This window comes from Protopterus annectens, chromosome 7.part0 (assembly GCF_019279795.1).
Source record: "Protopterus annectens isolate FY-2018-M chromosome 7.part0, PAN1.0, whole genome shotgun sequence".
NCBI classification, from domain to species: domain Eukaryota; kingdom Metazoa; phylum Chordata; order Ceratodontiformes; family Protopteridae; genus Protopterus; species Protopterus annectens.
This window is the reverse complement of record NC_056739.1, coordinates 1,954,921,466-1,954,993,554: the sequence shown is the minus strand read 5'-3', so window position 1 is coordinate 1,954,993,554 and position 72,089 is coordinate 1,954,921,466.

Here is a 72,089-nt window from a genome sequence, read left to right as displayed (position 1 = left end):
TGAGAACCAGACCGAAATATGAGGCAAAAATCTGGACATTCTTCAAAAAATGGACAGTTGAGAGGTATGATTATAGTGAACTTTGACAGCAGATAGAACTCTCTGTAGACACAGCAAAACAGGCTTTAGAGGTGTGCCAGAATAGACTACTGATTTCTTTCCACTCACTTTCTTCTGTTTACATGCCTATCTCAACCTCCCATTGTGTTTTTAATTCCTGTCTACTTTGTCAATTGTTGTTGCTATCCACTTCTTCTTCTTCTTCTTCTTCTTCTTCTTCTTCTTCTTCTTTATCCATTTCTGATGTTAACTCTGTTATGCCTTCCTTATTTCCTGTTTTATCAATAATCTTATTCCATTTGCTCCTGACTCTTTGGAATTTCCCTTCTAATACATCTGCCATTTGGAATTCATCCTTAACTGCTTTACACATTTTTATTTCCTCTCCTATTTATTATCTGTGGCTAGTATTAACTCTTTCTTGCCTTGTACTCCATCTCTTCAAGGCATTCTTATGTTTCCTATCTTTCTGTAAACATCCTATTGGTATTACCCTATCTTTCTATATCCCTCCACCCCATTCTGTCCATTTCTTACCAAATCACATCTGTGCTTCCCTTGCCCATTCAAGTTTCACAGCTTCTCTGTGGAGTCTTGGTAACAGTTACTATATCTCTCTCCATGCCTCCTCTCTTTTCCATATCATTGTCTTCCAGTCTTCTGTCTGGTCCATGTCTATTAACCTCATAATATTGGTTCATAGGTTCATAGGTTAGTAGTAAGCTATCTGCCTTTGAAAGGCCATTTTAAGCTTAGCCAAATTTCCCAACCCAAAGTTAGGAATCAAACCCTGTACCTTGTGTATATGAGATAAACACTTAACTATTACTCAATCCCAACCCTCAAAATGGTGTAATGCAATGTTTATGGGCCTTTTTAAACCTAGCCAATTTCCCTCAACAGCGAAATTCATACTCTGTACTCTGTGTTTGTTAGGTAAATATCTTAAACATTATGCCATCCCACCCATAACTGGCTATCATATATGTCTGCAGACAAACCTTAAAGTCTGAGATAGCTAGTTGTCATTTCTCTTGGCTTTCCAAAGTCCTGTCTCATGTAACTCATAGTTTCTTTCCACCCCATAGGTATATCCTACTGAGGTGTTTTAACTTATTTAATAATATCTTATCCAGGAGTGACCAGAATTCCTGTCCTGCATATAGAAATTGGCTTAATACATTAATTTTGGTCTATATCTAACTTAATTCCTTGCCAGTTTCCCATTTGTCCTTTTATCTTAGTGTTTTGTATGTCAACTCCTTTCAGACTGTTAAATTATTTGATAGACAGATGTCTACATATTTAAGTTATATAAGTTATCACTACCATTGTCTTTGTTTATCTTATATCCTATTTTAATACCGAAAAAGCTTCAGTGCATTCCAGATTTTCCCTGTGTCTTGCACATAATGCATCAATGTTAGGAAAATGTCATCTACCTAGAATGTTCTTTCCCTTTCTATGTTCACCTATGTGTATCACCCCTTTTCTGATCTCCTTATTGCTTCTGTCTGTGGTTCTATGTGTTGGGCAAATAGCAAGGGGAAAGTGGGGAACTCTGATATTCCCACTTTCAATACCTGTCTTGTCTGACAATCTAGCTTGGATTTTCACCTTAACTGTTGCATCTGAATACCATTTTTGAATCCTTATCCTGTAATTTTGGAATCCCCATCTCTCCAGTAGCTCAAATGATTAATTCCAATCCACCCTGTCATTTCCTTTTCAGCATCTAGGGATATCAATGTCAATTCCTTTTTTCTTTTATTCCACATCATGCATGAGTAATGGTGTCTTTATCATACTCTGTTGTTCCTCTTTCCCCTATAAATCTTGTTTGGTCTAGATGGATCATTTTAATTAATAATCTTCCTACTCTATCTGCCTGTATTTCCATAAAATGTTTGCTGTCATGATCCAAGATGGAAATGGGCCTATAGGAAGAAGTTGCTAAGGTGTTTCCTTTTTTTTTAAGAATTACTGTCATGATTGCTTCCTTCCATGCATTAATGGCTCCTCTTTTGCCTTTATTCTATTAAATAGATCAACCCATTTAGTTATTCTGTATTTCTTTATCTCTCAAACCTCTACTTTTATCCCATCACTTCCAGGGGACTTTCCTCTGGCCATTCTGCTCAATGTCTTCTCTATTTTATCCCTTGTTGTTGGTTTTATTAGTCAAGCTTCCTTCTGTTCAATTAATTGGTTAATAGGTAATAATTGCCAACCTGGTTGCTCCTATCCATTCAAGGTACCATCTTACTTTTCTGTTTTATACACCCTTTGGTAATATTGTCCAAATTCTTTCACTATCACTTCCAATTTTTCCTCTACTACTACACCTGCCACTCCTTCATTAATTTTATAGATTTCCTTTTTAACTCTTGTTATCTAAGCCTCGTTGCAAGTACTTTCATTAACTTTGGATTCATGCTAAAGAATAGTCTTTCCACTGCTGCCTTCATCATCCATATTCTTTCACCGTTGCCATTTTGAATCATCTGCTTAGGCTTCCTTTCCTTGTTGTGCATTCTCCCTACTCTTTTCTCTTTTTGTGTGGCCTCTAGCTCTTTCTGCGGTCCTCTCTCATTAATAATGCTATCATCCTGTTTCCTTTCTAATTCCCCTTGTATTTCTTCTGCTAATTCTCTTTTGCTCTCATCCCAAGCCATGCGCATACCCAGTGGCGGATCCAGAACAGAATTGGACAGGAGACCTACTGATAGCTGAATATGAACTCTATTTATTACTCACTTCTGTACATCCTAAGTTAAAGGAAAATTAAGCACTTGTTTTCTCTTAGTAATGAGAACTACAAGCATTAAGTTGAAAACTTACTAAAACAGTAAACATATTGCACAAATTCAGTTACAAACAAAATGCTATGGAGAATTAACAACTTATAATGTAGCAAAATGAATGGCTCAGAACACAGACGGCAATAAGAGTTCACTGCACCAACGCGTTTTATTAATAAAACAATAAGCACGAAAATTATTCAGTCCAATACATTGGAAAGCTGTAAATCATCCAAAGACAAGTGCTTTCTTCTCTGACCATTCAGAGACTTTTTCAAAGTACAGCATTCCCCAGGTGTATGACATTTATACCCCAAATAACCATGCCCACCAAACCATAAATTGAATCCCATGTTCTTAAAGACATTATCATAATAAATATCACACAGTAAAAATTACACAATATACTAAAAATAAGAAAAGAAACATTCAATAACTATCAGATTTCATTCTAAAAACTATATACAATAACCTGCATAAAAATACTTGCACAAAATGATTTAATTATTTAAATACCAAATAATAAAGCTGCACGTTATATAAAACACATAAAGGACAGAGTGAAGTCTTTATATAACTCAACCCAGTTATGTTATCTGATCAAAGATTTTAATTTCAGAAAAGATGATAATTTTAACATGTTTATGCTCCAATGGAAAAAGAAATACTTGTTTAACTCTCCTTTTTATGGTTATTGCAGAATGTACATCTGATTTTTGGATGACATTTTTATTTTTTGGGATGGACCTAATGATTCTATTAGTGACTGTCTGGATTACATTATTAATTCAACTTCATTTTTAAGGTTTACGCATGTTATTGAGCATGAAATGTTATCTTATCTAGATGTTAAGCTGTTAAAGAATACTTCATTACATCTGAAATTTATAGAAAGGAAACATATTCTAACAGCTTTCTTCGTTTTGATAGTTCTCATCCTTATAAACAAAAAAAAAAAAACTGTTTAAAGGGCAATTTGTAAGACCTGCCCAGATGGTCACCTTATTTGAAGCCTTTTTGTTAGAATATGATTTGTTAAAAGGAATGGTTTTGAAAAGGGGCTATCCTGCATTGTTAGTGAATGCCATGATGATGGAGGTGATAAATAAACTAGAGAGAGGCCATTTTAAACCATTACTGGCCAGGGGTCAGGATGAAATCTCATATATGGAGATCACCCAAACTGAGAATTTTAACATCGAGACTAGCCAAGAGTTGAACCATGTTGAATCAGTAAGGATGGATAATTTTCAGTCTGCCTTCATCACTTCTTTTAGTAATGCAAGTAGGCAAATTAACAACATTTTGTTTAAGATTTGGACTATTATTTCCACAAGCAATGACATTAGACAATGTCTGGGGGATAAACCTATGATAGTTTATCAGAGAGGCAGGTGTCTTAAGAATATGTTTGAAAACCCTTGGAAAGGACCATTATCAGGCATTATGAAAAAATGTGGTACCTGTAACTATTGCAGTTACATTTTGGAGGGTTCTTCATTTATAATAAATGGGTTAACAGTTAGGTTAAATAAGAAATGCACATGCCAAATGGAAAGGGTAGTTTATTGTGCCTTCTGCTCAGTCTGCCCAGGTTTTTATATTGGAAACTGAGAGAAGGCTAAGATGTCGTATTCATGAACATTTGAGAGACATCAGGTTAAAAAAGGAAACAAATGCCCTAGCAAGACACTGCAATGACTTTGATGGTCATTCTTTTAAGTTTACTTTGATTGAAGTGTTGGAGATAGACATAAGGCTGCACACTGAATGAACTACAGAACGAACTGGCACTCCACCATGTTCAATCATAGTCTCACCTCAGGCTATGTGCCTACTGAATGGCGCACAGTGACAGTTATCCCACTCCACAAAGGGGGTGCCACCACAGACCCTGGAAACTACCACCCTATTAGCCTGATGAGCTTGGTCTGCAAGGCCATAGAACGTATCATTTTGTAGCTTATAAACAAAGAAATAGGTAACTTCCAAACCCTAGACCCCACTCAGTTTGGGTTTGTAAAAGGTAGATCATGTCTACTAAACCTGACTGACTTCTTCAAAGCAGTCACTAGAGCCATAGACGAGGGCAAGGTAGTGCACACAGCCTATCTTGAACTCACCAAGGCTTTCAATACCATCCCCCACTCTGGAATTATCGATAAACTCACTAAATTGGGCATAAATCCCCATGTCACAAGATGGGTGACCAACTGGCTCACTGACAGAACCTACACAGTAAAAGTAGCTGACTCCAAGTCCGACTTCAGACCAGTGATGAGTGTAGTACCACAGGGTTCGGTCCTGGGTCCTCTCCTGTTCGGCATCTACTTCTCTGAAGTGCAGGCCAACACAGAAGGTCTTTGGCTAACAAAGTTCGCAGATGACTGCAAACTGGGAACCATAACAGAATCACCTAATGATGTAGACATTCTACAAAAGGGCCTCACAGAGACAAATGCTTGGTGTCAAAGTCATGGCCTCATGCTCAATACCAAGAAGTGCATTGTCATCCCCTTTGGGAAAAACTCCGTACCATTGACTACCACATAGGCAGTAGCTCACTAAACACTGAAAGTGTGATAAGAGACCTCGGGACACACGTGGACAGTAGTCTCTCCTTTGATAACAACATCGCCACAGTAGTCAGGAAATCTTTCTACGTGGCACACCTCACCACAAAAGGGTTCTCCTCTAGAAAAAAGGACGTCATTGTTCCTCTCTACTCATCCCTAATCAGACCCATTATAGAGTACAATGCCCCGCTTGGCATGTATCTCACAAGACACCTACAACAATTGGAAAGACCACAGAAATGCCTCAGCAAGAGGATTACCAGCCTCAAACAGATGCCATACGCAGACCATCTCAAAAAACTCCAGCTGTACTCCATTGCATATCGCCTACTCAGAGGCAATCTCTGCCTAACATACAAACCTATGTCAAACCCAGAGCTGTTGAACATGCTACACTTAAAGAAATCCCAATCTCTCTGAACCACATGCTCCAGGGACTTAAACCTTGTCACCACAATAAACAAAACATGCTGGAGGGATAGATACCTGTCCCAGAGACTTCCCATAATCTGGAACTAACTACCCATTCATGTCAAGTAAAGCTCCTCATTGGCCCTCTTTAAGAAAAATCTTGACGACTGGATGGGAAATAGAAAATTCACCCCGGGGATCACTTCTGCAGCACTGCTTAACAGGGACACAGGAAAATAATTCTTTTGGGTGGTGAAACCCAGGGAACCTTTTTGGATAGGCTTATATAGGTCCCAGGGCTAATAGCCTAGTACCTACCTATGAACCTATGAACCTATAAGAGGGGGGCCATGGTCAGTCAGGTTGGAAAGACAAGAAACTTTGTGGCAATTAAGATTGAATGCCACCCAGTGGCTGGGCATTAATGATGCCCTATCTATATCATCTTTTCTGAAATTAAAATCTTTGATCAGATAACATAACTGGGTTGAGTTATATAAATAATTAGTGTGGCCCTTTCTGTGTTTTATATAACATGCAACTTTATTATTTGGTATTTAAATAATTAAATAATTTTGCGCAAGTATTTTTATGCAGGTTGTTGTATATAGTTTTTAGAATGAAATATGACAGTTATTTAATGTTTCTTTTCTTCTTTTTAGTATATTGTTATGTAATTTTAACTGTGCGATATTTATTATGATAATGTCTTTAAGAACATGGAATTCAATTTATGGGTTGGGGGCATGGTTATTTGGGGTATAAATGTCATGCATCTGGGGAATGCTGTACTTTGCAAAAGTCTCTGAATGGTCAGAGACAAAAACATTTGTCTTTGGATGATTTACAGCTTTCCAGTGTATTGGATTGAATAATTCTTGTGCTTATTGTTTTATTAATAAAAAAGTGTTGGTGCAGTGAACTCTTATTGCTGTCTGTTTTCTGAGCCATTCGTTTTACTTATTTGGTTTGTATTTTTTTTTTCATTTTGAAGTTATAATGTAGCACAAGGGAGGAAAGGGAAATATGGAATGCAGTAAAGGAAAGGATCAACATGACCTAGGTTTAATGTAACTTTACCCCTCATTTTCTCTTATGTTCAAATATGAAATTAAGTTGAGCACTGATTTGTACATAAGCAATAAACAGTAAGCTTATTGTATTAATTAATTTATGAACAAAAATATGGATAGATGCAAGTCAAGAATTAATTTTATTCTTAGTATAATAAAACAAAGGAGGAAACTAAAAGGAAACATGGAATGCAAGTGGGAAAGGCGAGGCTCAGTTAACCATAACATATCTCAATATTTCTGCACATATTCAGTCCACTACATACATCTGTGAGATGTAGAATCAAAGCCATTACTTTGAGTTGTTGACCCAAAGTCTTAGCAATCCAGAAGTTTCAGTTCATAAGTTGTGAACCCAAAGTCACACCACATGAAAGTTACTGTTTATATACTGTGGACTGAGCGTAATAGCATACCAAAGTCTTAATTTGTAAACTGTGGACTGGAAGTAACTACAGACATTGTGGGTTGTGAACTCAGTTATTTTTCACTTTAAGTCAGGTCAGAACTATGTAGTCTTGCTCCATACCTTCTCCTAGTCCATATCTCAGTTCATAATATCAGGCAGTTCAAGTCTTCTTGAATGGCTCCTACCAAATTCATGCACAACTTCCTCAGCTGCTGGAATTCTATCACATGTGCATACATCAATGCCAAGCCATTCACCATGTTCTCAATCATAGTTGAATGTATGTATGTCTTTAGGGTTGCCACCTTTTAAAATGCCCAAAGTGGGACATTTTTGTAGAAATGTGAGATTTTGCAGGACAAAACATACCCACGGCCAGTGCAAAGGACAGAACTCCACTTTTTTGCCAAAGTAAAAGCTTTTTGTTGTAGCATTTGAGTTGCTTGTCCTATCTGATATAATATTAATGTGTTTCAGATACAAAATAACTGTTTTATGCAATTATTATAGAAAACGTAAGAAATATATTTTGTCTTAAAATCTCAGGACATTTGCTATTTTTGGAGGGGTTTTTGCAGGACACAACTGCCCAAAGTGGGACTGTCCCTTGCAAAGAGGGACAGGTGATAACCCTATATGTCTTGATAAGTCAAAGTCTGCTGATTACTCTTTTACATTCACAGCTTGTGATATGAAATGTCCCACAGATCTTCAGAACTGTATTTATGGTTGGAAACAGGCATGGTTCCCAGTTTTAAGGAATCAATAATGTTGTTTGGAAGCACAATTTTTGGGGAGTGATTTTAAAATCAAATAATTAATCATGAACTGTAACATCCAGTTCACCATCCAGTCTTACAGCCACCTTAACATGTATTACCAACCTAGCAAGATACAGGAAACCCCATGCAGCAAGTAAAGAATAGTGGACTAGAAATATGTCGGTTTACAAAGTCCATTGAATATGTGGGAAAACAGACAAATGCAAGTTCTGTAAAACAGAACTGGAAACAGTTGTATATCTTGCTAGTGGGTGTGATACACTAATGGCAGACGGTCTGTATACTAAAAGGCATAATAATGTGGCAAGACTGTTGCACTGGGGATTGTGCAAACACTACAATACTGAAGAAACTGAAAAGCATTTGAAACATCAGCCACAAAGCACTATAGAGAAGGATGATGTTTATATCACATGACATCACCTATTACCAACAGTTCACAAAACAGATGCAACAAAACCAGATATAGTAATCCATGTTACTTGCTTCGTGTTAATGAAGCTCTGTCCTCAATAATCTAGTGAAATTCAGAATTACACTAGATATTTTATTTGAATAGAAAGCATAATTAATCAGAATCACATTTATTGGCCAAGTATGCATGATTACAAGGAATTTGACTCTGGTTTCAGTGACTCTCCACGTATGAATTACATAAATGACATACATACAACTATTAAGAACAAGACAAATGACATACATGCAACTATTAAGAACAAGACAAAAAAGTAAATATACATATACATACAAGGTGCAAAGTACAATTCAGTACAAGAAATACTGAAATAAACTCTGAAAGAAACAAGTATTAACAATATGTAAACAAAACTGAAGAATCCTCGGAGGCTTGGGAAAAAGAATACCCAAACCTAATAAGCTGAGTTAACCGTTTATGAACTTGAGGGCCTAAGGGAAAAAAAACTGTTCTTATATCTGCTTATTTTGGTATGTATTAATCTATAACACCTGGCTGATGGTAATAGTTCAAAACGATGGTGGCCTGGGTGTGAAGGGTCAGTGATGATCTTCCCTGCCCTTTTTATAGATTAGTACTAAGCTAACTACCCTTGTGAGCAATTTTAAGCCTAGCCAATTATCCCTTGTGAGTCTCAAACCCTGCACCTTGTGTTTATAAGGCAAACACTTTAACCATTAGGCCACCCCCACAAAGTCATAACTCTGGAATAGTGCAGGTCCTGTAAAGAGGGCAAGCTAGCACCAATGATATTTTCGGCAGATCTGACTACTCAATGTAACCTGTTTTTGTCATGATTAGACAGAGATCCAAACCATACTGTTATGGATGAGCTGAGAACAGACTCAATGACTGTTGAATAGAACTGAATCAACAGTTCCCGTGGGAGGTTGAACTTCCTCAGCTGTCACAGAAAGTACATTTTCTGTCGTGCCTTTTTTATGATGGGCCCTACATTGGCCTCCACTTCAAGTCCTGGGAGATTATAGATCCCAAAAACGTGATGGAGTCCACAACTGACACAGCAGTATTAAATATAAAACGGGGGAATAATATTGTAGTACCACTCCTAAAGTCTACTATCATCTCCACAATTTTAAGAGTGTTCAGTTCCAGATTATTCTGACTACACCAAAGGGCCAGCTGCTCAACCTCCCATCTGTATGCAGAATCATCACCATTCCTAATGAGCCTGATGATAGTTGTAGTGTCTGCATATTTAATAAGTTTGACAGAGGGGTCCTTAGAGGTGCAATCATTAGTGTAGAGGGAGAATAGCAGTGTGGAGAGCACACATCCCTGGAGGACACCTGTATTGATTGTGCGATAGCTAGATGTAAATTTCCCCAGTTTCACCTACTGTTTCCTATTGGTTAAAAAATTGAAAATCCATTGACAGGTGGAAGCAGGAACAGAAAGCTGGGAGAGTTTCAAGTGAAGAAGTTCTGGAATTATTATATTAAATGCAGAGCTGAAGTCCACAAACAGAATCATTGCATATGTCCCTGGGTTGTCAAGATGTATCAAGATATAGTGCAGGCCCATATTAACTGCATCATCCACTGACTGGTTCTCTCAATAAAAAAACTGTAGGGGGTCCAGTGAGAGCTGCAATATCCTTCAAGTGAGCTAACACCAGCCTCTCAAAAGTCTTCATGACCACTGATGTCAAAGCAACAGGCCTGTAGTTATTCAATCCTGTTATAGTAGATTGTTAGGCAAGGGAATGATTGTGGCTTGTTTGAAACATAAGGGAACTTCACAGAGCTCTAATGATTTATTAAAAATCCGAGTGAAAACAGGAGACAGTTAATCAGCACATGTTTTTAATCAGGAGGGTAAAACCCCATCTGAACCAGCTGCTTTCTTAATTTGCTGTCTTTTTCAAAAAATGATATACATCCTCCTCAGAGACAAATAATGCAGGCTGAATGTGAGAATGTGTGGAAGAGAGAGTCATATAAGTCTGAACACTGACAGAGCTGGTAACAGTGTCATTTGTAGCCTCAGGCTTATCAAACCTGCAGTAAAAAGGATTCAAGTCATCAGCCAGCTGGTAATTAGCTGCAGTGTAGGGGGATAACCATATCCCTCAAAAACCTATAATTTGTAATGTTTTGTAGACCTTTCCACACTGACGCAGGATCATTGGTTAAACACTGTTTTTTCAGCTTTTCAGAATAGTTTTTTTAGCCACTTTAATTTCTTTTGTCAGTGTGTTCCTTGCTTGTCTAAAATGTGTTCTATCCCCACTCCTACAGGCTTCTTCCTTGGCTTGATGAAGCTGTTTAAGTTTAGCAGTAAACCAGTTTGCCATTGTTAAAGTTTAACCAGGTCTTTAGTGGAGACACACATATCTTCACAGAAACTGACATAATATGTTACTGTGTCTGCCAGTTCATGCAAGTTAGCAGCAGAATCTTCAAAGACACTCTAATCTGTATAATCAAAGCAAGCTTGCAGCTTCAGCTTTGCCTCAGTAGTCCACCTTCTTCCTGTATTGATCACAGGTTTAACAGATTTTAACTTGTTCTTATACATAGGAAGCAAATGAATCAGACAGTGGTCAGAAAAGCCCAAAGCTGAACAGAAACAGCACAATAAGTATGTTTTAACACTGTATAACAATGATCCAGTGTGTGCCTGTCTCTGGTAGGACACTTTATATACAGTGTAAATTTAGGAAGTTCATGACTGAGATTTGTCTTATTAAAATCCCCTAGAATAATCAGAAGGGTGTTTGGATAATTCTGCTCCAAGCATATTATATGAGCAGTTTTTGTAGTACTGCCCTCACACTGGCTTGAGGAAGAATCTAAACACTAACTAGAATAAATGAAGAGAACTCCTGAGGTGAATAAAAACATGAACAAAGTATACAATAGGAATATACAGAGGTTTCAGACAGCTGTTAAAAAAATTAAATTTTGGTAAATTGGATGGAGAACAGGAAATTCATCTCTGGTTTGGCACCAATGTCTCTAATGGACACAGGCAACCTGTAAATGATTCATCTCCCTGACCCCTGCTTGTAAATGTTTCATCTTCCAAGCCCCTAATTACACTAATCAAGGGTATCAGAACTTGTCAGAGATTTGGGATAGATGGCTAGGCTTAAAAAGGCCCTTGTGGTCATTAGCCTAGTAAATATCTTTGAACCTATGAATCCATGATCTAGGCTGTTCAGACTGTTCTAAGTGTCCATATGGTAAGGGTAAGGGAGTGGCCTTAGGTCAACTGGTGCCCTAGGCAAAGGGGCTCCATGGTGCCCCCCAACACACCACCCGGTGCCCCCATCCTAGTCTACGTACACCAAATAAACACTGAAAAAGCACCCCTGCTAGAGTGGCGCCCTAGGCGGCCGCCTAGTTGGCCTATGACAAAAGTAGAAAATAGATAACTTACTCTTAAGTTCCTGGTAGGATATTAATAAAGTGATGGGTCTGGTTTTCAGAAAGTTTGATGAATCTACAGGATGGTTTATTTGCTTTCTTTGCTTTCTATGTACTTTTGTTTTTTGGGGGGGGTTGCATTACATACTAAAATATGTTCAGGTTAGAATTTTTCATCTATGTTTCTTTTTAGGGGGATCAAGGATGGATGATATACAAATTAACTATGAGAACATTAACATGCTTGAGCGCATTGGCTATTGAAGACAATATGGATATAAAAACTCTTTATTAATATACTCAGACCGTCTGAGTATATTAATAAAGAGTTTTTATATCCATTCTGTCTTCAATAGCCAATGTGCTCAAGCATGTTAATGTTCTCATAGTTAATTTGTATATCATCCATCTTTGATCCCTCTAAAAAGAAACATAGATTAAAAATTCTAACCTGAACATATTTTAGTATGTAATGCAACCCCCCCCCCAAAACAAAAGTACATAGAAAGCAAAGAAAGCAAATAAACCATCCTGTAAATTCATCATACTTTCTGAAAACCAGACCCATCACTTTATTAATATCCTACCAGGAACAAGAGTAAGTTATCTATTTTCTACTTTTGTCTATGTGTCTCTTCCTGAATTTAATCCCCTTTGTCCTTCTCCTACCTTAACTGCACTCACGATAAAAAAAGAAAACTTCAAAATGACCACTACCAAGACGTAGTCTGAGACTGACCTGAGACTGACCTTCAGTAATAAACAGCCCCTGTAATGCAGAACTCCTTTTCAAGCTAAGTGAAAAGTCCATCTGTTCACTTTTTTTTAGTGTAAATGCTTCCAAAACTAATTTCCTTCTCCATTTTGTACCTGATAAACATTTTTAGTATAAAATATAAATCCTTAGATAATGTATTTAAATTACAAAATACTTAAATTACTCATCTTCTAGTTATCATTAACATAGAGATAAATGACATACATCTGTAAATAAATCTGACTACACTAATACTTTATTCTAAAAAAATATTCAGTATTTTCAGAAAAGAAGGCAGCACTTTGTAAAGTTTGTCCCTGCCAACTGTCTTACATCGTAAAAAGAATGGCAGAGGTCAAGAAAAAAAAGTCATACTGAAGAAATAAAAAACACATTTAAAAAGTTACTATAGCACTTTCTGAAATAACATCCTTATCCATTTCTTCTCACACTACAGGTTCCACTTGTGTGTGTTCGCATCCAGGAGTAGTCTATCTGCACTAACAGTTTAGACTAACACTGTGAGAACATTACTGCCTGTTTGAAAATTTTAGCATGCTGTCTTAACACTGTCAACTTCTGAAACGCAATTGGACTGTAAGGATCAGCTGACAAGGAAACGATCCTTACAGTGCAATAGTGTTTATGAGAGTAAAAAAAGAAGAAGAAGAAAATCAGCAGCTGAAATTACTGTACCGCCAAAATCTGTACAATAGGGGAGCTTTATTTCCCCTAGTCCCACCTCTGGTGAATCCGCCACTGCCCATCCTTTCTACTTGTCTAATGTTTGGGTTACTGAAACTTCTAACCATCCCCCCCCCCACCTTTACCTACAATTCCTGCAGGCATTCTCCAAAACCTCTCAAGATCGTTCTCCCCAATTAGTCTCAGTTCTCTTTCTAGTAATGCATGATCAGATATCAGTATTAGCTCTGTATTCATTTGCCTTAACAACTTCCTTTTATTCCTCTGATATGTCCCCTCTATCCAGCCTTGGCCAGCTGTTGTGACTAAAACAAAAGAAAAGTATGTGTAGTTTACTGTTTCAGTTCTCTTTTCTTCAGTTATTCTCACCACATCCATCATACCTTTCATTTGTATGAAATGCCTCAAAAACTTCTCTCCTCTGGTGTGACTCTTATGTCTTGGGCCACTCTCTACCCCTTCTCTGGCTAGTATGATGTTCCAATTTCCAACATACAGACTCATTCCCTTCTGAAACCTCACTTTGTCTGTTAAGAGTCCTCATCACATTTATTGAAGTGTATGCCACTATATACACCACAATGGCAATCTTTAGATAATCTGCCATTCCTTTAATTCCTGCTATCCTTCCTTTCCTATTGTCTAGCCTAGCTTCTTCTTCTATTGCCCACATTTTATTTCAAAATCACCACCCCAATTCTCTTCCTTGTTTCCCAAGAGGAACTTGCTGCTAAACTATATTCTCATCCTCTTAGCTTTTTATGGTCCTCTTTTGAGATATGTGTTTATTGTATGGTTATTATTTGAGCAGCTCCTTTTCGCATGTGGCCTAACACACTCTCCTTCTTATATTTCCCTCCCAGCCCCTTTACATTCCAGGGCGAGGCCTTAATTAGTGTTCCTGACATTTTTTCTTATCTGTCTAGAGTCATTTTTCATTTTTCTTTCATTCTTTTCAGCCCCTTTTACTTTTTTGTTTGGGATTTCTTCCGGTCTTTATCTCTCCTCCCTTGTTGCATCAATTTCTGTTAAGCTAATTCTTTCAGCTGCGGTTTCTGTTTAATATCACCCCCATTTCCAACTAAATCTATATATGTATGTACAAATAAGACTTCCCTTTTCAGAGGTCTCCTCACTCTGTGCAGTATCACCATTTGTTCTGTCATATATATGTCTCCTACTACGTTTGCCATTTCAGCTGCTGGGTCTCTTACTGTTACTTCCACCTTCCTCGTAGCCTTCCTTTTTTCACCTCTTTTTGTCATTTCTTTTCTTTTCCTCTACTTTCCTTCCAACAACTCTATGGCTCATATCCACTTCCCCTGCTAATTGCTTTATCCCCCACATTTTATATAGTATTCCTGGTAGATCAGCTCTTCCCTTAAGAATGCTGATCTCTATTCACCTTCCTTCTCCCCTGCTTTTCTGATTTACATGCTCATCTTGCATCCTTTTAAACAGCCATTCTCCAAGACATAGTTTCCATAAGATGATTTAGTTCATGTTGAGAGGATCATACAGTACCTGATTGTCTAACTTTCAACTTCTTAACAGTATCACCCTCTTGTTTTAAGCTAATGTACTGCTGGGTTCCTCATTGAAGTGCAGTTCCTTTTCTCCCATCCTGAATCTTTATTAAAAACCCACACTTCTTTTCTTTTCTTTTGTTTAAATATTATTTAAACAGATTACGCCATCCACCTCCTACAATGTCCAGTGTTAAATTAAGGGGAGGAATTCAACCAGGAAGAATAATTTACCTTCATATTAATAAGTCTGTTAATCCAGTCTCAGTTTTTTCTCCTTCAATTTCAGTTATTCCTCCTATGCTTTCCATATAGCTTCTTTTGTTCAATCTGCATTCTCCTTCATGTTCTGCTATCCCCTAAACAGGGAACAATGGATGATTTCCTTTCTGTAACTGTTCCTCCAATTACTGACTCCCTTTTCTTCCTCCTGAGTATTCTGCCCTTCTTTGCCTGATGGTGTCCCCCTCAGATTCACCAGCTTCCTGAAAACATTCTGGGCCTCCACTGGTCTGTGAATGGCCTAGCTTCAACCTATATTAAAATACAGTGTAAAGTATCTTCCATCTTAAGCCCTTCAACACATTCTTAAGACTGGTATGAAAACATTCCTTTTAACCCTTGTCATACATGAAAAGCCTGGTCTATAAAATGTGTATTTCTCCTATGCTTATTCTATTCCCAGGTTTCCATATTTCTCTTAGTATTCTTTCTTTTAGCTCAAAGGTCTGGAATCTCAGTATAATGGACAGAAGCTTTTAGTGCTCCCTTACCTCCCTATCTCCCTGCTGTCCAGTGTGCCTCTCAATTTTTATCTCCATTGATAGAATACCAGTTAATGTCTCCAACTGTTCACTCACGAATTAACTTAATATAGTTTGTGCCCTCCATTCTTCTTAGTACTACAATCACTTTAATTTTTTTTTTTTTTTTTTGCATCTGGTCCTGACCTCTAAATCTGTTGTTTGGGCCTCCGAGCAATTTAAACAGGCCCCAGCTGAATCGGGCCACACTTTTAAGTTCTTTGTTCTTGGCCGTCAATTGTTCTGGTTGACAGTTGCAATTGCATGATCTGCTACATCTTTGCTTATGCGCATTCAGATTAGCTATCAAAGTCTTCTTTACATCGCTTGACTCCTTCTTATCTCTCTAAGCTGCTCTCCCACTTCTTCTCCTTTCTTGCAGCTTTCCATCTTTTTCTAATAGTTTCCCGGCCCTTTCCTGCTCATGAGTGGTAGTTTTTTCTTTATCATTTCCCCATATGCTCTTTTTTCCATTTATTTTAGCACTTTACCTTATTTTATTAATGTTCTTAACTTTTTGGTGGAGTAGTACAGTTTTGCTTGCATTCACCTTGACACCAAACCAAAGTCCAGATCTTGCAATGTTTCCAACTGCAAATTGTATTTTCAAAAAACATTTACATTGCAGCTTAACTTTCCAGCAAAAATCCTGAAAATCTGTCTTTAAATTGATTTCTCTTATACCTTAGCTAACATGACAGAAAACTATAGTATCTTAAAATACTTTTTCAAAGTGTTTGTGTTTTTTTTTTAATTTTTACTCACCTGTTTGTGCAGTCATCTAAGCCAATCCATAAGATAATATCCGGCTTCATTTTAACTGCACCAGTTATGTATTCACAATAATTTCATCAATTAATTTCAAATACTGATGCATTTTGCAATATGTTTCCCATAACCATATATTGTAAATCACTGATAGCTACTCTACAAGTTAGCTGCATCAGTTAATCTTTAAGCAAAACCATACTCAAAATCTGAAACAAAATGCCTTTCATCGTGATTTCTCCATAGTACTAATGTTTCTGCATCATTATACATAGACAGTATTCATTTTCTGATTTGTTACACCCCAAATGTCCTTTTGAGGATTGTCATGTAGGCATGTTTTTTTTATTCTGCAGTGCAGACTGTACACCCATAACGTTCCATTACGAGGCATAAAGTGTGTATATATTTTCTTTCTGAATTGTCTAAAAATAACTGTGTGATGGGTTCCTGCTTTTATTGGCCTGCTGTTCTGAGAATGTCACTTTATCTTTTTCAGTATCTCGTTTTGATTTTCATTTGTTGCTATTTCCTAAAAACATTTTAAGGAATATTTAAATGTTAGGCTTGAAAGACTAATGAATTTGTTTCCTTGTATTCAACATAAAGGTTGCAGTTCTGAGCATCACTTTACTTACATATGGTTTGAAGATGGTTATCTGTGACTCATGCCTCACATGCAGACATAGTTCAGACTCCTAGTTAGATGTGAAGGCTCTTTATTGTAAATTAGTTACCCAATTAGCATACTTTATTAAGATGGTTGATGTCTTAGGTGTTGATTTTTCTCCTCCAACCACTGAATGGCTGGCTAGTCTAATTCAACTAATGGTGTGACAGATATATAATAGAGGAAAAATACACACTTTTGGCTTTATTTGCATGTGACACTGTTGGAGACAGAGCTAGGGGAATAAAAAGAAGTTTGCAATGAGAAGATACAATTTTCATTGAGCTGCCCTGTATATTAATCATTATCTGCAACAGTTACATAATTTATATTAGAATCTGGAAAGACAGTACTGTTCATCACTATAATCAGTCTTTGCAAATAATCATCTCTTCATTCAAATATCTAGTAGTAAAGGATATAAATCTTAGTAATGACAAGTGAATAACTGTGCATACCCCACAGACCTGCATTTCATTCCAGCAACCTCCTTTCATGTGTTGTGAGAGAACATAAAAGTCAGATATCCAGCCCAGTGTTTCTTGATTATTTCTCACCGGAGGCAATAATATATAATTGTGTTTATATGAAAACAAAATAGCCTACAAATGTAATCAAGAAGCCTTAACTACCAAGGGATTTACTAATTATATTGCTGCTTTTATTATTCTCATACAAGTGAAATTCAGTACTGTCAACTGTTTTATTTCAAGCTATGATTTTGTGTTCTTTACCTTACAAATTGCCTTACTACTGGACTAGCTGTAGACATAAGAGTATTTCTTTCCATCTCCAACTGTATGGAAATCAGCTGTGTAGGATCTCTGAATGAACAGTGAGCCCCACATGCCATCTACAGTTTTATGGAAATTAGTAATGACAAATCAGCACTTTATGACAAGAAAATATTCTTGGTGGTCCCTGATAATGTGACAAAATATAAGTAACTTTTAACACATCACCACTAAGTAACTTTTAACACATCACCACTTCCATTTTGTCTCCTGAGCATGTCAGTATTGTGTGACACATTTCACAATAAATACACTGTATGCTTGTTTTAAGGGGGGGGTGGAAACCCTTTATCCTCAATACACATTCATTTTATATTTAGCAAATAAAACGTTTTTTTTGTGAGATTCATGTAGAAAATTAGTTACATCTGGATAGAAGTGTTTTATAAACTATCATCAAATTGTGCATTTTATTTTCAGGGATACATTCATTTTTCTTATGCCCAAGATTGCAGAACTGTTTAAATGAAGAAAAAGGAAGGGTGGGGGGGGGGGCTATCATTGCACCTTATGACCTACATTAATGACGTTTGATTTAAATAAGATAAAACAGACACAATTTGTGTAATAAATTCATTTTTGGAAATGAAGCGCGTTTATCATCAGCAGCATGTTTAATTAAGTGCAGGCAAAACATACAAGGAAGATGCTAAAGGCTATATTATGCCATGACAGCACTGTGAATAAACAATAATGACATGTATGGTTACAGGCACGCATGTGTGCGTCTGTGTATGTGTGTGTGTGTGTGTGTGGTATGGAGATCAGATCAAGCATTTCAGTATTAAGAAACATTGAAATGAGTAGTAAAAACTGCTCTTTTCATGCTATGAGTAACACTGCTCTAAACTGTAGGTGATTTATTTTTTTCATTTGATGCAGCATTTAACCAACTATCGGCATTTCATGAAATGTTTCTTAGAAGTAAGCTATCACATCTTAATATTCAAATTTGAATCTATGTCCATGTGGGAACATATAAGAGTAATAAAACAGAAATGACATTATATCCCTGTGTGAATAATGACCTACCATGGCAACTAATCTTTTCTGGCAGAAAAATGATCGAAGGCAAGTTTTCATTATTTCAGGAAAAAGAGAATTTCAGGACAGGTTGTTTTTTCAAGATGTATCAGTATCATTATTTTTAATATGAAAGCTGTCTGTGCGCAGTTCTGCTGATGCCCACATTAACTTTACTGAATGACTGTCTTTCACATAATGTACTGCAATGTTCTCAAGTTGCTCTTTAGACTTGTTGAATGTATTTGAGACACGGTGAATCGTTTACCCCACTGATGCCAAATCTAGCTACTCAGCACCTGGCAGTTGTAAAGCAAAATTAGTACTTCAGTCAAGTGCCAAACTCTGAATATAATCCTAGGTCCTGAACTATGAGTACAACTGAGAAATATCTCACCGTCAGGAATAAGTGTGAACTGGATGAATGATGCATATAGGTGATACAGTAGATGAAAACAAATCCTTTTTCACAGTTTAGCAAGAATGTTATGATGAAGCTCTTGGATTTTATATCACTTAGGTAGGGCAAAGACCAAATAAAGCTGGGCTACAACCACATTTTATCTTCTGTGAGGTGTGCAATATGTTGGAAGTTTTAAAGTGGCTCAAACTTTACACAGGTAATATGAAACCAAGAGCAGTTCCATCAGCAACTTTATTTCATCAAATTCTTAATGTTAAAACTGTATTCTGGCAGATTGCCTTTTTCTTCCTACAATATAGGGGAAGAGATGGCACTAGTATTTTTGGGGAACCTGTGACCCTGCAACCTTTCATTCGGACCCACCAGCAAGGCCATACTCACACACCAGACTTGGTTATACTGCTTTACATTCTTCAGTACACTATCCCCGGGATTCAAGAAGCTTGGTGTAAGGACGGTTTTAGCCTTGCGCCGAGCATCCTCACTACAGATTGGCGCAGCAGCGCCATATGAATATGTATGAGGGTGCGCCTCCACACCCTCGATGTGCAAAGGAAACGTCTGCGTGTGCAGGGTGTGTGTACAAGTGCTCTATGGGGGGATAAACATGCCCCAACACTTGCAAAACCTACTATGCCTACTAGTAGAGCCTGCCCCTAATAGTAAGTCAGTAAGTCAGTGTCCATGGATACCGAAATGTATGCTAAGCATACAAGAGTGTCCACAAACAGTGAAATAAAATCAAAGCAGTAAACACACAAGCACGCAGGGGAATGTGGAGCCGTGTCTCTAGAACTGTCATAATTAGATTCCCTGTCCCCATGTCCCTATTATACATTTGAATTGCAGCAATATCGAAGGTGTAAGCAAAGCACAGCATATCTGTGCATTGCTGCCCTCCGCCGAGTGTAGCTTCCACATCATATTCATTCAAATAGAGAAAAACATGCAGAATCAATGTAAGTGTCAATAGTGTAGTGTTTAGAGCATCCGCCTATCAAACAGGCATTCACAGTTCGAGCCCAGCAATAGCACATATCATTTTCCATGTGGAATCAATGCCGTTTTGCTGTAAAACCGACATAAGAGTATCACATGAGATATTTAACTTAAAAAGCAGAGATCGCCTCTAAGTAGGTGATATGAGACAGAGAATAGCTGGTGTTTTTTTAGTCTGTCCATATAGGACAGGTATTTAAGGCCTAGGATCCTCTTTGTGAGGTACTTTTTTGGCCTCTCCAGTTGCTGCAGGTGTCTAGTGAGGCACATGCCAAACAGGGCATTGTACTCGATGACTGGCCTAATGAGGGAAGAGTAGAGGGAGACAATGGCCTCTTTCTTCCTGAAGGCAAAACCCTTAGTAATGAGATGTGCCACATAGAAGGACTTTCTAACCACAGTGGCAATGTGGTGGTCAAAAATAACCTCTCCCATTGGTTACAGATTGGCTGTACCCATTCCATGGTCAGTAATTATATGTTATCCCTAATGAAACACTAGGATCATGCCATAGATAATCTGAGGGGATCCATGCACGCATAAAGCATTTAGGAGCTGCCTCTGTCCATTTGCAGTACAGGGGCAGTACTGAGGTAAATTTTCAGTTTCCCATCCATAGATCTAAAATTCACTGGAACATGGACAGGGATGAACTTTTTATGTGGATGGGGAGACTGCTCCATAGCAGAGATATCCTCTGAAAAATATACCTGTCCTTCCAAACCATTCTGTTAATGTTGCAAAAGTGGCTTACATCTCTAGACCAAGTATTGCTGAAGCCATTTGACTTGCTGATGTGCTGTAAATCCATCAGTAATAGGTCAGAGAATACCTTGTATCCCAGATAGAGGTCACCTCTTAGCAGTCTATAGGATACCGAGAACAGTGATAGGACTTTGAGTCAATCCATGTAGGACATGTTGTTTAGGCCCTGTATCCTTTTAGTAGGGTATCTCTGTGGGTGTTCCAGTTGTTTCATGTGTCTGGACAGATACATGTCAAAGTGGACATTATATTCAATGTCTGGCTTAATGAGTGCTGAGTAAAGGGGACAGGGACATCTCTAGGTCTAGACACAATCCCTTTAGTTATAAGCTGCACAATATAGAAGGACTTTCTTACAATAGACACGTGTTGGTCAAAAGTTAGGTCACTGTCCACAGAAGTTCCCAAACTCCACACAACTGGGTCGCCTGTTTGGAACATATTGTCAATGTTGCAGCTCCCTGGAGTAGATGATTTCCCAAAGGATACAATAATGCATTTTTTGCATTTAGTTTTAGACCATGATTTTGACACTGTTTTTTTTTTTGAGACATGCAGTCCTCTGCAAACTTAGTCAGCGAAAGCCCTTTGGTATTGGTTTTTACTTCAGAAAAGTTATGCCAAACAGGAGAGCTCCCAGCACAGAACCCTAGGGGACTCCACTGCTGGCTGGTCTTTTTGTGTAGGTGACTTCATCTAATTTGCTTATCTGCACCTTATTTGTGTGCCAGTTAGGAATCCAGTGGGTGACATAGTGCGTTTATTCCCATTTTATTTAGCTTTTCTACTATACCTAAGTGGGGAATTGTGTCAAACGTTCTTGCCAGGTTGAGATATGCAGTGTGTACCGGTTTACCTTCATCCATTGCTTTGGTGACCTTTTCAAAAAATCCACCAGGCTGAGCAAGCTTGACCTGCCCTTAACAAATCCAAATTGAGACAGGTTTAGTGTTTGCAACTTTCCTATGTTCTGATTGATTAATTCTATGATAAGTCTTTCAATGGCTTTGCATATAAGGCTGGTCAAACTTATGGGGTCTGTAATTGCCTGGGTCTGTGGAAGGTCCTCCCTTATACAGGGGAATGACTATAGTTGTTCTCTATTTACCTGGTACAAAACCTGTATGGAGGCTGAGATTGAACAGTGTTGTTAAGGGAGTGGCTAAATCCTTCATGCTATTTAAGATGCATCTATGGATATTGTCAGGACCCATCACTGCAATATTTTTAGCTTTTGGTAGCACTTTTAGGCTTTGGTCTTGTGTGATACCTGGAGGCAAGTCAGTTTCAGGTATATCTTAAAGACAGACAGAGAGGAGAGAGGGGTAAAGATAGAGCTAAATTTGTCGACCAGTAGGTTAGCTATATCTTCACTCTCAGTGTACATAATAGCGTTCACAATCAGCTCAGTGGATTGCTGCTTTGTGCTCTTGAGATTACAAACATAACTAAAAAATGCCTTGTGATTGTCTTTGGCTTGGATAGCTTTTGTAGCCTCAAACTTGGCTTTGGTGGATTCTGTTAAGCTCCTGAGTTGTTTATTTATTTCAGTGACAAGGGCGCTAACATTTTGGGAATTACTTTTCTTATGTTGGTTAAAATGCTTTTCCTTTTATTATAAAGCTTGTTTATATTAGGGTTCCACCATGTTGGTTTGTTTCTGGGGTTTGCCCTGCACTTGCTTTTATGGAGTACAGCTGCATCTATGCAGCTATTTATGTCTGTATAGCGTGGAGATTTACATTTCTGTGTATTTAGTGGAGTTAACTGGGCTTGATGGGGATTTGAAACTTGCCAGTGTATCACTTAGGAGAAGGTAGTTTGTCTTAAAGAAATTTCTAGGGGTACATTGGGTGGAAGGAATCTCTGGTTTCAGTTTTATTTTGAAGGAGACTGTTCTATGGTCAGACCTAACAAGTGATGAAGATATGTAAGGGATGGTGCAAGATGCTCCCCTATTAGTAAGGACAAGATCCAAGATGCTGTTTCCCCCTATTGGGTACCCTGACTAATTGTTCCAGGGCACTGGAATTGATAAAGTCCAGAATCTCTGTACTTTTTTGTCTTGTGGTGGTGTAGGTATACCAAATGAATGAAAACTTGCAATGATGAGTTTAGGCAGGAAGGGACAAGATAAAGCAAACATTAGTAACTAAAGACAGGATAAAACGTTGTCACAAAATTTTGGAAAAAAAGTCATTCAGTTTTAGTAAGAAGGATAGAACAAGACAGACTGCAATAAGCAGGGTGCCACAGAAATTACCATAAAGGAAAAAGAGAGAGAGAGAGAGAAGGAGAGAGAGAGAGAGAGAGAGAGAGACAATACTGCAAGAATATACAGGCATTTGACAAACTTAGCAAGTAAAACCTTCTGTTGGGGTTTTATTGAGCACATAAACCAGAGCATACCTCTCAAATGTACAGATTTTCAAAGAATTTCCAGATTATTGCCTCATATTTTTCATCTATTTCCTCATAATAAAGTGGTGCTTTTTTGGCAAATCATGAAGTCAAAAGCCGGGGTGGTGCAGCGGTAGCATTGTCGCCTCACAGCAAGAGGTTCTCCCATTCGATTCTCGGCTGGAGTGCCTTCTGTGTGGAGTCTGCACGTCCTCCTCGCGTTCAAAAGGCATGCATGAGTGGGCATGCCTTCGTTGAAGGTTGGGTGTTGGGCTGGCACCTACGCACCATAAAAATTGACTGCCAATCATTAGCGGACCGGAGTTCTGCTGTGGTGACCCCCTAACTGGGAAAAGCCGAAAGAAAAACATTGAAGACTGGAGTCAGAGAATAATGGCAGACATTTGAGTTTCAGACTTCATATCTTTTAGAAATTTCTTGCTAATGCAAAATCTATTGTTCTATCAACTTTCTAAGTTTGTAAGAGCAATATTTACAAGTGTCCCAATTTTTATTTGTAGCTTTGTTCAGATTTCTTGGTCTAAGAGGTTGAGAGGTATGACTCAGGGAAGCAATTTTGTTTCCCAGATTTTTTAACTTGGGAAACTTACTTGTATTATTTTAAACAAGTAAGCTCAATAACAGACAAGTGCTTCTACAGTAGTGACCCAAGGGCAATAGTTTGGTTAAATCATGTACTCATCCGGTCAGCATACAGGTAGATACTGAAAAACTCAAACATGAGACTAGAGAGAAAAACTGTTTAACAGCTACCCTTGGCAATATTGTCACACTGTCAAGCAGTACTGGTGTCCAAGTTGTAGGCTGTAAATGCGGATGAATGTAATATGAGAGACCATGTTATACTGATAGCGCAACACTTGGGTGTCTGCCTGCAGAGTGTCAGGTTCAAGAATGGGAAGAGAATCAACAGACTGCTGTAGACAAGTTTACTTTTAAGCAAGCTGTAGCTATACTTGAATCATCTGTGGATATAACAGGCCATGATGTTCCAGGCTACTCAATAATGCATATGATAAAAACGAAATAATTTAAGGGTGGAATTTTATGATCTGCCACTCTCCAGGAGATTTCTCACAGCTTTATATTTAGGCCATAGTAGAAACCATGAGGGCACAGGCACATATTTGTTTATTTTCTCTTAAATCTGACACTTTTTGAAAAGTCCATCATCTACAGAGAATAAGATAGTCATTTTCCTTTGCCAACTGTTTTGTTGATTTAAGCAAAGATTATGTTGACATGACTAAGAGATAAAGGCCAATATTAGTTTTAAAAATGCAAGTACATTTTGAAAAATATTTCATTTCAAGGTACTGGAGATAGAGCTCCAACTCAAAAGTATTATAGGAAGCACTGAAAGTGATTTTCTCCAGTGAGGAGTGTTTCCAAATAAATAGTCCTGAACGGGTACTAGGCCAACATTACTTTTGCTAGGATAGGCCTCAAAAAAGCCCAAGAAAATGAACAGATGAGAAAAAAGGAAACCACCAGTTACATAGAAGTTACATATTAGAATTTAAAGCATGACAAAGGCAACAGGATGTTTATATGTTTGTTTGTTTGTTTGTTTGTTTGTTTGTTTATTTATTTATTTGATTATTTGTTTGTTTGTGTTTGTTGACTAGGAAAATCCAACTAGTCAGAGGCAATTTTCAGAGGAGGCCTGGGGACAAAGCCTCCACCATAATGCATTATATTAACAAGTGAATTTCAGACAGTTCTCAGAAAAACAACATTTACATTTCTCACAGAAATAAAAACAAACACAGGTACAAGACAGGTATATACAGTAAAGTATTTTCAACAATATGTATAAGTCTATACAGTTCTGACAACTCTTAATTTTTGCTGGAAGCAAATGGATTTATACTGTAGAAGAGAAAGCATTATTGGAAAGAAGTTTTGTGTTCTTACATTTCAGTACAGAAAGGTTTGTAAAGAGCTCAAAAGGTATTATGAAGAGTATAGTTGAGAAGTAAGTTATACAATTATGTTGGAAGGGAGCTATTAATATTGTATAGGAGGATAGTAGTAATAGCAAATGACTGAGAGAGCAGCACTTTGGATTACTTCTATCTAAGCTACCTGCTCCAAATTGGTGTATCTGGAAGGTTTATAACTTTGGTATACAGGGAATGCACGAGAGGAGGAGGAGATCAGTGGATTGGGGGCAGTTAGAAAAGAGAAAGATAAGAAGTAGTATTTAAGTGTTTAAGTAAAACAAATATGAAAGGACAGCAACAGTCATCTGTCTGCATAAAGAGGGACCACCTACTGACCCAAGAAATTACAGCCTCATTAGATGACTAGTCTTACAAGTAAGACCATGGAAAGAATAATCATGGACCTGATAAATAATGACATAGGAAACAAACCTCCAAATACTGGACTCGACCCAATTTGGCTTTGTCAAGGGCAGGTCATGCCTACTGAATCTGGTGGATTTCTTTGAGAAAGTCACTGTGGCCATGGATGAGGGTAAAACAGTACATCCTGCCTTCCTTGACCTGGCCAAGGAATTTGACACAATTTCTCACTCAGCTATTATAAATAAACTCACAAAACTGGGCATAAATCCCGACATCACCAGATGGATAGTCAGTTAGCTCACAGACAGGACACGTGATTAAAGTGGGTGAATCCAGATCCAGCAAGAGACCAGTTACCAGTGGTGTGCCACAGGGCTCAGTGCTGGGACCACTCCTTTTCAGAATATACTTTTCTGAAGTCAAGGCTAATATATATGGAAGGCCTCTGCATGACAAAATTTTCCAATGACTGCAAAGTGGGGTCAGTCACTGAATCCACCAGTGATGCAGATATCCTTCAGGTGGGTTTTGAACAGACAAATGACTGGTGCCAGAACCATGGCCTAAAACTAAATGTGAAAAAAATGCATTATTATACCCTTTGAGAAGTCAAATCCCCTGCAGATTACAATATCAATAGCACACCCCTAACAGTAGACTCGGAGGTAAGAGATCTAGGTACACAGATAGATAGTAAGCTGAACTGACCACCACGTGTCCACAGTGGTGAAGTTCTTCTATGTGGTACAACTTATAAGAAAAAGAATGGCATCCAAATCCAAGGAAATTATAGCCTTGCTGTACTCAGCCCTCATTAGACCAATAATTGAGTACAATGTGCAATTTAACTTGTAATTAACTAGACACTTACATAAGCTGGAGTGACCTCAGAGGTTCCTCAGAAAGAAAATACAAGATGTAACCAACATGTCCTATGCAGATAGACTAAAAGCCCTATCCTTTTATTCTGTCTCTTACCAACTATTAAGGGGTGACCTATGCCTGACCTACAAGACACTCACAAATCTACCTCTGATGAAGCTGCTACACATCCACAAATAAGACAGCATGAGGGCCACCCCATCTGGAGATGTAAACTTAGTCAGTGACTTAAACAAAATATGATGGAGAGAGACAGATATATATCTCAGAGATTGACACTTCTTTGGAACAGGCTTCCTAGTCACATCAAGCAGAGCCCTTCCCTGTCTCACTTCAGATGCGGTTTGGATGGGGAATCACAAATTCACACCTGATGTAGTGCCTATGTTCCTTATGGACAGGGGCAATTTGTAAGTTACTCAAGGCCTAGGCACAAATCCATGCCATCCTCTTGCCCCTAGGGCCATATATTGGGTAAAACTGGGTTATGCTGGCTAGGCTTGTAAGGGCTCTTAAGCCATTAGCCTAGTAATCTCCTATGAACCCATGAACCTAGGAACATCACTTCTAATCTATCCAGTTATTCTCAGTCAAACATTACAAAGCTCATTCAAATCCTACCTTCCCTTAAACCTCAATCCTCCTCCAAAACATTATTCTATATGTATTGTTCCTACAACTCCCATTTTTTATCTGTAATTTGTTCCTATCCTTTTCTACAGATCCCACTTCTATTTGTTTTATCTCTGTTACTATATTCAATACTTCTAGTTCAGTAGGTTTGGACTTTGATTTCCATTTTCTAGTAATTGCTTTTTTGACAGCCACCAGAATTAAACTCAGCAAGGCCTTACTATGTCTAAGCAATTTCCTTAGTTACACTAATTTGCTCATCCAGTATTTCTGTTAGAGTAGCCTGCAGAGAATTTTTAAAGTCTGCCAACTCATTACACTCCTAAAAATAACTTCCCAATTGCCTCTTTCTTCCCCATTACACCTCCAACATTTGCAATCTTCCTAAGAAAAAAAAAATATTTGGAGTCTGCTTGGGGTATAAAAATATGCAAACTTCCAAGCAACAATCCTAAATCTTTCAGACATTGTTGCATATATGGGAGCCATACATATATCCCTCCATTGTTTCTTCGGGAAGTGCTTATCCAGTCTCTCCCCCAATCCTTTCTAACCTCATCTAATTGATTCCTATAGTTATCATGCAATATTTATATATGCCCTACTAATTATCCTTTTTTTACAGTCATATTAGTTAGTTTTTGAACAGCTTTTGCATGGCCCACTCCACTTGCAGCTAGTCTTTATATGAATGACCTGTCCAATGATATAGCTTTGCAGACAATGCTGATTAAACCAGTTAGTGACCGTAATCCAGTCTCAGTTTCTTGGTCTGTCTACCTCACTTCACCCCATCACACAGATTTCTCATGTTCTGCTTTGGTACACTACATACTCTATTCAGTTCCCAGAAAGGATAAGCAGAGTGGTGTACCTCTCTGGTTTTACAATGTACAATCGATGTGATAAGCCTCTTTGGCTTGTCCTTGACTAATGGAACACAGACTTATCCCATATTGTCTTAAAGGCCTGAACCCCATTCTCTTTGTATCCTGCAAAAAGTATTAGTCCAGGAAATGATCTACCTTACTTGCCCTACTTCCTAGACAGTAACTCTTTGAAAAACAGAATCAAATGTCTAAAAACCCTTACAAGCCTCTGAGCACCATTTAGTATATGTCTGTGCAGACAGTATTCCCCACAGAAATTGTTGCCAGTAATTACTGATCTGAAGAAGTGCAGAGATTAAACTTAGTCTCAGAAGTATTTTTTTGTGCACTGGACTTTGGTATATCAAAATAATTTGAAAGATTACCACCTGCCATGCTGCATAACTATTTTTTCCTGCCTTCAACTTCCACACTTTATATCACCTTCAGAACAGACCTCCCATTTTAGCTTCACCCTTGATGGTGCCAAACAGATAGCTGTAATTTAGTAAAACTTTCCATAAAAAATATTTTCCCTAGAACTGCATGAGCTATAATGTGCCACCAGTCTCTTGATAATTGTTTTCCACATTGTGATGTAATTAGATTACAGAGCAACATTCTTGGCCTCAAGGGGATGAAGTGGAATTAATTATTATCATATGGTCACTTGGTTCCCAGCATTAGACTGGATTAATAAAATACAAGAGATGCAGTTGTTTGAAATAGTAGGGACAATAGTTCCCCAGCTTGTGCCTATCACATGCTAAACTCTCCCCCTTGTTTATCCTGATCACTGCTCACTTCAGTTATTTCTATCTGATTTACTAATTTCTTCACTTCATTGATTAACTTGTATTTATTTTCTGCCAGATTCCTCTTGGCTATCATTCTCCTATTGCTTTGACTCTGATATTTCATTATCACTGTACTGTTCTTTCCTTCTGTGGTTCTTGCTGTAGTCGACTACCTGCTGACAGCTTTCAGCTCTGTGCATATGTAGGCTGATTGGCTGTGCACTAGCTTGAGGCATCCAGCCCGCTACATTCTGCTCCCACCCCTCAATTCTCCAGCCACTCTGACTCATTATCATTATACTATCAATACTATTCCCACAGCACCCCCACATATCATACCCCACTAAAGGCAATATACCACTTACTTTTTGCTAACCACTGTAATCCACCTCTTAAGATATACATCCATTTTCTTTCTCAAAACAAAACATTTCTCTCATGGACAGCAACATTTCTAGCTTTACAATATCCACATTTCTTATTAACTAACAAGAAATATTACAACAAACTATAAAAGCTCTGAAAATTTTTCAGTTTCAAAATTAGCTCCTAAAGAATTTTTCTTAGATTACCTCAAACACCTACTACCAAGTTACAGTTAGTTGCCAAACCACTTAGTTTGTTTCCCATAAATAATATGCTGATAAATACTTAAAAAATAAGCATATGAGATTTGAGAGACCTATGTTGAAGGGTGACTATTTAATGAAGCAATAGTGATTGAAACTATAGATTCTTTTATGGGCCTGGATATATGAGTAGACCCAACTTTGAGTTTTTCTAATCATATTAACCAGTTAAAGTTATAAAACTATAGGTTATATAAACACATTGATAAAGTCTAGGAAATCAGAAATGATAAAATCATTTTTTTTTTTGTAATTTACATTAGACCCAAACTAAAGTACTGAATAAGAATATGGAAATCTTATTAGAAAAGAAGCATAAATAAATTGGAAATAGTAGGCAGAAATAACAGCATCCATGGATGTTATTATGAAAGTCTAAAATATCTGAACCTGTACAGTATCGCTTATAGATATTTAAGAGGAGATCTTATTCAAATATATAGGGCATTTAGAGACAACTTACTATGAGAATATTTGGCATTATCAAAAAGTGGTAGAGAATTATCAGACAACCTATGTAGAAGATTATATAGGAATGAGAGATACACTAATAGTTTTTGTCTGAGAGAGTAAATGATGCATGGAATAGGCTGCCAAATTATATTAAGGTAAGCACTAGATTAAATATTTTTAAAAAACAGCTTGGACACTTATGGGAGTGACTATTTTGGTATATTGGCAAACTAGAAGGGCTTTATTACCCATGCCTGAAATATTTGTTATGTATGTATGTACAGACATACCACAGGAGTCAATAGGTTCATAGGTTCATAAGTACTGGGCCAGCTGCTTTTGCAGGCCACTTTAAGTCTAGCCAGTTTTCCTTTTTGTGCTTGAAATAATCTATCTCATTTGATTATAGAATGGCTTTACCTATCCCATGGTCAATAATTACATGTTAACCCTAATGGGAATAACTGGGATCATACTACAGATAATCTGTGATAGATAATACCATAGATCTCTGAAAACTTTTTAATAAAATACCTGTAGTACCAATACCTGCATATTAAATACCGTTTGTAATACATCTTTTTATACAAGTCCTTCCTATACATTATTTTCTCAACTAGTACATCATTAATAGTGATATCTCAATGAAACCAACATTAGATTTACATTATTGTTCTATTGTTCTATTGTTCTACTGGTTGTGTATCAAGTACTGCTGACTAATCATGACAAAAGAAGTCAAGGAATTTCAGTCAAGTATACAACACACACTCATATCTACACTCATCCTCAGAACGTACAACTACTAAACCAATTTTATTTGTTCCTAGCTACAACCCACTAGTTTATAACTCTTTTCATGCAAACTAGCTCAGTGTAACTGTAATGACAATCATAACATCATCAGAAACATTCCCCACAGTTCATGCAACAAGACAACCCTTAGCATTACAATTATACTGAACATTCTGTTAGCCTGTATTACCACAGTTTGATATTGTGTATGACACACCATAGCCAAATGAACCCACAATGCTCCACTAAATCACTGTTACTGTCCACATAATATCCTTCACATACACATAGCTAGTCATGTTAATAAGGTACTTTATCAGTTTCTTCCCTTCCAAGCATACTAAACCATACTCCCAATACACATAATATATATTCACAACCAATATTATAAGCATCATCAAATTTTCATTGCTTGTTTTTTAATTCTCCTGCTTGGAGGAGATACATAGTTTAATTAACCCCCCCATACACCGATCCCACTCCTCATAATCCAGAATCTTTCTCCAATCTATAGTCTGCTAAGGGGCTAAATCTTTTTAAATGAACGTAAGAGGTTTATACACCAAACTACCACTCCTACAAGGTTGGATCCTTCAGTACAATCCAACATACCTGTAATCTCAGAAACCTGGCTGAAACCCAGTATCACAGACTGAGCTCTCCTTATATAACTATGGTATCTTAATGCTTAGTGCAAAGAATAGTGGTGTCCTTATCCTGGTTAAAAACAGTATCACTGCCAAGCTGTCTATGACCCATTCACTTTCAACCACATTTGCAAAATCTATTATATTTTCAATAACTTTATTTGAAAATAATGTATGAGGAAAGGAAAAAATATCCTTTATCTGAGGAATGAACCTAGGACCTCTCACATTTTGCACAATTATCACTCCACTGGATCAATAAGGAGTGACTTAATAGTGAAGAACCTGCTCCCCCCAAACCAGTTTCTCCTTTCAGCTTGGAAACCACTGTGATGCTGATTTTGAACACAAAATGTATCTATCTATAGCTGTGTGTGTGTGTGTGTGTGTGTGTGTGTGTGTGTGTGTGTGTGTGTGTGTGTGTGTGTGTGTGTGTGTGTGTGTGTGTGTGTGTATGTGTGTAGAGAGAGAAGGCAATGTATATATTGTCAATATGCAGATATATATATATATATATATATATATATATAATATATATATATATATATATATATATATATATATATATATATATATATAAATACTGTACATACACACATATATATAAAAAACAAACAAATCTATTAGGGGAAAAATATAAAAAATTAAAAAATGTACAATAAGCTGGTTGCATAAGTGTGCATACCCTTAAACTAATACTTTGTTGAAGCACCTTTTGATTTAATTACAGCATTCAGTCTTCTTGGGTACACACCTACCATCAATTAAAGAGACTCTGATTAACCCCAAATAAAGTTCAGCTGTCCTAGTAGGATTTTCCTGACATGTACTCAGTTGCCTGCTACAGCAAAAGCCATGGTTCGCAGAGAATTTACAAAGCATCAAAGGGATATCATTGTTGAAAGGTATCAGTCAGGAGAAGGGTACAAACACATTTCCATAGCATTGGATATACCGTGGAACACAGTGAAGACAGCTGTCAAAAAGTGGAGAAAATATGATACAACAGTGATGTTAGAAAGAACTGAGTGGCCGCGGTACTGCAGCAGTTATCATTGCCACCTCACAGCAGGAAGTTCCCTGGTTCAATTCTCAGCTGGGGTGCCTTCTGTGCGGAGTCTGCATGTCCTCCCTGTGGTCGCATAGGTTTTCTCTGGGTGCTCCGGTTTCCTCCCACATCCCAAAGACATGCTGTAAGTGGATTAGATACTTTAAATTGGCCCTAGGTGTGATTTTGTATGCGTGTGTGTGTGCCTACTGTGAAATTTGGGTGCTGGGCTGGCAACTTGACACCATAAAACTCCACTGCCAATTGTTCTGTGGACCATTGTTCTGCTGTGACAACCTCTAACCGGAAAAAGCTGAAAGAAGAAGAAGTGACATTGCAAAGAACTGGATGTGGACGTCCCTCCAAAAGTGATGACAAGACAAAAACTGGTCAGGGAGGCTGCCAATAGACCTACAGCAACACTGAAGGAGCTGCAGGAATTTCTGTCCGGTACTGGTTGTGTACTACATGTGATAACACTCTCCCTTATTCTCCATATATCTGGGCTATGAGGTAGCATTGCAAGACGGAAGTCTTTTCTTGCACACTGGCTAAAATTTGCAAAACAATACATCAAGTATCCCAAAACCATGTGGGAAAATGTGTTATCATCTGATGAGACCCAGGCTGAACTTTTTGGCCATAATTCCAAAAGGAACATTTGGTGCAAAAACAACTCTTCACATCACCAGAAGATCACCATCCCCACAGTGAAGCATGGTGATGGCAGTATCATGCTTTGGGGTTGCTTTTCTTCAGCTGGAACTGGGGCTTTAGTTAAAGTGGAAGGAATTATGGACAGTTCCAAATACCAGTCACTTTTAGCCCAAAACCTTCAGGCGTCTGCTAGAAAGCTGAAGATGAAGAGGAATGTCACTTTTCAACACAACAATGACCCTAAGCATACATCCAAATCAACAAAAGAATGGCTTCACCAGAAGAAAATTAAAGTTTTTAAATGGCCCAGCCAGAGCACAGACCTAAATTCAATAGCAAATATGTGGAGTGACCTGAAGAGGGCTGTGCACAAGAGATGCCCACACAATCTGACAGATTTGGAGCACTTTTGCAAAGAATAGTGGGCAAATATTGTCAAGTCAAGATGTTCCATGCTGATAGACTCATACCCAAGAAGACTGAATGCTGTAATTAAATCAAAAGGTATTTCAGCAAAGTATTAGTTTAAGTGTGTGCACACTTATGCAACCAGCTTATTGTATGTTTTTTATTTTTTATGAATTGTACAGGTTATAGGTTACATTAAAAGTGGGAAAAGTTTTGAAATGATTTATTGTGGTTTCATTTTTTTATATCACAAAAACCTGGCATTTTAACAGAGGTATGTAAACTTTTTATATCCACTGTATATATATATATATATATATATATATATATATATATATATATATATATAGTAACGTGTTAGCTATATTGCAGTGTGGAGTGTGGGAAAAGTGTAGGAATATTCTCACACCAATTAGCTGGATCACAAGGTCTTAATTGTCAATTAACAAGCTGTAAAAGGGAGTAGCCAGGATGGCTGAATTCCGGAAGTTAGTTTCTCACATACAGATTCATCTTAAAAAAAGACCTGGAAGCATGAATTTATTAAACCTATCTTTAAGAAAAAATGGAACAGGACAAACACAATGTCATAGACCCATAAGTTTACTCTCATGTTCTGGAAAATAATTGTGAAGGTAATTTTGGATAAATTATTGTCAGAATTGGAAAGCTTAGGACCTGAAATCATATATCAGTATGCATATGTTGAAAATAGAGCTATAACTAGAGCCGGATCCACCACTAGGTAACCTAGGCAGTCAGCTAGGATCCATTGGCTTGAAGGGGGCCTGCTGGCTGGGGAGCTGTCACATTTACTTTTTTAATTAAAAAAAAATTGCATGTGTTTTTTTAAGAGCATTTTTCTTTAAGAATGCCTTCTGCATCACCGTTGAATTCACCTGTTGTGTCCATGCATCCCTGAGTGTGCCATGTGATTACATGCGTCATCATCACACAGACCTGTTGCTTGCTTCTTCTTTTCTGTGTTCCACACACAGAATTTATAAACAAGAAGACATTCTTGTGCTGCTTTCGTGTGAAGAATGTGCCTGGACCTGACCTGTTTCTTCCACAGCACAGTCATACAGAGGTAAGTGTGTGTTTATGTGTGTGAAATTCCCTAGTTAGGGATGGCAAGTCATTTAATTTGCTCAGGCTCAAGTCCTGCACCTTAGTTACAGGAGACAAAAGTCTGAATCCCCTACACCAACTACCAAGCTGCTAAAACATTTTGAGTTTCAGTGCATTTCTGTAATTAAATCAAAAGGTATTTCAACAAAGTATTAGTTTAAGTGTGTGCACATTTATGCAACCAGCTAATTGTATGTTTTTTATTTTTTATAATTTTTTCCCCTAACAGATTTGTTTTTCACTTGAATTGTACAGGTTATAGGTTACATTAAAAGTGGGACAAGTTTTGAAATGATTTATTGTGGTTCCATTTTTTTATATCACAAAAACCTGGCATTTTAACAGGGGTATGTAAACTTTTTATATCCACTGTATATATATGGGTCCATATCACTACATTGACAAGTCATAACATCGACATTCAGTACTCCAACACGAAATCACCGGCAGATTAAATAACCGAAATCCCACTTCACCGACATTCACAAGTTCGACAACGAAGCAGTCACTAAGTAAATGCCCCTAACCACTGCACAAAACTCCTACACGTACTAAACCGGGTCTACTTCAACACACTACACTACATAGCATACACACTAGCCCTGACCCAAACCCTAACCCTAAGGTCTGACACTATCGCACACTTCACCTACCTGCACCCTAACCCTAGCTCACTTACCCACCCCTAGCCCAAGCTCCGACACTAACGCACTTCACCTACCTGCACCCTAACCCTAACTCACTCTACCCACCCTTAGCCCAAGTCTCACACTAACGACACTTCACCTACCTGCACCCTAACCCTAACTCACTTACCCACCCCTAGCCCAGGCTCCGACACTAACGCACACTTCACCTACCTGCACCCTAACCCTAACTCACTTACCTGACCACTCCTACCTCCGTCACTGTCGCACACTTACCGGATCGTGATCACACATTACCCTAGTCGGTCATATATATATATATATATATATATATATATATATATATATATCTATATATATGGATCTAGTTTACATAACCGACACTGCAAAACACCGACAACGCAAACATCGACACCACATAATCGACAAACCATAAACACGAAACCTCACATGCCCAACAAACAAATAACCGACGGTCCACAAACACGAAACTTCATACGCTGCATACACCACAATAACAACAATCAACTAACAAAACACATCCTCTGTCCAAAACCACACACACAACACAAGCACACCAAAATCCTCATAAACCCACACTAAACCTCACATACACAACTATCTACAACCCTAACCCAAACCCTTACCCTAAGGTCCGTCACTATCGACACTCAGCTAACCATCTAACCCTAACTCACTTAACCGCCCCAACCCAAAAATACTACTACCAAGACACTTACCTAACATGGGCCCTAACCCTAACTCACTTAACTCGCCCCTAACCCAAACACTATCACTACCGCGACATTTACCTAACCCGCGCCCTAACCCTAACTCACTTAACCTGCCCCTAACCCAAACACTATCACTACTGCACATTTACCTAACCCACAAGACTGACCCTAAATCACTAAACCCACCTCTATCCCCACAGACCGTAATATCCACACTTACCTTACTCGCCTAACGTCCATCACCACCGCATACTTACACAGCCTTTTTCCAAGTCACTATCCTCGCATCAGTGTTTTGATCCAGAGCGGTCTTCTGGGTTGTCGATCTTCCTGCAATTGTCGGTGAAAGTAGCTGTCGGTTATGTAAACTAGAACCATATATAGATATATATATATATATATATATATATATATATATATATATATATATATATATATAGATATATATATAGTAACGTGTTAGCTATATTGCAGTGTGGAGTGTGGGAAAAGTGTAGGAATATTCTCACACCAATTAGCTGGATCACAAGGTCTTAATTGCCAATTAACAAGCTGTAAAAGGGAGTAGTCTGGATGGCTGAATTCAAGAATTTAGTTTCTCACATACAGATTCATCTTAAAAAAAAAAGACCTGGAAGCATGAATTTGTTAAACCTATCTTTAAGAAAAAATGAAACAGGACAAACACAATGTCATAGACCCATAAGTTTACTCTCATGTTCTGGAAAATAATTGTGAAGGTTATTTTGGATAAATTATTGTCAGAATTGGAAAGCTTAGGACCTGAAATCATATATCAGTATGCATATGTTGAAAATAGAGCTATAACTAGAGCCGGATCCACCACTAGGTAACCTAGGCAGTCGGCTAGGATCCATTGGCTTGAAGGGGGCCTGCTGGCTGGGGAGCTGTCACATTTACTTTTTTAAAAAAAAAAAATTGCATGTATTTTTTAAGAGCATTTTTCTTTAGGAATGCCTTCTGCATCATCGTTGAATTCACCTGTTGTGTCCATGCATCCCTGAGTGTGCCATGTGATTGCATGTGTCATCATCACACAGACCTCTTGCTTGCTTCTTCTTTTCTGTGTTCCACACACAGAATTTAAAAACAAGAAGACATTCTTGTGCTGCTTTCATGTGAAGAATGTGCCTGGACCTGACCTGTTTCTTCCACAGCACAGTCAGACAGAGGTAAGTGTGTGTTTATGTGTGTGAAATTCCCTAGTTAGGGATGGCAGGTCATTTAATTTGCTCAGGCTCAAACCCTGCACCTTAGTTACAGGAGACAAAAGTCTGAATCCTCTACACCTACTACCAAGCTGCTAAAACATTTTGAGTTTCAGTGCATTTTCAAGAATTGTGAGCTTTAGCACATTTTCAAGGAATTGTGAGCTTCAGTGGAAGATAAGTTTACTGCTGTGCATGCTAAGTCTGTTTACAATGTGCAACTGTTTTGTTTAGTAAATGGTCATCGTTATTGTGCTATAGCATTTAAAAAGCATTGTTAGTACCACAACAGGTAGCATACTTGCTTTTGATTCAGAAGGATGTTGGTTCTACTCCCACAGCATGTAGATGGATTGCTGATACTGTGTTGTTCTTTAAGGTGTGTAGGGGTGCTGTAGTCCTGAGTATGTCCTCCTTTGGATGAGATGCCCAGTAACTATGAACCTGTTGTTGGTTTGCCATGAATTCCTTATTGCAATATTGCCAGCTTATCTTTTTTTATATAACATCAGCAATTTATTCTTCAAAGGCAGCAGGCACTAAATTTGTAGAAGACACACTGAAATATAAAGTTGTTTGCTAGCAGCAACCTCTTCATTAGTTACGGATCTCTTCTTTAATGTGGAATTATTCAGAAGACTTTTACTTCTGCAGAGATTGTGCATATTGACTGATACTGGTGGATTGTAATGACGGAAGCTTAGTGACCTTATATGGTTGAAATGTTCTGAACTTTTGTCATTATTGGTTCATACTTTTTCTTTCATTGTTTACTGGAAAAATGTTCAAAAGTATAAATTTAAAGCACATTCTAACAAGTACTGCTGTATTATACAAACAATATAATTTATTACAATCAGGAAGGTGAATCAAAGAACACATGCATGTATGCATGGTGCTAAAAATGTGTGCAAGAGACCTATGGTTTGAAAACAGCCTTAAGGTAAACTTTATCTGCCAGTGGCCAGATGCATTTTCTTTGAATATGGGTTTTGATGCCATTTCGATGAATGTGAGTTTCAAGGGCAAACGTCTACTGTTAATGCTAAATCTGTTTTCATTGTGAGACTGTATTGTTTGGTTTAGCAAATGCTTATCAGTATTTGTGCTATAAAATTTGAAATAAAAGTTTTAAATTAAATCCAAATATGTGTAATCATATAACAACAGCTAAAATGAAAAATTGTACTTTGATATAATGTATATAGACTTAGCTTTAGCATTTGATACACAAAATGGTGGTTAATAAATTAGAATCATTTGATATTGGTGTGTTCGATTCTCGTCTGGAGTGCCTTCTGTGTGGAGTCTGCATTTCTTCCCTGCAGTCACATGAGTTCCCTCCAGATGCTTTGGTTTCCTCCCACATTCTATAGATACGCAATAGATGGATTGGATACTCTAAATTGGCTGTAGGTGCGAGTGAGTGGTACAGATGAACTACTGAGGCAGGGCTAGCTACCTGGTGGTGTAAACCTTGGCTCAAGATAAGTGTCACTGTTGAAAGTGACACCCTGGCCCCATGGGCAAAATGGAAAAAAGGGGTTGAGGATGGATGGATGAATGGATTTGGTATTGGTATAATCTTGATAAAATGGATAGCTGCATGGCTTACAAATATGACTGAGATCATACCATAGAAAATTTATGGGGAGCCATGCATTGGAAAAAATAGATTTAGCTGCCTCTGTCCATTAGTTTTTACAAGGGATGGTCCTGGGATAAATTCACTATTACCCATCCAGAAATCCAAGCTGTACTTGAATATGGATAGGGATGAGATTTGTTTTACATGAATGGGGAGTTTGTCCCAGAGTACTGGTATCCCCCTGTGAGATATACCTGTCCCTCCAAACAGTCCTATTGATGTTATAGAACAGATGTAGATCCCTGGGCAGAGTATTTTTGATGCCATTTGATTTATTGATGTACAGAAGGTTCATCAGTATTGGGGGAGAGGTTGCCTTGTATGCCAGACACAAGTTGCCTCTTAGTAGCCTGTAGGATATATAATAAAGTGACAGGGCCTTGAATCAGTCCATGCAAGGCATATTGTTTAAGTTGTGTGTCCTTTTTGTAAGTTATCTCTGTGGTTTTCTGGTTGCTGCATGTGTCTGGGCAGATACATGCCAAAGGAGGCATTATATTCAGTGACTGGTCTTATGACGGCTGAGTTAAAGGGGGATAATGGCATCTCCAGATCTAGACATAATCCCTTTTTTACTAGCTGTACAAGATAGGAATTTCTTATGACAGTGGACACATGTTGGTCAAAACTTAGGTCACTGCCCATATAAGTTCCCAAATCCCAAACCTCTAAATCAGCTCCTAGGATAATATTGTCCATGTGGTAGTTCCTCAGGGTAGACAACTTCCAAAAGGATGCAGTAATGGATTTAGTTTCAGTCCATTATTCTGGCACCAGTTATTTGTTTGGGACAAAATGTTCCTGAAGTCATTTGGGAATTCAATGACTGATACCAGTTTGCAGTCATCTGCAAACCTAGTCAGTCAGAGCCCTTGATATTAACTTTTACTTCAGAGAAGTAGATGTCAAGCAGAAGAGGTCCCAGCACTCAACCGGAAGGGGGGGGGGTGAGTCCACTGATGACTGGTCTCTTTGTGGAGGTAATTTCCCCTATTTTGATATCATGCATCTTATCTATGACCTGGTTGGCACCCCAGCAGGTAATGTAGGGGTTTACTCCCAATTTACTTAGCTTTTCTACTATGTCTGAATGAGGGATTGTGCCAAAAGCCTTGGCCAGCTTGAGGTATGTGGTACATATCTTTTTACCTTCATCTCTTGCTTTGTCGAACTTTTCAACAACATTCACCAGGTTGAGTAAGCATGATCTGCCCTTGATAAATTCAAACTAAGACCAATCCAGTGTTTGGAGGTTCCCTATGTCCTTAATGATTAGTTCCATGATAAGTCTTTCCACTGTCTCTGCATATAAGGCTGGTCAGACTTATAGCTTAGGGCTACCAAACTGCAAAGTGGGAATGATGCACAATGTTATCAGTTTGTATTAAAACTTTTATTTCCCTTTTTAACTTCCAGTTATTTCACTTGGACTAGTTTAAGCATAATGCTTTGTATTTTCAAATGGTTTCATGCAGTTATAAACAGTTTATACATTTTTAAAGAGTGTTTTTTCATTTTTTGTTTACCCCACACTAACAAGATATTTATTCCTAATGTTTTAAGCTCCCACTTGTTTGTTTTAGGCACTTGACTTATATACAACAGTTCTGGATTTGTTACTAATTATCTCATCAACTTTGCTGACAACAAATATGCTGTTTGTTCAATCAACTGCATGCATTTAAACTTCATGTTTTTTAGCATTTAATGGTTCTGATGAAGTAATGAGGGGGGTGAAAGTGCATAACCAGTTGTCTGTACTTGGAATAAAGTTTGTTTTATTTATTAAACCAATGTTTCGTATTCTTGTTTTACTACTGCACAACTATTGGAGCTTTACCTTAGGGGTTACATCTATGGTTATTCGACCCTTTTACCATGTATTATCAGTGTTTATCTTTGGACCTGTTGTGTTCACTGGATTCACTACTCATTTTTTGGAATCACTTAGGTACATTACGTGAGCCCTTGTGTTAGTTATTAGTTCCTTGGCTGCACGTTCACACACCATTTACAGTTGATTTCTTCTAGAACTGAACAACTGGTTACCTAATAAAACAGAAGACATTGAGACCAGGGAAAGAAGATCTAACCTAATAATTTTGGGGCCCTAACAACATGGATTCCTCAGGGTCTGCATCTATAGGAAGGATTCAGCTATGGAACTGAGAAATCCCATAGAGTTATAGGCAAATCTATACCTACTGACTTAGCTCCACCTCCAAGATCTTTTGTAGTGAAGTTTCTCTGTCACCTAGATAAAGAATTGGATTTAAAGACTGTATGGGCTAAGTCTCTGTTAAAGAAGAGTCAACACATTATATGATTTGGTCATGATTATGAATCCAAAACATTAGAAAACAAAAGGGAGTACTAGCCACTTATAAAATCATTAAAATAAAACAACATTAAATCCCTTTTTATTTACCCAACAGGATTAAATAAAATATCTCAATCAATGGGAAATATTTAATAAATTGAAAGAAACAGCAAACTTTGAAAAAATAATGATCTAATCCAATCTCAAAAAGGCATAGACTACTCTATTACTATGAAAAGATCTATGAAGAAAGTGGAGTGTAGCAACTACCAAGAAACAAATAGTCCTCCCTGTTACTACTTCTTCTTTTGGCTTTCCTTGTTAGGGGTCACCACAGTGGATCACCTGTCCACTCATGACTGGCAGTGGAGTTTTACAGTGTCGAGTTGCCAGCCTGGTGCCCAGCCTTCCACAGAAGGCACACACATGCACGCACTCACACCTAGGGCCAATTTGGAGTGTCCAATCCACCTACAGCATGTCTTTGTGATGTGGGAGGAAACCGGAGCACCCAGCGGAAACCCACGCGACCACAGGGAGGACATGCAGACTCCGCACAGAAGGCACCCCAGCAGTCCTTCCTGTTACTACAATAATCTCAAAAGAAAAATATCAAGACTTGATGCTCTTTACTTTGTAATTCACTTTAAAAAGTGAATATATCTTCTTACAAAAATATATATCCAAGTCTACTATTTCCTACTAGCAAATGGAATATGCTAAACCTAAATAGACTGGAACAAATGTTACTACAAGGTACAAGCTAACAATACTTGTATATATATGAAGCTTATAAAACAACATCAAAGGAAGCAGCCATTTTCTGTAAATGGCTATTTAATATTAATAGCTACAGATATGTACCTTAAATATCATAAGAAAATAGCCAGGATATTAGTGTTGTCCTTCCAAATTCCATAGCATTTCATTTACAAATACTTGTGTGGATTATAAACATTATAAATTATTAATTAATCAGTTCATGAATATTAATGTCAAGAAAAGGCCATCACTAACAAAACTATCTTTTTTCACTGTATTCTGTCTTAAAGGTTTCGTGGATGTGAAATTTAGATCATCTTTTAAGTATATAGTTACACAGCTTGAACTCACTTGATGGAAGTGCTCGGTAGTTGTTTTCAGCAGTTATACGATCATCTTTTCCACTTTCTGCTCATTTGTGTTCAAACTTGATTTCAATGAGTGATGAAAGTGCATAAAAACAATACTGAAATCTCAAATGCCAGTTCACAATGGGCACATCAGCTCATAAAACATTCAAAATAAAATAATTACTTCAATAATCTCCCGAATGATTGGTATATACTTTCTGTGCTGCAGTAAAGCTCCTGGTATAAGAAGGCACATGAAGTGGTAGTGTTAAATATTATTTGCTTATATATCTATATAAAGCACTCAAATGTTGTTTATTATTTAGAGACACTAAAAACAAGAAATGCACACTTTGTATGATATACAGCAAGATAGGAAACCAAATGATGGATGCTAGATCATTCCCAAGTCCCAAAGACCAACTTTTATCGTAGGTTATTATTGAAATCAATCTATTGAACTCAAGCAATGTGATACTTCATGAAAATAGAATCTTGCAAACATAAAATGACATGCTATAATAGGTACATTAATAGAAAAAATGTCAGAAAAAGAAAACGTAAAGGAGAGGAGAAGTGTGTGTTTTTTTATTTCTGAAAAATCAATGAACCTGCTTGTGCTGCATTACCAAATAAATAATAAAGAAATGGAGCTGGTCAGTATGAGTTTATACACTTAATCAGGGCTTTGATCAGGGATTCCAAGTTGTTTATGTCTTATTTTCATTTTTAAGAGGAATTACAGTGACAGAATAATTCCAAGTACTATATGATAAAAGTAATAAACCAAATCAAAATAGCTAGTTCATTACTATGTCCCAAAGATTTACTTGTACTTTTTGTTTATTTGGTTCAATCCTTTGGTGTTGCATTATAAAGATTCTTAATGAATTAAGTAATCTATTAAAAATATGACAACCATATCAGATATGCCTTGCTTATTTACCCTGATTATACTCATCAAAACACCTATATGTATGATAGAAATATATATATTAGAAGAACAGGTGCTGAAATGGAGTATAGAAATAATAAAGAGCATGTTCAAGTGGGTATTTTAAATGGAAAGTATAGAAAATATAAGTGAAATTGGCTCTAGATGAGTGTCAGTGTTGATGTGAAACCCCAACCTCATTTGCAATAATGTGATAAAGGGGTGCTGGGTAGCTGACTGGCTGGATGGATAGATGCGTGCATTTTATTTTCTGCAGTACTGAAAGTGAAAATACTGATACTGATGGATAGCATTTATGAACCAGAGATATCGAGTGCATTGTGAAGACTATAAGTACCACATAAAGTTATTTGTTATATTAACTGTTGTTGTGTATTATATTTTTATTTATGTGGCCTGAAATGATCAAATATTGCATATTCAGTTTTACAGAAAAACAGTAATACAAGTAGAGCAACGTGTAATAGCAATTTTCTCCTGCATTTTACAATATTTAGAATATATGATTGAAATTAATAATTCCATTACTGGGGGTCTCAATTCACATTTAAGTGGACTTGCATGTTTGTTTCTTTGTGTTCCTTTCACTGTGTTTTTCTGCATATATATAGTGCACACTGAAATGTTTAAATACTCAGTTGTGTGCAATTACATGTACATTCCCATTCAGGCATAAACAGAACGGCATGTGGTACAGATTTGGAGCAGTAAATGCAAGAATGAACTGACAAATGCAGCAGTAGCACCTGGATGCATACAGATTATCAAACATTGTCACTGAGGAATTTATAACTAATCTATTGCTTTATGCTGGTAACATAATGCTGATCACCTCCCAGTAACTGGTTTCCTCAACAGAAAAAAAAATCAATCAGGCTTCTCTCTATTCTAGAATTAGAAATAAACACAAAAAAGACTAATGTTATACTGTCCGGCACAACAAAAGATTAAATAATGCACATCAACCCTTTACTGCCAACCCTAATAGCTCTCTCCTTCCCATGGTAAGAGGGAAAATATGTCTGAATACTATGATTGATCAAACTCTCTTTTAAACCCATACACAGCAACTGTCTCAGAAACTGCAAAGTCAACTGAAACTCACCTACAAAACTTCCAACCTTCCTATTGAATATTCGAGAAGAGACATTCTATTAATGCCTTCATCCCAAGATTAGAATATGGTGCCCCTCATTTGTCCCCTTTGCAACTCTCACAACACATCCACTTTTTTTAGAAGACTGAAAACAAAATTCTTAGATTTATTTTCCTCATGCATAGCAATTATAGCAAATATACCTCTGAACTTCTTTTCTCAAGAATTCTGGACAAAGCCAAAAATAATGTGGGTCCAAAGGTCCAAAATCTGGGACAATCTTAAATTTCTACTCCAAGGCTCCTAAAAAGTTAATAGAAAACCAGGTTTTGCATCAACGTGTATTTTTTGAACAAAGTGTGAAATTCTAAAGTCTGGCATTACTGACTGTAATCCTTAGTAATTTACCTAAAAAAATCAAACATCTTCCTAGGGCAGGGCAAATTCATGAAGCAAAATCAGAGATATGCAAAATCATAACATTTCAGAAATATGCATAGCAATGAACACCACCACATTTCCATTAGTGAATGGAAATAGCTACCACTGACCTATAGGGTGGCCTTTCTTGTAAACTCACTTAACTTTAAGTTGGCTCATAAGTTATGTTATCTGTGTCTTAGAAACAGATTACTCACTCATTCTTCTGATCATACTTTTAGAAACAACAATGCCTTACAACTTTTAAGACCCCATCACCTTCCAGCTAACAGTTGGGGAAACCCCTTTTTGAAAATTGCCACACCTCCTGGAACTCGCCCCCAGATAATATGAGACGGATTTAAGAACTTCCGCATTTCTAGAAGGAATTTAAATTCTACCCCCAAACAGTGTTCATGCTTTATTGATAAAAGTCTGACAAGCATACATATTCAAGACTAGCACACCATCTAGTATTAATTTTCATCTATTACTCATGCCTCCTTGTTGCTGCTTATTCACTGTCCATAAGCTAATATAGTTCTATTCTGAAACTTTTATACACTAAACCATGTGTGTGTGTGTGTGTGTGTGTGTGTGTGTGTGTGTGTGTGTGTGTGTGTGTGTGTGTGTGTGTGTGTGTGTGTGTGTGTTAGTGCTACTTACAATGTCAACCTATGTATACTTTTCTCCTCTTGTTCTAAGTACTGATTCCTGCTATCTCCTTTGCCATTTATACTGAAACAATTAATTTAAAAGTGTAGATATTATACGGATACATAGCCAATGTTCTATGTAAGTATATCAAATGTAAAGTAATTGTGAGACAAGCTATAATTGCATTTGCTTTGGTTCTTAGGCCCAAGATGTGACTGAAGAGGGTCCCTTTAGCAGTGTCAGTGTTACAACAGGTAGAACACTATTCTTTGGTGCTGGAAGACCAGAAGGCTGTGAATTCTATTTCCACTCCAGGCGATTTTATTGCTGATGCTGCACAATGGAACAGCACATTGTGTTACTGCTTCACAGCAAGATGTTCCCTGATTCAATTCTCAGCTAGGGAGCCTTCTATGTGGAGTCTGCATGTCCTCCTTGTGTTTGTGTGAGTTTTATTCAGGTGTTGAAGTTTCCTCCCCCATTACTAAGATATGCGGTAGGTGGATTGGACACTCTAAATTGACCATAGGTGTGAGTGTGCGTGGAAGTGTTAGTGAGGAAAAACAACCACTGCAGGGCTAGCCACTTGGCAGTGTGTGAAGTTTGGCTCTAGGTAATTGCCACTACTGAAGTGACTCCCTGACCCCATGTGCAAAAATGGGAAAAGGGGTTGTGGATTGACTGCAGTCCAGTATTAGGGGGTACTGCACTCCTGAGTGTTCCATCCTTCACATGAGATGTTAAAGTGAGGTCCCATCTGCTTGAGTTGGTGGTAGCATGGGTGGAAGTAAAGATCCCATGGCAACTATCAAAAAGAGTAGGGGAAGTTCTCTGATGTCCTGGCCAAATTTCCCCTAGTAGTATAAATAACAAATCCGAGGCCCTTGTCAGCAAAGAAAGCAGCTCAACAAATAAATCCTTAACGCAATTTATTAACAAAAAACACAAAGCGTTTTCACCACAATTATATGCGGCTTCATCAGAGGTAAGATGGTATAACAGGAAAAAACACTCCATAAGTATCCCAAAAACAGGAAATGACATTTTCCAATTTCCCGAAATTCAATAATGTTGCATATTATGTTCAAGTCTGATGGCGCCTCTGCGCTCTCATACTGCAAAACATTTAAATATTATGCAGAAGACCAGCTCACATAAATAGAAATAAAATTAAAAATGAAAATAAAAATAAAAAATGAAAGTGTGCATATATTATAAATGTAAAATGCTACACTTAACATCCAATGTTTAAAACGTAAAAAAGTTTATATATTGAAAATATATTACATAATTATAAAATTGAGAAAGTTAAAAAGTTAGGTCAACAAACCACCTCTACTCAATTTAGTAATACCTATCAAATTACAACGGTACTTCTTGTTACACATCACTCCTTATTGCTTATATCGCAGGCAACTATTGTGTGTATAATCCATAAATGCATTTCATAGCCTACAAACCCTATCCTAGACAATAAAAACATTATATGTACATGTTTTAACAAGTATGAATACCTGTAACTAAAATATTTGTTGGCAAATTAATTTATCTAAGATAACTTCTTAGTTTCAGTACCGATGTGATATTACAGTTGCTATTAAGTCCAGGATGTCTAAACGCATCCAGACGCAACTGCCATTCTAATTCTCGATTCTCCAAAATTAATGAGAATGGGCCACCCCTAATTTTTAGTGGTACATGGTCAATAGCCATGAAGTAGAAACCATGACCTGGATTCAATTCAATGTGTTTTGCCAATGCGTTATCGCTCTTGCCGTTCTTAATGGCATACATATGTTCATACATTCGGTCTCGGACCCTACGGTCCGTCTTTCCGATGTAGAACGCTTGGCAACAATCACACATGGCTATGTATATAATGGATTTACTCTCACAGTTTAATGGGAAGCGAATAAGATATTTCTTGTCCCTCACCATAAATGTTTCACCTGTTTTGACTCTATTACAAAACTTACAAAAGCCACATTGCTGCATCCCTCTCTTTTTGTTAAATGTGTGTTGGGACATGTCCCTTTGTAACATTTCCTTAAGGTTATTAGATCTTCTAAAAATAAACCTAGGAGTGCTACCTAATTTTTCAGCCAGAAAGGAATTTGAATTTATAAAGTGCCAGTTCTTACGTATTATAGCCAGAATTCCTTTAGAATTTCTACTAAAGGTGGTAATGAAACTTAAAGAAAAGTCACATTCCTTACCTATAGATGTCATCGCAACAAACTCATCATTGCTGGAATTCTGCCCAACAGGTGTTACATCAATGATGGAGTCAACCTGTGTAAGGACTGTTTGTACTAATAAAGGTTTATAAAAACCATTAAGTCTTTTGTTAGTAACTTCCTCAATCAGGTCAAGTAACATTTGGTCAGGGTACCCTCGGTTCTTAAACATTTCCCTCAATAGTTCACATTCTATAGTGAAATCAGTCATAGTACTGCACATTCTCCCTGCCCTCACCAGTTGTCCTTTTACAATCGACCGTTTCTGTTTGTACGGATGGAAACTGGTGAAGTGCAGGAAAGAATTGCAGTACGTGGATTTTCTGAACACTGTTGACGTCAAGGTACCACACCTAAGGTCCTTAACCAACTTGACATCAAGATAGTCTATCTCAGTCTCTGAGAAGTTAAACGTAAATTTCAAAAACTCCGTTGTTGAGTTTAAAGTTTCGACAAACCATGTAGCATGAGTTTCTGAGCCCTTAAACAATATAAAAATATCGTCAAGGAATCTGGTATAGTACATAACAGGTTCCATTAAACCGGGAATCTTCCTTAACATGTTAGCCTCCCAATAGTCCATTACATAATTGGCGACACTAGCCCCACAAGGGGAGCCCATCGCTACACCACGTTTTTGGAGAAAAAATTCTCCATTAAAGATGAAATAGTTTGACGTTAGGACTATGTCAAGCAGTTCCGTAACTAAGTCAACTTCCAACCTAGAGGCCCCACAATCCTGAAGCATCAGACCTATCCACTCTACCGCCTCCTGATGTGGTATAGAAGTGTATAGGTCTACCACATCAATGGTTAAAAAGTTGTTCTCACAGTTGAATGGAATGTCACTAATGTTCTCAAGGAAGGACCAAGAATCTTTGCAGATACTAGTGATGGCTGTCATATACTTATCCAATATATTGGTAATAAGTTTAGAACAGGGGTATGTGATAGATGACCTTCCGTCAATCAAAGCCCTCATGGGGGGGGGGTTTTAATGTCCTTATGAATCTTGGGGATTCCAAACATGACAGGTACTTTAGGTAAATTTATATCAATATAATTATACAAGTCACTGTCAATTTTTCCTAATAGGAACAAATCCCTAAAATATCCCCTGATTCTACGATATATTATTATTATTATACGAGATATTGGGAGGCTAACATGTTAAGGAAGATCCCTGGTTTAATGGAACCTGTTATGTACTATACCAGATTCCTTGACGATATTTTTATATTGTTTAAGGGCTCAGAAACTCATGCTACATGGTTTGTCGAAACTTTAAACTCAACAACGGAGTTTTTGAAATTTACGTTTAACTTCTCAGAGACTGAGATCGACTATCTTGATGTCAAGTTGGTTAAGGACCTTAGGTGTGGTACCTTGACGTCAACAGTGTTCAGAAAATCACGATTGCAATTCTTTCCTGCACTTCACCAGTTTCCATCCAGGACAACTGGTGAGGGCAGAGAATGTGCAGTACTATGACTGATTTCACTATAGAATGTGAACTATTGAGGGAACTGAGGGTACCCTGACCAAATGTTACTTGACCTGATTGACTAACAAAAGACTTAATGGTTTTTATAAACCTTATTAGTACAAACAGTCCTTACAGGTTGACTCCATCATTGATGTAACACCTGTTGGGCAGAATTCCAGCAATGATGAGTTTGTTGATGACATCTATAGGTAAGGAATGTGACTTTTCTTTAAGTTTCATTACCACCTTTAGTAGAAATTCTAAAGGAATTCTGGCTATAAAGAACTGGCACTTTATAAATTCAAATTCTGGCTGAAAAAGGTAGCACTCTAGGTTTATTTTAGAAGATCTAACAAGGAAATGTTACAAAGGGACATGTCCCAACACATTTAACAAAAAGAGAGGGATGCAGCAATGTTTTGTAAGTTTTGTAATAGAGTCAAAACAGGTGACATTTATGGTGAGGGACAAGAAATATCTTATTCGCTTCCCATTAAACTGTGAGAGTAATCCATTATACATAGCCGTGTGATTGTTGGCGTTCTACATCGGAAAGACGGACCGTGAATGTATGAACATATGTATGCCATTAAGAACGGCAAGAGCGATAACGCATTGGCAAAACACATTGAATTGAATCCAGGTCATGGTTTGGCTATTGACCATGTACCACTAAAATTAGGTGGCCCATTCTCATTAATTTTGGAGAATCGTCTGGATACATCCTGGACTTAATAGCAACTGTAATATCACATCGGTACTGAAACTAAGAAGTTATCTTAGATAAATTAATTTGCCAACAAATATTTTAGTTACAGGTATTCATACTTGTTAAAACATGTACATATAATGTTTTTATTGTCAGATAGGGTTTGTAGGCTATGAAATGCATTTATGGATTATACACAATAGTTGCCTGCAATAAGGAGTGATGTGTAACAAGAAGTACCGTTAATTTGATAGGTATTACTAAATTGAGTAGAGGTGGTTTGTTGACCTAACAACTTTCTCAATTTTATAATTATGTAATATATTTTCAATATATAAACTTTTACGTTTTAAACATTGGATGTTAAGTGTAGCATTTTACATTTATAATATATGCACACTTTCATTTTTTATTTTCATTTTAATTTTATTTCTATTTATGTGAGCTGGTCTTCTGCATAATATTTAAATGTTTATCAGACTTGAACATAATATGCAACATTATTGAATTTCAGGAAATTGGAAAATGTCATTTCCTGTTTTTGGGATACTTATGGAGTGTTTTTTTCCTGTTATACCATCTTACCTCTGATGAAGCCGGATATAATTGTGGTGAAAACGCTTTGTGTTTCTTGTTAATAAATTGCGTTAAGGATTTATTTGTTGAGCTGCTTTCTTTGCTGACAAGGGCCTCAGATTTGATTTATTTTTAGTTATTTTTAATTGTTACTAGTATAAATAACACCTCGGGTCTCCATAGAAAAGAATCCACTAGCCTAATGGGACTAAAGCAGTCAATAAAGGACAAATAAAAATATAAAAATAAAAAATAAGCTAAATAAAATGTTTACAGGTTTGCTGTTTTGTTGTTCTTTTATTTATTTTAACTGCTGAGTACACCTAAGAAAAAGGAAAATGTCTGGACTCCTGCCTGTGTAAGTAGGAAGGAAAATCAAAAATAAGTTTGCTGCATTTTTTGTTTCTTCTACATTTTTTCAGCTAGTAGCTTTATTAGTATTTTTATGTTAAACTAGTTTTCACCACTAAGCCTGAGACTAACAATCCATGATAAGCCAGCAAAATGTCATGGTTATGTAAGATAATTGATTTGTATATTACAGCCTTGAACTCAGCAGCAATAGCCCTATTTCAGATCTAGTACTTTTAAAATATCATGGTTGGAAAGAAAATTGCTGCAGTACTTTAAATATGGACTGTATTGTCTTACAATTTGGCAACATTAAATGCATTCATTGTCATGGCTCTGTTAGGATTGTAGAGCTTTATTTTAGGGGTTGCACATTAGTGGTACACGGTGTACTGTATATCCTGACCAGAGATGTGACATTCTGAATGTGGCATCATATTATACCTCATGACATCTGCTTAAACTGATACTTGGATGATACCAATATATGTAGTTTATGAAACGTGAAGTAATGGAACTGATTTCCAGATACTTTTAGCAAGTCACTTAACCAGACATTGTTCCCAGGCTGAATTTGAAAAAGGTCCATGGAGATCAGTGCTCTACCACAGAAAACACATGCAGATAATAAAAATAAAGTAAACCACACAATGCCGAGAACATTTGCATAGTATTGTATTACCACACATCTTAAAGGACTTGTGGCGTTGCTTAGACTGTATTAGGACCTTGTCAAATTCAATATTGGATGAATTTTGGTTTGTCACGGTAGATATTGTCAACTTATTCTCAGTAATACCTCAGAATATAGGCCTGGAAAGGTTTTCCAGGAGCCTGGAAAAACATGGCTGTATACATCAGGTTAAAAGAAGTTTAATTGTTGAATTAATGCAAATTTGTTTGAAAACAATTACATTCAATTTGAGGGTGAATACTACAGACAGTCTACTGGAGTGGCAATGGGGGCTATGGGGGCTAGATGTGCCCCAGTATTTGCCAACCTTGTATTAGCCGAATGGGAGGACCAATTTGTTTTGTCATCTATTTATGCATCCAAATGATTATCTATTTAAGATTTTTGGATGGCATATTATTCCTTTGGAAGGGCACTCGAGAAGAGTTAGATGAATACATATTGTATTTGAACCAAACTACAACTTTTTTGAGGTTCACCAGTAATGTGGGTATGAACTCGATTGATTTCCTGGACATACATTTATATATGAACAATGGAAAGATTGAGTTAAGTTTATTCATGAAAAAGACATACAGCAACACTTTTCTACATTATGAGAGTTGCCACCCACATTACATTAAGAAAAATGCAGTTAAGAGACAGATGTTTAGGGCATCACGTATAATCAGTGATGACAATACATTCTTAAATGAAGTTGACAAACTAATTGAGTTGTTTATGGAAAGGAGTTATCCCACGGAGTTGCTAACATCTATTAAGAAAGATGTAGTTCAAAGAAGGGGCACACACTTTAAACCCATTTTAACAGACAACCAAAGGGGTATGGAACAAACTGTTGATAAACATCACAAGTACACTGACAGCCAGGCTGGGATGGTGTTGCAGTACAACACCATGTCTGGCAAGGTGAAGAATATTATTGAAACAGGATGGTACAGCATGTTCTCTACAGAATTACTAGAAGTCATAGGGGAAGGTCCTAAATTTATCAATAGTAGGGGCACAAACATAAAGGAATTCTTAGAGAGAAACCCTAAACCTGTTGGACAAAGGCCAGCAAGGATGGCCAAATGTGGTAGATGTAAGGCATGTAAATTCATCAATGATGGACCTTATGTACAAGTTGATAACCACGAAAGATCACTGGTGTGCCCAGGCCACTGTAATTGCAACATGAACATGGTGATATATGTGGCTACCTGTTTGTCATGCCCAGCATTTTATGTGGGCATGACAACAAGGAGATTAAAACAACGAATTCTGGAACACACCAGGGATATTAAAAACAAAAAGGCAACCAATTATCTGTACACACACAGCAAGGACTGTGTGAATTTAAAAAAATTCATATTTTTTGTAATTGATAGAATTTATACAAAAGATTTTGGGGGTGACTATAAAAACATACTGGAAGTCAGGGAATGTCTTAGGCAGCTTAGATTAGCACCAGTAAAAGACCTGGCATCAACAATACTTTATCTTTGGCTTGTATATTAAAACACAAGGCCTTAATTATTTAATTTAATTTGTTTAACAGTCTAACATTATGTTTTTAACAAGAGATCTACAGATTGAATTATGTGGGGAAATGTGATTTTTACCAAGATTTTTTGTATGTATGGAAAACATTGTGTGTTTTTTGATTCCTAAAATTATACTGAATCTAAAGAGTTAATTCCAAAGATCATTACAGCATGTGTGCTACAATTGATGTTCATTGGCTGAAACACATTTGAATTATGGTTTAAATGTAACTGTTTGAAATTTTGATAACTGACTCTGAAGATGCCCTAGCTGGGTGAAAGCGCTAAGTCAGTTCTGTTTGATGTGAGCTACTGGTCCTAATAAAGTTATTGGTGGTTTTACCTTTGGTTCACCATTTTTTTTTAACTTACAAGGTGACACATACAGCCTACATTCATCTGGCCAAAGCCTTTGATAACATTCCCCACTCACTAAGCTCAGCATCAACCCCTATATCACTAGGTGGGAACAGAGGCACAAACATGGGGAAAGATTGAACATACTGCTATCATACATTGAGACAGTTGCAGATATCACCGGGTTTGTTGTAACATCCTTTATGAGGAATATGACGTCAGTAATGCCAATAGATGTGAGTATTTACTGACTGCATTCCCCAGAGTCCACAACTGATTTACCAAGGACACCAACTGTCTCGTGAACACACAAAACATAACAGGCAGACATGTGGCCAGTTTGTGGACAGCATGCCAGTGGAGAGGTATGTCAGAGACATATCACTGTGAATCATGACATCCCACACTAAATGCATGTTCACACAAACCATGTCAATCCATCAGTCCACCATCTGTATAACAGCACTGATGACATAGAATCTGTTCACAAATCTGGGGATATGTCCCCCGTGTTGGTTGGCTGTCTCCACATGACCTGTCCTGTGATGTATTGCCACCCACTGTATGTGAATCTGTAGGCCACTACCTCTGTAATGTCCCTCACACAGGCAAGGAAATGGGGCAAGGCCCACATTAAGGAATGTCGCATATGTCGGAACTAGCAGCAGTGTCCAGGCCCACAGCACAATACAATGTGGGCACCTATATAGTGGTATGGCCGTAGCAATACCTGACATCTGCACATCTGTACAAAGGACAGACAGAAAGTAGATAGCCAATAGGTTATAACAACAACAAGAAAATGAAGAGAAATAACAGCAAATACAATGAAAAAAAGACCAGGATCCCATGATATCAAATTTATTTCTCTCTCTGACGTCTCGGCATACACTGCCTTCTTGGAGTAGATACTTAAACTAAAACACATACTATATAAACATCACTAGATTGGCAATTAAACAATGAAATAATCAATTAATGATATAAAATAATTAAAAGACACCTTACTTAAAGCAATACATGACAATTAAAATCAGCATTCATACCCTTAGGGAACAAAGTGTCAAATTTTAATATATAAACTGCTTCTTTATAAAGAAGCTTATTCTTACTAATACCCTCACCCAAAGAACCACAATCTACTTTTTCCAAAATAGTAGCTTGTAAACCAAGGATTGAACTACCATGTGCTTCCAAAAAATGTTGTGCCACTGAACTTTGTTCTTTTTTATTCACTATATCACGAACATGTTCTAATAATCTTGTTTTAAAAGCCCTTTTAGACTCGCCCACATAAAACTTATTACAAGGATATCTGAGAGCATAAATAATGCCTCCAGTGTCACATATATGATTCCCACGTACTTCGAATTTTTGACCATTAAGAAGTTCAAAATAAGGCACAATAAATCTACATGCCTTGCATTTACCACATCCTAATATACCCCTACTATTTAATAATCCATATAAAGTCTCCTTAGGCCTTTGAAATCTAGATTTAACCAGAAAACTCTTAATATTATGGCCCACTCTATAAGAAGCAAGTTCCTTAGGCATCCATGGACAACCAGCTTTTAAATTTGATAAAAATTGCCATTGTGCTTATACAACATCAAAAAGCCTTTTACTAAAGCCACTGTATGTGGTAACAAAATACATATTATGTTCAGATTCATTATCATTAGTTCTCCTGAAAACACTCCCCCCACGCACACACATTCTGTTCTTATTTCCTCTATATTCATTATTATATCTGGACCATACTTTAATTAGATCTTCACCATAGCCTCTCTTTTCAAACATATGAAAAGTACATCCCATTTCTCTTAAAAAATCTTGTTCATCACTACATAATCGAAAAAGACGTATGCACTCACCATAAGGTAAAGCATCTATCATATGTCCAGGATGACAACTTGTTGCTTTCAAATAATTAATATCCCCGTGAAACTTCCTATGTACTTTAGTAGCTAATATACCATCTTGATTAAGTATCAAATCCACATCCAGAAAGGACACAATCTTCCCTATCTGGATGCCCTCAAATGTGAAATTAAATCTATTCACCTGTAACCCATCCAAAAAAGTCTGCACTTCCTGTTCACCACCTTCACATAAAAATATTAAATCATCAATAAATCTAAAATAGCATTTAACATGTTGGCAAAATTATTTACTATAAATATATTCTACTTCAAACAATCCCATAGTTAAATTTGCATATGAGGGGGTAAAAGCCACCCCCATCACTGTTCCACATTTCTGATGATAAACTTTATTATTAAACTCAAAATAATTTAGTATTCAGGCAAAAATGTACTAAATCCACAATATATTCTGTGGTGGGTGATTGAAGCCAACAGGTTATGCATTAGGATGAATGTTTTGAAAGATACATGTCTGAAACTGAAAGGTATGCCATTACTACATGACAGCAGTCCTCAACAACATGTCCAAAAAACATAGTAATCTGCAGTTAGTATCAACATATCAGATCAATATCCAATAGGAGATACATATAAACATGCAGCTCAAACACCAAGAACAAGATACTCAGTACTCATAGTCCAGCTTTGCATGCAGGGGGTGTATGGTTTCAGTACTACAATCTGCAATCTACTCTTACTTGAAAAAGCACTGTTAAAAGTACTAACGTAATGATGCCATATGTATTAAACTATTTCTGTCAACCAGTACACTGTAGCTGGTGTAACATGCAAGTGTGACTGCATATAACCTGGGGTACTATCCATGTATGAAACAAATCCAAAGAGAAAAGATTGTGGTACTACCCATGTATACTCAGGTATCCCATACAGTATACTCACACCCCTTCCTACTGTAATGACAGCACAAAGAAGCATGTTATGTACAGGAAATTAAATACACATTTAAGATGTCATTACCCTGCTATTTTATCAGACTGGCATGTGATCACTGGTTACCAGGGCTAAGCTAGGTGTAAGCATTGCTTAAATGTAAATGCTAAGCAGATTTGCACATTTCCGTTTAACCGTACATTAGCACCACTTACGGTTGAACAAACTGGTGCAAACATGCTCAAAGCTGCTCAAAATGGCCTTAAACACTTTGTATCCAACAGCCCTTGCTCTGCCTAGCAACAAAATCAACAGCCCTTGCAGGTTTTGAACCCAGGACCCTGCACACCATAGCCTATGCAATTTACCAGTAAACCCCCTCATCTGCTTTGTTTGAGGATGTTTTCTCAAACATACCCTTATTTGCAGCTAGTTTACAATAGGGAAGAGACAACTGTGCAATTAGGAAGGATTGGTATCTATAAATATATATATCTGAATAGAAACATACATAGAGAGAGAGTGTGAGATATGTAGGGAGATCCATGTATGTGTACAACAATATATAGACATATTAACAATAAATACTGAGATGTGTGTATATATATATATATATATATATATATATATATATATATATATATATATATATATATATACATACATGCATACACGTGTATATAGAGGCTGGCAAGGAAGAAGTGGGATTGCCAAAGAGATGAAGAAAGTAGACATGAGTATAAGGAGATGAGACACATGGCAAAGAGAGAGGTGGCGAAAGCTAAGGATAAGGCATATGGAGAGTTGTATGAGAGATTGGACACTAAAGAGGGAGAAGAGGACCTGTACCAATTAGCTAGACAGAGGGACAGAGCTGGGAAAGATGTACAGCAGGTAAGCGTGATAAAGGATAGTGAGGGAAACGTACTCACAAGTGAGGAGAGTGTGTTGAGTAGATGGAAAGAGTACTTTGAACGGCTGATGAATGAAGAGAATGAGAGAGAAAGACGGTTGGATGATGTGGGGATAGTGAATCAGGAAGTGAAACAGATTAGCAAGGAGGAAGTAAGGTCAGCTATGAAGAGGGTGAAAAATGGAAAGGCTGTTGGCCCAGATGACATACCAGTGGAAGCATGGAGGTGCTTAGGTGAAATGGCAGTGGAATTTTTAACCAGATTGTTTAATGAAATTTTGGAAAGTCAGATAATGCCTGAGAAGTGGAGAAAAAGTGTTTTGTTACCTATCTTTAAGAATAAGGGTGATGTGCAGAGCTGCAGTAACTACAGAGGGATAAAACTGATCAGTCACAGCTTGAAGTTATGGGAAAGAGTAGTGTAAGCTAGGTTAAGAATGGAGGTGATGATTAGTGATCAGTAGTATGGTTTCATGCCAGGAAAGGGCACTACAGATGCAATATTTGCTCTGAGAGTGTTGTTGGAGAAATATAGAGAAGGTCAGAAGGAGTTGCATTGTGTCTTTGTGGACTTAGAGAAAGCATATGACAGGGTGCCTAGAGAGGAGTTGTGGTATTGTATGAGGAAGTCAAGAGTGGCAGAAAAGTATATAAGAGTGGTACAGGATATGTACGAGGGTAGTGTGACATTGGTGAGGACTGCGGTGGGAGTGACAGATACATTTAAGGTGGAGGTGGGATTACATCAAGGATCAGCTCTGAGCCCTTTCTTATTTGCAGTAGTGATGGACAGGTTGACAGATGAGATCAGACAGGAGGCCCCGTGGACTATGATGTTTGCAGATGACATTGTGATATGTAGTGAGAGTAGGGACCAGGGTGAGGAGACCCTGGAGAGGTGGAGATATGCTTTAGAGAGGAGAGGAATGAAGGTCAGCAGGGCTAAAACAGAATATATGTGTGTAAATGTGAGGGAGTGTAGAGGAATGGTGAGGATGCAGGGAGTAGTGTCGGTAAAGGTGGATGAGTTTAAGTACTTGGGATCAACAGTTCAGAGTAATGGTGAGTGTGGAAGAGAGGTGAAGAAGAGAGTACAGGCAGGGTGGAATGGGTGGAGAAGAGTGTCAGGAGTGATTTGTGACAGACGGGTACCAGTAAGAATGAAAGGGAAGGTCTACAAGAGGGTAGTGAGACCAGCTATGTTATATGGGTTGAAGATGGTGGCACTGACGAAAAGGCAGGAGTCAGAGCTGGATGTAGCACAGTTAAAGATGTTAAGATTTGCACTGGGTGTGACTAGGATGGACAGGATTAGGAATCAGTATATTAGAGGGTCAGCTCAGGTTGGACAGTTTGGAAACAAAGCAAGAGAGGTGAGATTGCATTGGTTTGGACATGTGCTGAGGAGGGAAGCTGGCTATATTGGGAAAAGGATGCTAAGGATGGAGCTGCCAGGTAAGAGGAAAAGAGGAAGGCCTAAGTTAAGGTTTATGGATGTGGTGAGAGAGGACATGCAGGCGGCTGGTGTAAAAGAGTATGATGCAAAGGACAGGAAGAAATGGAAACAGAAGATCCACTGTGGCGACCCCTAACAGGAACAGCCGAAAGAAGATGATGATATATATATATATATATATAGATATATATATATATATATATATATATATATATATATGTATGTGCATGTGTGTGTGTGTGTGTGTGTGTGTGTGTGTGTGTGTGTGTGTGTGTGTGTGTGTGTGTGTGTGTGTGTGTGTGTGTGTGTCTGTGTGTATATATATATATATATATATATATATATGTATATATATATGTGTGTGTGTGTATACACACACACATATATATATATGTATATATATATATATATATATATATATATATATATATATATATATATACATATATATATATATATATATATATATATATATATATATATATATATATATATATATATATATATATATATATATATATATATATATATATATATATATATATATATATATATATATATATATATATATATATATATATATATATATATATATATATATATATATATATATATATATATATATATATATATATATATATATATATATATATATATATATATATATATATATATATATATATATATATATATATATATATATATATATATATATATACACACATATATATATATGCATAAATATCCCAAAAAACCCATACAAACATATGCTGCTGATAGACCACCCACAACTGGGAGAGCATGCAAAGTTGGATACAAAAGTAGCCATGACACTCACATCTGCCCCCCCCCCCCACACACAATCCAAATAAATAAGTAAACAGTACATTGCTACAAAATCATGATAGGCCATACACAATGGCCAGACATACAACAATCTCTTAGCAAAACAAATAAAATGTCTGAACATAGCAAAGAAAAATACGACCAGCCACTAATTCTCACATGTTTATTATACTCTGATGTCTTGGCCAAAGCCTTCAAGGAGTAAACATTACCAGAAATACATGCCCTAATCACAAGAAGCAATTAACACCTAATTACATAATTGAATACACAGCCTCCAATTACACTCACCATTTAACCCCCTATGGGATAAAGTATCACAGTTAATATTGGTACATTGAGTCTGTACATAACAATTGTCCTTTTATGAATGTTTCATCACACTGAGGAACAGACGTTTTCAGAAACAATGCCTTGAGACCCACTACTGTCCTCATGGTGTGATTTATTCAAATGTACGGCTATAGAACTGACATATTTCTTATCAGTAATACATCTGACATGTTCTAACAGCCTAGTTTTAAATCATGTGTTACTGTCCCCCACATAAAATATGTTACAAGGCCATCTAAGAGCATTCTCTATACACCTGCCTCTTAAATATTTAGACTTCAACATGTTTCCCAGCCATTCCCCTCAGTGGGAGTTACAGAAGTAAATAATGGTAGACCAGTAAACCTATCCACCTGCTACTGCATGACAGCTGGACAAAGCCTGACATAATTGGTGGACAGAAGCCCATATACACGGCCATACATGAAATATTGTTGTTATACACTGAGAAATTTGCTGGTGTTACAGGGTTTGTTGTAACATATCTTTTCTGAGGGATATAAAGACAAAAAAACAAATGGATGTTATCATGTACATAATGCAACCACCAGAGTATGCTACTGATTTGCCAAGGACAACACCTGCCTGGGGAACAGCCCATACATAACAGGCTAACTTGTGGCCATTATGTAGATGGCCCTACAGTTGAGAGCTATGCAGAGACAGAACTTTGTCATACTGAAACCCATGCAGAAGTTGCATGTGCAGACAAACCTTGTTAAACTAGCAGTATTCCAAACATATAACAGCAATACTCACATTCTGCTCCTAAGTCTTGAACCTTCACCACCATTTAGTTGGCTTGTCTCCACAAGTCTTGTTGTAAGAGGTAGTAGCTCACACAACTTCAGGATGTCTTCCTCACAAGTAAGGGAAAGGGCCAACAACCACATGGAGTACTCATTTATAGGAGTGTGTTGCCATGACATTGGCTACTGGAAGAACTACACAGCTGTTCTGCATGCAATTAGCAAGTGGGGAACCCCAATAGATGCACAGGCCATCACATCGTCATGAGCATCACCTACAAAAGCCATACTGCCACCTATTCAAACCAGCTCTATCCTTGTAGTCCAGAGAGAGAGAGAGAGAGAGAAATAAATAAAACATAAAGTGGAAAAGAAAAGAAAGAAAAAAGGTAAGTGGAACATGTAAGCAAGTAATTGAAGGTACTACTTGGTCTGTAATAATGGGAAATATGATTTGGAGGAATATATGTCCCAAAAAGACATGCTGTATTAATGTCCTGCTAAACAGCTGCTATGGCCATAGCATCTGGCCCTCTCTGCAGTGGAAAATATCACAGACATGCCTCTCAACTATACAGATCTTCACAGAATGTTCACATTTTACCATCATGTATTTTTGTCTGTTCCTCCTGTGATCTGTACTTTTCTGGCAAATACCTGAGGAATGAAGTATCGGGTAGTGACAAACACTTGAGTTTAATACTCTGCATCCTTAAGAATATTCACCATAATGCTAGATGTATCATTCTATGAACTTCCTATATTTGTAACAGGTATATTTAAAGTCTGTCCCTATGTATCCCCCCATCATTTTAGGCATTGTCCAGATGTGATGCTCTGAGAGATTGTAAGGTGAGATGACAGCTGAGGAGCCTGACTCACCTGAGAAAGGTCAGCTCATATACGACAACCTCAGGGGTGTCTGTCAAACAGTTGTGACTGTGCCACTGCTAGGCCAGTAAATGAGATGTTTTCTATATCCATGTTACCTGTGATTATGAGTGTGACACATGTTTGCCTTGTAAAGCTGACACCTATAGAGTACGTGTGCATAGTAGAGTACTGTTGCAGACATGTGTTGAACTACATGTGATATGTTGAATTAATAATATTCATCTGTATAGTGTTCTGCTAGACAATAAGAACATATGTGACTGATATCTGTAGTCACATGCATATATACCTGTGTTATGTCAGCCAAACCATTGGCAGGTCTGTGAGCAATGGCAATGTAACATAATAGCCTACTTAAGACTAACAGGCCTCTTCCAGGTTATCACAGTGATGTCAAACCCTACTGTGCAATCAATGTACTGATCTATGGTGCAGCTATATTAATACTGTATCAATACTGATGTGCCCATTGACACCCATTTATGTGTACTATTCTCCAGACATACTGCTGTAACAGGTTGAGAAGTATGATTGAGCAGCAAGACTGTAACTACAGTGGGCCATACTAACATACAGCAGAAATGTATACTAGCTATCCCCTGAGCATATGTATGTATGCTTATGTTCAGCTGGAAGGCACAAAACTAAATCACATGGATTTCAAGCATTCAGGTACATAGGTTGTGCATGTTGCAAATGTGTGTAAGATCGGTGTCAGTGCATACAACAGACAGAAATGTGTACAGCTACTAGTTGTTGCAGTGCCCTGACACTGTTATGGGTACTAGAGTAGGCATGATATTCACCTATTAATCAGAGAAGTGTCCACCTGCATTATGACCCTCTGTCCATGTCTACCACTGCCAGCTATATCCATACCTATATACAGTGGATATCACAAGTGTACACACCCCTGTTAGACTGCCATGTATGTGTGCTGTATGACAATCAGACCACAGAAGATCATTTCATAATGTTGCTCATCTTTATGTGACCCCTAACCCATACAGTTCCATTGAAATACAATCAAAGGTGTTTCTAGGAAGGTGACCAACTATTGCCAAGTGAAGATGTGCCATGATGTTAGAGTCCAGACCAGGATGGATGAATGCTGTAACCATCTTAAGAGGTGCATACACAACATATCAGTTTAGGGGTGTGCACACTCATTCAACTGGCTTATTGTACTGAGTATTATTTCCATATGTTTTCACAGACCCGATTATGTTTTCAATTGAATTGTACATGCTATATGTCACACTACAGGTGGGATTTGTTATGAAGTTAGTTATTGTGGTGTCATGCTCCAATTGTACAAATGCCAGGCAGTCTGTCAGGGGTGTGTGCCCTTCATATCCACTGTAGCTATATGGACACAGCAGTACCTGACCTGTACATCCAGCCTGCACCAAGGTAGAGTAATTCCCTTTGGTGGACAGCAGCAATACACAAACCACATAATATGTTGCTACATTGGCTGTACAGGGGCACAAAGGTGCAGGCAACAACTTTGAAGCAAGTCCACCTATATCTGAGCAAGCATGTAAGTTCACAGGTGATGTCCTGTAAGGCTGACTATGACTATGAATTGGACATATCCATACCACCAAGGACAATTGCAACTGTGTCTCCACATATGTTGTAAGTCTCAGATAAAACAACACAATTCACCCTGTACTGGGGGTAAAGAACACCTCATACACACTTTCAGTGGATATAGGCAACCTGCATAACACAGGTTAGGTGGGAACATCACCACCCTGTTCAACCCAGTTGTACATGAAGATATGCACATCAACTGCACTCCTCCCCTCAACAATGGTGAGCATGTACATATTGCCTACAGATGGCAACAACAGCATATCTCCATTGGGTACAATAACATCAGTGTCTGCCTCCTACATGAACTCAGGCATGTGCTCAGAGCTCCATCACACACCACAGTCAAACACAGACCTGCCACCATACACACACCTTCCACATGGAAGATGACCACTGTCAACTCTCTACACAGAAATGAATGGAGGATAGAGGATTATGCAATCAAGTGTCCAACATTGGGGGGAATAAGATAGCTCAGGGACAGATGTGTAATGCAAGCTGCTATAGCCATGATAGCTTGGAGGGTTCTGGTGTAGTCTGGATTATTTGCAAGTAATATCCACTGTTGATGTGCATTTTGACAACCGTATGAGGTCCTGTAGCCTTTTTCTGTTTATGTCTTCCAGGAAACATGCAGAGTGCTTGCCTACCAGCATTCTCTGTTGGGGAAACAGACATCATCACCCAATATGTGACTGGACATTATGCCCTGTCATGTGGGCGGAGAGCAGAAAATGTGTGGGAGAAGATCGCCCTGTAGAACAGTGTGGTCCACAGGGTAAATGATGCCAGCCTGCACAGCAGAACTTATGAGCATCTGCAGCATCAGGCCATCTACCTCAAATGCCATGCCCATCAATGTGCTGCTGCTGTAGTGAGGGATTGGCTAGCCAGAGGTGGTGGCCCAGCCATCCAGCCACCACTGACACCCACTGAGGAGCTCCTCACCACACTTGGGCCACAAGCAAAATGCACAAGCCATGACACTGAGAGAAGCATTGTGGAGGTGGGTTGCACACACACATTGGATGAGGGGCATGCAAGTAAGGGTTCAGTGGGGATTAGTACACTAATGTATCAGACATACATGTATCTGTATTGTATCTACATGCATGTGTCAGGTCTGAGTTCAGTTGTGGATGGAGTTTTCTAATGCACAGAGGTGCACATCTATGGTAAAGACAGGACATTGTGTATCATTGCAGTTAGTACTGTAGATGTGCAGACATGCTGCATCCATCCTTTACCAAGGCCACATGTGCATCTACTGACAATAACTCCCTCTCACAACTATTTATGACCCTCTGGTCTGCATATGGGACAGCAGCCTGAAACTGATGAGTATTACATTGTTCTGTTGTTGCCTGGCAATACCCCAGGCATGTGAAGTGCATGCAATTTACCATGCACGCAATCATCAGTAATAGCTATATTGCTTTATGTAATAGCTAATTGCTTGTTGTGCATGTTCCCTTGTGCTGGGGTTAACTGTATTGCATCACAATGGTCACCACTGCGGCCTATCTGACATGAATTCAACATTCCTGTAGCATACTTCAGAACTTGTCAGTGCCAAGATGTCTGGACAGAGGCCAGCAAATTGTGCTGGACAAACAGCCTAAGGTAGGGTCATGCGTGACACATTACTGGTATACAGTGGATATAAATTGTGTACACACCCCTCTTAAGATGCAAGGTGTTCCTGTTACATACTTATTAGGACAACAATATGACAGTCCACACCTCTTCCAGCCTTTAATGTGACCCATAACAGGTACAGTTCACTTGTAAAACCAAATATATGTACTCATAGGTTCATAGGTTCATAGATTAGTACTAAGCTAACTGCCCTTGCGAGACATTTTAAGCCTAGTCATTTATCCCTTGTGAGACTCAAACCCTACACCTTGTGCTTGCAAGGCAAACACCTTAACCATTAGGCCACCCTCCCAACCCTCTTTAAGCAGTATCTGCTAGGATCAAACCCAGGACCCTGAACACCATAGCCAAAGTGATTTACCACTAAGCCATCTCAGTTGCACCCACAAAGCAGGCCACCTGTGAGGGCGGCAGACATCCTATCAACATGATGTTTCAGTCAGGTATGATACCTCATGCTGCCATATGTGTCAGTACACCCACTGTGGCCTATTTAGCTATAATATCACATACATGGGCATTGTTAAGGCACACAGACCACTTCCGACCACGTATAGGTTTCAAACATATGGATATTCCAGACACATATGTACAGAGGACTGTACAATGGTTTAACCTGCTGCATGTGAGGCAGATGCTGTTACCACACTATATAAAGTAATGGCTGTGGGAGTTGGTCACCAGCCGTGTATTGTATACACATCAAAATGGTATAAGCCACGCATGATATGATCCTCACACACAAACAGTTGCCATCACTAGGATGAAAATTCCTGCCTATCTAGGCATTCCTACTATAGTGCTACACAGTTATCAGATGCACCACAGAGTTTATCCAGTTTCACCTCTTCCAAAGTATTTCTAAGTTAGATGACATCAACAGGTCTACTAAATTGGAGTGAAGGAAAGTGTAAAGGGTAGTACACAGGTCAAAAAGGTATGAGCCAAACAGTACATGATTCACACATACTTGACAGCACTGGGATTAGAACTCCTGCCTATCTAGGTATGTCTACTATAGTGTTACACAGTTACCACATGTGCTACAGAGCTTACAGAACTTTCACATCGCCATAGCTGCTGATAACTGCACAGCTGTGGTAAAGTATTACAGGTGGCATACAGTCTGCCTTCTGTACCACCCGTACATCATATTAGTTCTTTCTGTCTTGCACTTCAACTAGCATTATGGCTTGGCACTTCTCCAGGTTATTGTATCAAGAAGTGTGGCAAACCTGGGAGCCATCAGCAGTACTCGTTCATCACAGATGTTGCCCCAGTACTTACTAGTTATGTCCAACCCTCCTGGTATGTTTGAAGGGTGGTTATCTGTGCTTTCACCCATTAACCTGGTGCATTTGATCATTCTGGGTCACTGTTGCAACTGCCGCATGTACACAGACAACCCTTCCCTCTAAACTCCAAAAACTCAGATCTGTGAGGGTTACCCATATATCAATCAATGTGGACATATGCAGTCTCCAGCAAAGACTGGACTAGCAGGTCAAGAGGATAAGATCAACAACTGCACCACACTATGTAGAACATGCAGCTCACCATGATACCCACTTTGATAGCCATGACATACAGTGAAAATCCACATACCCACCTTCCCAGAGGCACTCACTGGACATCTACCCAAACAGCACAGACCAGTAATGCAGACACCCACTCAGACATCGTGACATGGCACATGCCAAGGGACACATATTTAACCTACATAGTGTGGTCCCAACCTAAGCCCCTAAGGCTAACCACCTTGCACAATAAAGTGATTATGGTTAACTCAATAATGATGAACACACATCCCACTCACTAAGTTGAATATGGAGCAGGTAACAGCCAAATATCAATCACATGCCATCATCTAACACATGACACAGCCAGTCATGTCACTCCACAACAACTACGGGCATCACTCCATATCCATGTGGGGGCGAATAACTTGGGACACACCTCCCTGGACTACATGACAGGAGACATGGTTGAACTCTCTGATTATGTGGTCCAAGCAGGTATGACAGTAGCCCTGGGCAGTGTACCACTTTCACCCAGAATTATGCTGCTGTACTATCAACAGATGGTTGACTGCAACATCGACTTACATGTTACGTGTCATTCGCAGGGGATCCACAACCTCTCTGCTTGGGATGGCAAGATTGACAGAACCCAATGACTTGCCATGGATGTCCTACATCTGTCACTGCTGGGTTGCCAGGTACTGGCTAAGTGTCTTGCCACCACTATGGTGCCTTATTAGGCAGTGTTCCTAATGTTATTACTACCATAACAGCTATACATGTATGCAATCCGTGGGTCATGCTGCTCAACAGTGGACATCTAACTGTCAGGATGCAGTCACTCATAGCAGTCATTGGAGTGGGGGACACATGTCTGCTGTAATGGAGAGGTGGTTCACAGCAGCAGACAGCAGACCTGCAGTATCAGGCTATGATGCATTCCACAGCTGTCAGCCCCCAAACATGGACCACACCACACATCCACAGGTGGTGTTGTCTCCATATTCATTATGGATAGGAACACCACCAGACTAGTATCCCATTATAATACATTGTAGATACATCCGGTACAACTGACTTAGGGTAATAGTGCAATCCTGACCATAGCCTGCTATGGGTCCACATCTATGTCTCTAGACTGTCAATGCACATTCCTCAACACCCTGCTATCTATGATGGTCCAACACAACACTGACATAGTAAGAGTCTTCAACTACCCCTCCATCACCTGGGGAAAGTAGCAAAGCACTAGTACAGTGGCCCAACACTTCTGGGATTCATCATCTCCATTGCCCTAGACCAGTGTATACTGACCCCTGGTAGAGGATGCAACAACCTTGACCTGTGTTGACCACTTAAATATCAGACCATTGCTCATCCCCAGATGCCAATCCCTGCATGGTGAGATTCACACAGGCTGTAATTAACATGGAACTCAACATGTCAGCCACACACCCCCATAAGGATAACCACCTGGCAAAACCTTTCCAAAGCTGACTTTGCAGACATGAAAACAGGGATTGGTGTAGTCACTGCACCCATGGCAATGGGACGTAGCTGCATGACTGTGGAATCATACACATAGGCACTGTACAAACAGGTACATGAATGCATGATACTAGCCAGAGCCAACAGAATTCAGACACTGTCCTCTAAACAGTGGGAGACAATGTGATGGCCCCTGCCATTACTAAAGTGTACATCAGAAAGAGGACACTGTTGCAGGGAAAGGTGGTGTCCCATGACTGTTGAACTCCCTTATTAGCCTCAAACACAACTTTGGCTCCCTCATGGAATCCCCAATAGGCATCTATGGCAGCAGAGATGCAGCATACACTGATGACAGTCACAGCAGTCTTTGATAGTTACATCAACAACCTCCACAGCATTAAACACAGGTGCTGGGAGTTACTGCACAAAGCTAATATCTATCCTGAGACAACAGATATTGGCCACAGTCTTGGCAACACATTCAGTGCTAGCTTTACCCCCCCCCCCCACACACACACACACACACAAGTGAAGTGCTGAGTGAATGTGTTCTCACATGCTGCATCCCATTTACATTTTAGGCATCTGTGTGTCACCAGGATATGGCCCTGCAGCAAGGCCACAGGGTATGGCAGTATGGTGACACATCCACCATGTCATAGGCATGGTACAGTATGTGCACGGTAATCCCTGGTCTGTAACACAGTGATTGCACATGCCTCACAGATTATAGGGCTGAGGGTTGTACATAGGTGCATGCTGATGTACATCTGTTGTAGAATGGAGAATGGTACATGTCCTGGTTTGGACACACCTCTGATTGCTAATAACCACAGACACAGGGGATATTCATCAACCAAACACACTAGGATTACTATTCACACACACACACACACACACACACACACACACACACACACACACACACACACACACACACACACACACACATATTTGCTAGTACTGAGATCCATAGGTTCATTGCTTTATGGATGTGTAGTAGGTGAATGGGCCTGAAGGCTCTACAAGGCTAGCCCAAGGGAATACCCTGGCATCAGGCATATGACAATAGTCCTCGGTGTGGCTCAGGAATAAAGTACTGGAGTGGTGCCCAGGGGTGAGTATTGTATTCCCCATCCACTCATCCAGGTTTCTATTGTGGGTGGCCAGTGATGTGCACTGCTTCCCATGTATGTGATCTATATTCCATAATACGGACAGTCTCTAGGTTGTGCACATGTCCCACATGCATGTTCTTTGACATGTGGAAGTGTGCTTGAGGTCTCTGGGGCATGTTGTGTGGACAGATTGGTATCTTCTGATGTAGCATTCCTGACCTCATTTGATGAGACCTGCCTATGTAACTGAGGTAGTGATTGCACCTGCATTGACAGTATGATATGGGTCTTCAGTGGAGTTAGTGGCATCTGTCCATACAGGGCATGTGTATAAAGCATGGTATTCCCTTTATGGGGTACATTTTCAGACTCTACAGTTGTTGCAAGCATCCAGTGGGGAACATGGGAAAAGGGCCACTGTACATATTGATTGGGCTACTGAGGGGATGGAACAGGGTGGCATGTCCTTTTACTTGCTGGATAACACACACACTCAGTCAAAAGCTGTAACATATCAAAGTATGTTCTGATGTCAGTGGCACTGTTGTGGTCAACAGGCATGTAGTCAACTGCAATCCCACTGTAGGTACTATCTGTGAGGCAATATGCAGGGGAACTACCGATATAGTGGTTGTTGCCTAGCCAAGTGTGTTTGTGTATGATACGTGAGTGGAGATTGGTCTCTGAGTAATAGAAGGGTTGCCCATATTGTTCACTAATCCATACAGTCACATAGTCATTGCACATGGCATTAGACATTTAGGGATGTGGATTGTCTAACCCAAACTCTATGGTGTTTGACAACTGTTGGCCTTCTAATGTGGACATTGTGACATATACTAGATCCACAACATAATCATTTAGCAAAACCTGCCCCCCATGGATCCTGTTACTACACAATCACACCGACCCCCATACAGAATACTGATGACACACACACACACACCTGCCAGTACTGAGTTTCAAACCCCTACCTAGCTATGTATTGATACTACAGTGTACCACATTTATTGCATGCACCACAGAGCTTATAGGGTGGAAGTTGTCCAAAGGTACTTATAAGGTGAGGAACATCACCAGTCCTTGTAAATACTGGCATTGGGTGATGTAGTGGGAGATTCCAAAAAATATTTTACCATCCACACACACATTTGCCAGGGGTGAGGTTCAAACCTCTATCTAGCTATCTTTTCGGACTGTTATGGTTACAGATTTATCGCATGTACCACTGACCTTATATGGTTTACTGTTGCCAACAGGTACTTCTAACGTGGATGATATCTATAGGACTGCTAAAGTCAGGCACTGAGATATGTACTGGGTGTAAATGGGGCCAAAATATTTGAGGTATGGACATACATATGCACAAACACAAACACTTGTAAAAGATGAGATTCAAACCCATACCTATGTAGTTAGTGCTACTACATTTTTCCACATTTATAACATGTGTCATAGAGCTTACATGTTGGAAAGCTATGCAAAGGTATCTTTGAAGGTGAGTGACATCAGCAGCAGTGCTAAAGGAGGGGAAAGGGAAGTGTTGTAAGTGTGAATGACCACAAAATCAAATCTCTACAAGGATACACACACACACTCACATTTACACAGTTGCTAGGATTAAGATTGGAACTCCTACCTAACTAATTTGCGGCACTATAGTATTACACAGTTATTGCAAGTGCCATGGAGCTTTTACGCTGAGGAGCTATCCAAAGGTATCTTTGAAGATGAGTGATATCAGCAGCAGTGCTATAGGAGGGGTAAGGGAAGTGTGAATGACCACAAAATCAGGTCTCTACAAGGATACACACACTGTCTTATACAAACACTCACATTTACACAGTTGCCAGAATCATGAGTGGAACTCCTGCTTAATTAGTTTGTTACACTATAGTATTACACAGTTATCACAAGTGCCATAGAGCTTATAAGTTGAAGAGCTGTCCAAAGGTATCTTTAAGGGTGAGTGACAAACCAGCTGTGCTAAAGGAGGGATAAGGGAAGTGTTATAAGTGTGAATGACCACAAAATCAGGTCTCTACAAGGATACATACACTCGCATTTACACAGGTGCTAGGATCAGGATTGGAACTCCTACCTAACTAGCTTGCTACACTATAATATTATACAGTTATCGCAAGTGCCACAGAGGTTATATACTAAACAACTGTCCAAAGGTATCTTTGAAGGTGAGTGACATCATCAGCAGTACTGAAAGTGGGGTACGGGAGGGTTAGTGAGTGTGAATGGCCTCAACCACATTCATCTAGAAACACACACACACTCACACACAACTTTACATTTGACAGGACTGAGATTACAGCTGCTACATGGATACCTATTTGTACTGTAGTGTTACACAGTTAACACAAACACCACTGACACTATAGGGCTGAGAGCTAAACAAATGTATTTCTAGAGTGAATTACATTAGCACATCATGTGATATAGGACAATGGGATGTATAGTGGGTGGGACAGGCCTCATAATGGGATTCTCTCTGTCGCTGTCTGTCTTTCTCTTCACCAAGTCTCTGTGTATGTATGTTTGACATATTATATTATGTTGGCCTTAGATATGTGTATATATCCCTATCCAATGTGTGTGTGTGAAGTATCAATGGTGTACAATTTGATGTGTGCACACAGACAGCTGCAAATAACTGATATCTGTAGTCCACTGTGTTGTGAGACATGGGCTTCATTTCTCTAAGTGTAGGAGCATGCCCAGTATGACCTTCTATATTGAGTGTATGCATCCATTCCAGGGAGAGTTGGACTCCAGTTCTGGGTTTTGTGGGTACAGCTACACCAAGCAAACTGTTTCTGCAGGATATCTGTAGATTGGTTGCCAATATGGAGACAATGGGCTTAACATACAGGGGATATTGTAACTATTCCTGTCTGTGCTGCTTGTGTGACATGTTTGGTTGTAGCATAGATATTCTGACATATGTACTGTTTTACACTGTGATGTGTCATTTCATCAACTACTGACAGTTATCATTCTTTGCTCACGGTTATTTACTGGGAAATAC